Source organism: Meleagris gallopavo, chromosome 4 (genome assembly GCF_905368555.1).
Source record: "Meleagris gallopavo chromosome 4, MGAL_WU_HG_1.1, whole genome shotgun sequence".
Classification (NCBI taxonomy): Eukaryota; Metazoa; Chordata; class Aves; order Galliformes; family Phasianidae; genus Meleagris; species Meleagris gallopavo.
In genome coordinates this window covers 5964793-6036881 of record NC_139407.1, presented here as the reverse complement: position 1 = coordinate 6036881, position 72089 = coordinate 5964793, and positions in this window count along the sequence as shown.

Here is a 72089-nt window from a genome sequence, read left to right as displayed (position 1 = left end):
CATTCTTTATTACATGCTCAGCAGATATTCACTGCTTCTGAAAACATACCTAACATTTACTATGCTACAGGAAGCAGGCAGCTTTGAAGTATTCTCCTTCCTCTAACATGCCACATCATTTTTTATCTTCATTTTTTAACATGCAGGAATTACTATAGATCTAACCACTCATTTCAAAATCCCATTGGATCTGCTTTTTAGGGGAAAAAAAAACAAACACTTTTTATACCTTCAAGCAATGATTATGGATGTCAAATGCTAACAGCCAAATATAGTTTATAAACTGCTAAACATATGCGCTACTAGTTATATAATCCAAGAGAGATTAATAATTTTGAGTGTAAGCAAGGGAGATCGTGTATCATACTATAGATACAGTATTTTTGTAAACAATTGAAAAAATAATTACAATTCAGCAATAGCATTTATTGTTTTACTCTATAAATATACATTAGAAGATCAAGTTTCTTACATGTGTTGAGAAACTTCTCTGAGGTGGTAACCAACTAACAAAAACTAACTTAAATAAATTTATTCTTAAGGGTACTGTGATACCTACCCCCATCTCATTTGCAGCATCTCTTTCTCAGAGTCTTTGTTCATTTCTATCTCACCTGAATACAATATAAAGGAAGAGCAGGTGTTTGTGAGGGAGGAAATATCAATGTTATTCTTGTTATAAAGAAAATAAAATCAGATTGAATGTTACATCAGCAGTGAAAAAAATATTTGCTACATGTACTTTAACTAAAGTTTGACATCTTTTAAATAGATAGGAGGTTGCCATTGTTACAGTTAGTGTTACAGCTGGAAAGAGCATCGTGGTGGAAATGGGAAAAGAAACAAACTGAGAAAGAATGCTCACCTGTATCCAAAGATCCAGGCTCACAGGAAAGACTCCACAGAGGAGGGATCTCAGAAAGAGATCCTTCCCCAGTGGCAGTCAGCCCTTAAATGGGGTCTACAGCTTCACCTGTGCTCCCGGGGCCGACTCAGTCCTGTCCCCAGGTGATCATTCTGTGGTTCAGGCCGTGAATCAACAGTTCCCATACACCAGTGTATTGAAATCATGCCCAAGAAAGTGTATAAATCCAACACATAAAAAAAAGAACACACAAAAGAAAAAGCTGAAGTCTCTGCTTGTTTGGTAGTATCTTGCGACATAACAGTTCAATAAGGAATTTTCAGTTATGAGAGGTTTGGGAGTGAGTGAAATGTAAGAGTTTTTGAGTGAATTATTTATATTTGCAACATTTTATTACTGTGAAGAAATTTAATTCAATTTTTGTGAGCATTCCTATACTCAGTCAAAACCAGTCCCTCAAACATAGCAATGAATTCTGTACTGTTGTTCACTGCCTCTCCAATTACCAAGCTTCAATCCACTTCTCAAAGGAGTAAGAAACATGAAAGACTTTTCTGTGAATGACTGATTAACATGGAAAAGATCATTTCATGAAGATTATATTGTAGTCCTAACAAGATCAAAAGCATGCAACGAATTATTGTTATGATAATTACCTTTGGCAGATTTTGTCTTATTGTTAAAAAGTAATAATAAGGTACACCTTAAGAGGCAGAATAATTACACTTAACTGCTGTAATTAATAAGTTAATTCTCAAGCAAAAATTATTCATATGGTAGGAATTATATAACTGCTGTCATTTAAATTCTTACTGTAATACCTTAATATATTTTGAATCAAGCATTGTTAATCTTTCTAAACCTTCACTTCCAAAATGTAAAAGAACAAAATCAGTTCAGGAAGAAGAGCATTTCATTTCTCCTTCACAGCCCTGGATTGTCTACAATTGAGTATCAAAATACATGTACGCTATGCAGTAAAACTGAGGAAAGGTTAATATTTGTACACTCAGCTTTTGTGACTTAAATTTGTAGGTGCTATTCTGCAATCTTCCTTCATCGTCAAAGGTGTTTTGCCATCAAACTGGACTTTTTTTTTAAATTTCACTGTATGATCAAAAGAGATTTCATAGAGAGATTTAATCCTCCATTTTGTCCTTAAAGAATTTGAGCCAGAATTTGCCTTAAAGACTGTTGGTTTTTTTGTTTGTTTGTTTGTTTGTTTGTTTTTACAAATTTTGGTAATTTGATATAATTTGGTAATTTTCAATGATCTTCAGAAAGACAAAAAATGCCAGTAATGTTTTTAAGAAGTGTTTCTGTTTTAGAGTTTAAATCAACTCCCAGACTACCTGCATTTTACCACCAGTTGTAGATGCTGTCTAAATGACACAGTACAGCTCCTTATTACTCAGGCAGACATTTAGGTTGATATAGTTCTAAAGACGATACACACAGTTTTTACAATGTTACAAATAAAATAAAACCTCAGTTTACTAGCATCCCTAATGTTTCGTGATTTTGGGATTAATTGACTTTGGAAATGGTTTCCTCAAAAGCTGAATACAGGAACACTTGTACTTAGCCCTTCAGCAAGAGCAGTCTCATTCTTTCAAAGAGACAAAAAGTATAACTTCTACTGCTCTTAATACTTAAGCGAATGTTTTCCAAAAGATTCTGCATTAACATTTCAACAGAATATATGATAAAAAAAATAGGTTTTTTTTGGCTATGGAAATCAATACTATAAGAATACAACAGTTCATCAATATACGTATCCCTATTTCATGCTACACACTGAAATGATTCCATATTTAGCGTTGCACACAGGCCATAGCTCTAGGCTCCATTTAAGAACTCAGAATTTTCTTGTAAGGGCTACTTCCTACAAACACTTGAAAGTGTGCTGGAAGTTTAAATAACGGTTGGAGACAAACACAGCATAAGTGGTTGCAGTTTAATTTTTTTTTTTTAATTAATTGAATATAAAACTCTCTGCATATTTAGAAGACTAATTCAATAAACTGATTTTCCCAAATTTATTTTCTATGTATTCCCCGCATGATGCTAAGGATGAGTTGAAAGTTTTAAAGCTATAAAAATGTTGACTGATAACTGCACAGTATAGTACATGTATATAATAGGGAATAGAAATAAATTTGATGATAGTCTATACATTTAACTGGCAAAACTAACACAAGTAATGACTGCTCTGTTACTTTTCAGGAAAACAGAGCCAGGTGCAGAGGAAAGTAAAGAGATGGATCATTCCTCAAATGCATTTTAAAGAGTTTAGATGCTATCTTTTTGTTGACAAGGAAGTTGTTATCAATTGTGTTTTCCAGAATTGGGTATCTGTTCCATACACCACCACAGAGCTTCAACAGCTTCCTATGAAAACAAATCCTAGAGGAACTTTAGGACAAGATATTTTCATCCAGTATTCCCTGCAAGGAAGGTCTCTTCAAGCCAGCTGTCAGGTCAAGTCTATTGGAAGACACAACCTAAATATTCAGAGAATCTAATGGGCCATAGTGAGAAGACGAATTCTGTCTGCTTTCTCAAAAAAAAAACACAACAAGGGCATAAAAAGATAGACTTACAAAATGTTATCTGCTTTAAAGAGATGCTCCTGTAACCTTGACAAAGATGACCAGCTAGTGTATGATGGCATCAATATACTGAACAGCAAGAAAAGTGTATACACCTGTGAGATTCATGAGAATTCAGAAAATAGCAAGTGAAGAAGAGATATAACCGAAAGACAGTGGCCAAAGAAACCAATATTTGAGTTCTGTGAAATAGCACTCAGACAGTGGTGAATTTGTCTCATTCTTTCTACATGCTAGCAAATGCTCTAGAAGAAATCTACTCCAATGGAACAGGATTTGGGGCAGTTGTTAAAGATGTGCTCTTTTTTGCCTCCCTACAGTTCTGTTCCCCTTAAGTTAGAGATTATCTAAACATAGGATTTCTAAGTATTCTTCTGAAATAAAGTGAGTTTATATTCGAAAAGTCATGGCAGTCTGGTGAAGTTTCCTCTGATTGGAAAATGGGAAACATAACTCCCATTTTCAAGAAGAGGAAAAGGAAAGGATCCAGGAAACTATAGGCCAGATAGTGTCACCTGTGTTCCTGGCAAGATCATGGAGCAGATCCTCTTGAAGGCCCTACTAAGGTAAAAGGAAAATAAAAATGAGGTGATTCATGGTAACCAACATGACTCCACCAAGGGCAAATCTTCCCTGGTGAGCTAGGTGGCGTTTTATGATAGAGTTACAGCGCAAATACAGGCTGGGTGGAGAATGGCTCGAGAGCAGCTCTGAGAAGGATTTGGGAGTGTTGATTGATAAAAGATAAAGTATGAACCACCAATGTGCACTTGCAGCCCAGAAGGCCAACCACATCCTGGGTTGCATCAAGAGAAGTGTGACCAGCAGGTCGAGAGAAGTGATTCTGCCCTCTACTCTGCTCTCATGAGACTCCACCTGTAGTACTGTGTCCAGTTGTGGAGCCCCCAAAGCAAAAAGGACGTGGATCTGTTGGAGCAGGTCCAGAGGAGGGCCATGAAGATGATCAGAGGGCTGGAGCACCTCCACAGTGGGGATAGGCTGAGAGAATGGGAGAAGAGATAGTTCCGGGGGGGATAGTGGCTTGCCAGTACCTGAAGGGGACCTACAAGAAAGATCGGGAGGGACTTTTTATAAGGGCATGTAGGGATAGCACGAGGGAAAATGTTGTTAAAATGGAAGAGGGTAGATTTAGACTAGGTAATAGAAATAAATTCTTTATCATCAGGGTGGTGAGACATTGGAACAGGTTATCTTATGAGGGTGTAGACGTCCCGTCCCTGGAAGCATTCAAGGCCAGGCTGAATGGGGCTGTGAGCAACCTGATCCAGTGGGAGGTGTCCCTGCCTACACCAGGGGGTTGGAACTAGATGATCTTAAAGGTCCCTTCCAACCCAAACCTTCTATTCTATTTTAGCAATGAAATTAAATATTCCATTATTAAGTAAGTATGTTTTTAAAATCAGAATGCCCATGTGAAAACACCAAACTTAATCTGCTTGCCTTTGCAGAAGACAACAGTGGTACTTTGTGAGTAAAGCAAACATATACAGTCACATTAGAAACAGAAAAGATTTTGGAAATAAGTGAAATACATTTCTCCTTTATAAGTTTAAAAAAAAAAAAAGCCTGCTTCTTTGAACAGTGTTACCTTCTACAACTTACGTTAATCAATATATTTTATTGTTAATTTAGGTGATGGTACTAACAGATAAAAAGTTCAACCACACAAATTGTCCCAAACTTGGCTTTTTTGCAGGCAGTTACAAAAACCTATAGCTCATTATGCTTTACAGATTGATTTGAAACTGAAGCAGCAATTACTCCAATAATAACAAAAAAGAGTATTAATTATCTGCAAAGTCTAAACTCTGCTAAATGATTATTTTCACCATAATTATCAGGGTATACAGGCCAACAATTATCATCAAAAGCAATTAAGAGCATCCCAAGACACCACAGAATCAAGGAATCACAATAAAGCTTTCAAATTATTTCTACTTGGCTCTGACCTACCTACAGGCCTATGAGAGTTTCAGGGAAGAGAAAGATAGGCTGCCATACATGGTCTTAAATCCATTTGTGTTTGAGAACATAGGAAAGCTTGTGATCTAAAACCAAAATACTCTAGGCTCATATTGTAAGACTGAATTTTATATGCAAAAATGTGGGGGAAAATGAAAAATGTTTTAACGTTTCAAAAATATTTCGGGAAAAAAAAACCAACAGTTCTCTTATTTGAGAGAAACAGCATTGCTTGAACCTTTTGCAGCATTTACCACATAATTTAACGTATGCAGCTTACTTAGGCATTAAACAAATCAAAGATTTTGGAAACAGCTTTTAGATTTAGGCACACCACTCAGGTGGGTAAAGACAATCTCAACCTATTTTATCTGATAGATAAATATTTTAAAAAATCAAAACAACGGAAGACTTAGAAACACTTCTTTCTGTGGTATGCGCTCTGAAAGGAATCATATAGAAGTCAAGTAAATTATATAAATGTCAAAATTATATCAGTTACTGTCATGCTTACTACCAGGATTCCTGTTGCTTTTACAGCACTGAGTTTCTGTGCCAGCCTCCACAGCTATCCAACCAAGTGTCCCTGTGGTTCACACACAGATCCCATCTTCACTTTACCCTACTTCAGAGCATGTAGTCTGACCCTGCTGCTGCAGATGTCACTGGTTAACCTCCCAGATGGGATAACCAAATATAGCTTTTTCCTTTCAGGCTGTGCAAGTGAAACAACACAGAATATCGTTAAAAGAGAAGAAAAAGAAGAAAAAGAAGTTTCTCAAAATACTAGGGTTAATCTGAAAGTAATGTTTCCTTTCATATTATATTGGCCCACAATGTCAGAGGCAGATGTTGGTGGTGTGGCAGTAGAGCTTGACCCTTCTAATCAATATTCCATTACATATCATTGCCATGTGACAGATGGCAGCAGAGGGGGCACTCTGAGAGTCAAAGTGGCATCTGACATGGACAGGTTTATGAAGCAAAGTTGTGTCATCGTTCCTCCATGTGGATGAAATGGCATCCACTGACATTCATCAATTCTTTCTGAACATTCCTGGAGACCAAAGAGTGGATGTTAGCACAGGATGATAGGTATTGCATTTCAGCAACTCTACTGGTATCGATTTTGACAAGCACAGTATGCAGGCTCTTGTTCATCACTGGTGAATATGCGTAGCTAGCATGTTTAAAAATAGTATTTTGTAGCTGATAATTTGCTTTATCAAATAGTCCTATTGTGCCTTTTTCTATCTGTTGTAGTTTTCACGGAAATAAATAGGAGGCATTAGTTTTGAAGCAACCTATAACAGGTAACACAATATGTTCCAACAACAACAAAAAAATCTATGATCAATTATGTATAATAGTCCCACTATCCTCTTCACAACATTAGGACTTACCTTAACTTATCCCATCTAATGTTATGTATATATAGGTTTGCTGATTATTTACATTACTGAGAATCAGCCATACAAAAAATAAAACGTACATGTAGATAAATGTCAGAAGACTGTCAAACATTTTTATAATCCATTCTCATCATAAAAGAGTTTGAGACATGGCTTATATTCCTCTTTGCCTCAGCTAGAAGGACAATTTTGTCAGTATCATGAAGTTCCCCTTCCTAAGCTTCATTATTAACCTTTAACATTCTACAATCCATTTATGTTATTTCTGCAACTGAATCCACCATTTAGAGATCTGGCTTTCCGATAACAAAATCTCTACCCATAAGTAATAAGTGAGTACTTCATTTAATTTCTACTGACAGGAGCATTATGGGGGTTCCATACAGATGTCTCAGCTCTCCTTCCAACTGTGAAAGAAATATTTTAATTCTCAGTACTCAACTCAAAATAATCTAGCTTCCAAACTATGATCATATCTGAATCTATCATCAATAACCAGCCCTGCTGATATAATAATTTAAAAGAAAAAGGAAAAAAAAGGGGGAAGCGGGGGGATTTTCTTCTTAAAAACCCTGAGAATCAATAAATAGATTCAGAGGTAAAATAAACCAGCTATTATACAATGAATGGAGTAGGTTATTAGAAATATGATAAAAGTTTAAAAATCATGAAGGGCTCTCTACAGGTGTTAATTTTGCTACTTGAATGAAATTAATAAGACTCTCCATAAAACAGCAGGAGATTCTTAGATTACGAGTAATCAGCAAGAAAATTTACTGTGGAATCATGAAGCATGAAATGTTTGTGTAATGTATGCAAAAGTGGTACTTTATTCTCTGCAATGAACAATTCTGAGTCCTTATAATAGAAAAATATTTAATAGCTTGAAAACTCTTGAGGTATAGTTTTTTAAAAGTTGTTGGAGTGTGATTAATTTGATTCATGACAAACTAACAGTGAAAGAAGGATCATCTTATTTAAACATTCAGTAGGAACTATTGCCAAAATAACTATTTAAGATTATGCAAAGTGTATAGAGACAATTGAAAATCCAACTTGATGTCCAGAGAAGTGTGTTTTAGGAAAGTAAGTTCCACAAATTGGCTACCAAACTAAACTGAGGAGCTAAACTACTTTTTCATTGTGATATTCCTGAAACAACATATGGATTAGAGCCAAGTTTAACATTTGAATATGAAAAATATCAAAAGACTTCAACCACTTTATGCAATTTATCCAATCTTTAAGGAATGCTTTCTTTCAAGCTACTTTGCAAGCCAAATATGCTGTTTGCATAGTGTGTTGAGTTCAATAGGTATCAATGGACTTACACAATTTCTTGGCTGCTGCATGTATAATATATTTACTTAAATGACTACTTATCACTGTGAAATTCATGTATGTTTTATGTACCATTTCAGATAAAGAAGATCTAAGATTAGTTCCAGATAGGAAATCCTATCTTCTTTGTGCTATTAAGTTCTCAGAAAATTATGCCCACCACGAAACAGTCTATGGCCCAGATTTGGTCTTTTTACAAAAATGTGTTTTGCTACAATGCCCCTTGGAATCATGATTTTGTGCTCAGTACTTCACATTTATTATATATTGATTGCTGTAATTAATTGCTTTTGCTTTGTACTTTTGGGTTTAATTAAGTGGACTAAAAGTGTCAATACACAGCGACTGTTCAACCAGCTCACGAATGAAATTAAGTAATACTTTGTTGTGACTAGTTATTAATGTTCTGTAAATGAAACAAGCAAAGGGACTGCATGGGTGAAGGAATTGGTAATAACAACATCATACAGAGACTTATTTTTAGAGTAACTGCTCAGTGCAGATTAACAGTAGCTAAAACTATATATCTAAGGATGCTGAATTACTTATGTTGCATTTGTTTTGTGAAATGAGATTATAGATAGCAGTCCAGTTTCTGGGATCTACAGCACAAAAGCCATCATCAAGTAACATATTTTGCTATGGATATTTCCATAGTACAATGCTCAGAGATATCATCTATTTCTGTTCATGCACTGAACAGAGGTGAGAAAAAATAAACAACCCAATAACATGCTCATGTGGCATTTAAGTTGCATCTGTGTCATGTTCTGCAGGTCTATTTTGTGGCAACAGCAATACAGTGTGGAAGTATCCACTGACAGTGCAGTAAAGCTTTTCTGGTGGGTGACCTGCACAGTGATCACTGTAAATGTTCTTCCCATTACAGAGCTATGACTCTGTTAAGAAACTCATTGCTCCAGAACATGCTGCACTCGTCAAGTTTAAACAAGATAGACTTGTGTTTTCAGAGTCTGGCACTGCTTAAGAATATTATATTAAAGCATATGCAAAGAAAGAGGCTATCTTTCTAAACTAAATTGGTACATCTTCTTTGATAGTAACACAAAAAACATAAAAACCTGGCTCAGAATATGAATTAAAACCCATTTTCCCGTGCGTATAAAATATGAGTTGCGCATTAACAGATGTTACCAATTCTAATGTATTAGTTTTCAATCTTTCTAAACCTTTCTATTCAGGTTCTTCTAGAGTCACCAGTTAAAAAATTTCATTTTGTTTCTAATATCTGATTTATTAACTCATCCTCAACTGTGGATACTCACAAATGGTTCATCAGTTTTCAGTACTGTAGGTTTTCTGCGAAGCTACTGGCATCTTTTTGAGTATCAGTAAGATAGCAGATAATTCTTTCCCATTGTTTGTCCTTTCCTACATGCAAGGCAATTAGTCATTTACTAGCTTCTTTTCAAACTTTTGAACCTTTTCCCTTATTAAAAGACAGCATTCAACTATAAACATCTCCAAGCCACTTAATTTTGAAAAAGCTGTCTGACACACATATATGTCTGGACATATTTATTTTTGCCAGGGATTAGTATTTTCACACCTATTTTCTTCAAATATCATACTTAATATCCTTTTTAAATTACTTCACCTTCATATCCTGCTCCTTCCATACACCCATGCACTTGTACACGTACACATATAACATATATAAATTTATTCAGACTTATATGATGCAAATTTATGGTAAAACTTCAAGCATTTTCTCCCTTACTGGAGGCAAATGTCTCACTAATATTTTATTTAATTGTTTAGGCATATATGCTAATCTTGTGTTCTTGGCAAATGAAATTAGACCACCTTCAATTATAAATGACAATTTTTGAGTTATATTTATAAAAAGATAAATAACATTGAAAGACAATGCCAATAATTTGTAAACTATTTATATATTTTGGAATCATATTTATGTATCTCCTATTCTTTGTAAATACGAATGCAAGACATGAATCATACCCTTTAACATATTTCCCTGGGTTTTCTGAAGCTAGATCAGATGGAACACTTTATCAGAATCCTTGAAATCATGTAAACAACAAACACGAGCATCTGAATTTTAAGTATTAAGTGCTTAAGTACCATGAAAACCTCAGTAATGGCAGATTTGCTCCAACTCCTCTGCTAAAGGGTGGGCTTCATATTCTTTACCCTGAAAGCATTCCACACGAGATGAATGTGAAATTTAGTTTTCATAGCTGAAGCACATATCCCAAAATGCATTACTGTTGTTTAATTCACTCCTGAAAAAGACCATAGCAATTTCTATGCTACATTATTTATATATTAATTAAAGAGAATATTCAGTAGAACAAACTAAAAGAGGGGAAATTTATACTGGCTATCAGAAAATTAGTTCTTTACTGTTAGAGTTTTAAAGCACTGAAACAGGTTGCCCTGGTAAATGCCCCATCCCTTGTGACAATCGAGGTCAGGCTGGATAGGGCTCTGAGCAAGCTAATCTACCTGTAGGCATCCTTGATTAGTGCAGGGGAATTGGACTAGATGGCCTCTAAAGGTCCCTTCCAAATAAAGCAGTTCTATGATTCTATGAAAATGTAAATAATTATATCCATTCTTGCAAAGCCATCTCTGAATCCCCTTGATGACATTTCAGTATCTGCAGAAGTTATATGGCTTAAAAACATAAAGACAAAACTTGGTATGTCAGCTTTATCTTCTCATGACCCATTGCTCTGGGACTGTTCTTTACCATTTGGCTTTTTTTTTGGAACATCTTTACCCAAACACACACCAAAAAAGGCTATGCTCCAAATAAAAACCCAAGTAATCCCAGACTGTAAAATATTCATATTCATGTTAAATGTATGGCTGGTTGTCTATACAGTTTGCAGGCTAGTCACAATTTTTCAAGTGTTTCTGTATTGGGCAATGCAAGTGCAAGGATTCCTATGTTTGATTTTAGCCATACTGGGAAATATGGAAAAGATATTCACAACACTGCTGTACCCAAAGCTTTCTCTCTCTCTCTCTCAAAAAAAAAAAAAAAAAAAAGAAAGAAAGAAAGAAAGGAAAAAAAAAAGCCTCGTAAAGTGACAAAAAGGCAGTCAAATAGAGTGCACAGTGCCCCTGAGAAAGATCAAGACTTTAAAAACCACAGCAGCTAGAAGAGTATGTAGACAAAATCAGAACTGCACATATAAGGTAAAAATCAGAAAACAATTTTTATGTTGGCAGAACTGTAACATCAATTTATCCCTCTCCTGCTCCATTCTACCAGATACCCAGGCTTTTGTGTGCATGATTCAAATTAAAATCAGTACAAGCACTATAAAGAGAAGAAAATAGTCCTGAGGGCTGAGGATTTTACAGGCAGACTGAGATTCCAGTCTCTAAATTCCCTGGGGCCAGTTTGAAAATCTCAGCCTAAATGTTTAGCTGCGTTACTATCTGCTTTTCTTTCAAACTGCAAATCCCAGTTGTTCTCAGAATTTCCCAATGAATAACACACTTATCCATGAAACATAAACTGTAGTTAAGATGAAACCTTTGCCCTGCAATCTCAGAAATCTACAGATATAATCTGTTTACCACTATACCATAGCCGTGGTACCACTCAGCTTGCGTCATATACAGGAACCTCTCTACTTCAGCATCTGGGAGGCTTCAGAAACCAGCTTTGCAAATCACCTTCAACAAAATGTAGTGAAAAAGGCATTGTTAGCCTATTGCAAGTTGGTTTTTTGTTTTGTTTTGTTTTGTTTTTTTAATGTGATGTGAAAGAAAGTGAGGCGATTTAAAATACAGAGCATCACGGAAAGGAAGCAGGCATTCTAGATAAAAGTACTTAAGATTAATTTAACATGCACAGGATTTCCCAATTAAAACTTTCACATTAGCACTGCATTTCAAACAGTTAATCTCCTAATGAGACATCCCAGCGATGAGAAGTGAATTGCAGGACTGAATACGGCCCTGAGGCCTGCATCTGGAAAAGACTGTACTCTGTAAAGGCTGGATTTATGCTCCTGGGTCAACGCTGGAAAGAAAGGGCTGCACTGCCACCTACTGTCAAGATGTCTTTTCCCACCAGGAGCTGCCACTAACCGTGAGAAATCCTTCGTGCTGTCACACAAAAACGTTGAGCGCTGTTGACCCAAGCACACACAAAAGAATATCGTGTAATTTAATTATTAATGCGTACAAATTCTAGATTATTTTTAACTCTGGTAGATTTTTTTTTCCTCTTCATTATACAATAAAACCGAAAGAATACTGTGCTGAACAGTGTGGGAGAGCCTATGCAGAAGTCTCTCCTTTTCTCTCACTTTCGTACCCAGATTTCCAGTGTCATACTTTTGAATCCTGGCCGAGGAAGAGAAGACCTGCAGCCATTTCAGCTAATGATACACTTACTGACTCATCCAAGAAAGGTACGTTGTGGTTGACTTCTTCCCTTCCCCTGGGAGTCAAAGGCATTACCTCTGTGATGTGCCTGATCAGTGAGAAGCTGGATGCAAAGAAGCTTTGCATAGCAGCCCAGGGCACTGCTGTGGAGACACGAGCTTAATTGAAAACCAAGTTTTACTGCGTGTTCCTCTCAGGGTCTTTTTTTGACAGCTGAATTTGCAAATCAATTAACATGTTGAGAACAGCTAACTCCTTTTCCTAGTAGACATCTTCACTACCAATTGATCAAGAAATAAATTGTCAGAAGTAGCAGGGAAAAAAAAAAAAAAGAATTAATATCTCAGAGTGCAAAGAAAGAAACTTACCTAATACTGAAATAGAAAAGAGAGAACATCAGTAAATGAATGCCAGCCATTCCATCTGTAAATTATAGCAAACTCAAACAACATTTTATCTAGGATTTAAGATATGACAGCAGGTAACTGCGTGTTTTCTCTGCTCTTCCCGTTAATTTTATATGCAAAGAGCATTATAGATACACAGGCAAGAGAATCTCCATCCTCATATCTATAGTTGCTTGATATCTTAAAGCCACAGATGAGTTGGAGCTGCTGCTCTGAAAATCACAGAGTTGCATGTCATCTGCAAGCACCCTGTGGGGAAAAGAATCTCCAATTCAGTGTGTGTGTAAAAGATGTCTCAGAAGACTGAAGTTGGAAGTACAAGCTCAGAGAAACATATGCCCTTCCTATATTACCATCAAAATAAGTCCAAAGCAAACAAGAAAGCCTAAATGCACTTTCTAAAGAGTAGATTTCTTTCCTTTTATTTTATTTTTTATTTTTTTGGTCAGCAATAGATAGGACCTGCTACAACCATAGAAGCAGTGATATTCACTTGTTTAATAACTGGGGAAAAAAAAGAAAAAAAATCCAGATATCCCTACACTACTGCTTCTCTGCCTTCAGGCCCTGCAGTACTCTATATTTCAAGTACAATACAAGACAGCTACTAAATTTGTGTGTCTCTATTCTGTGTCTTTTTAGAGACATAATCTGGTCATGACACCAAAGTGTTCATATGTTTGGACCCTAGAAGAGAATTGTTTCTTTTAAAAGGCATAAATATAGTACAACAATTCTTGAAAAAACATTTTCACAAGAAATGCCTCCCTTCAGTTGTCATTTATCACAATAATAGTTCTGAAAAATTAATGCTTTTAAAAATTCTATTTATTTTTTTTAATCTGTGAATCAACTTGCTGTAGGGCTTTTACTTAAATATATTCAGAAGTTTTTCTCCATTAGAGAACAGCAGCAATAGAGCTTATAAAAAACACCTTTTTTTTTTTTTTTTTTTTTTAATAGAAATGCAATATTTGCTTCCCAATGGAAATTCTTAAAACATCTTCCTTCCAGCAACAAACCCAAGTGAGAAGTTTTGTATGGTATCTTATGTAACATTGACAAAAGAAAATTGTACTTCACCAATTTCTCATATCCATTGTGTTTAAATTCAAACCATTGGAGTTATTTCCATCAGGAATTGCAGATATTTGAGGCATCTCTACAAAAGCCCTTCAGGCAAGAAAGTGAGACTAACTAATTATACGTTTTCACCTCTTCTTCACAAAAAAATAATCTGACAAGACAAATACATACCAAAAGAAGGACAGAAACAAGTTTTAGCAAGACTAATCTTCCTTTCCACAATTTCTGCAGTGGCTGTGTTGTGTTTGATCCTCAGTTTGCCGTAAGAGCACTGTACTTGGCCAAAGACAATTGTGATATGTTCCTGTGTTAATGAAAGGTTTTCTCAGGAGTGAAGCAGAACCGTAAAGGCTTGATGTTTTACGACAACACAACTACATGAGCACTGGTAATCCAAAAGCATATTTTATTACTACTGCAAATAAAAAATATTGAAAAATCTATCTGTATTTAGTTTCAATGCACTATATGCTTACTCTTCTTAATATCTTTCGCTCCAAACTGACTCTCTCGATATCCTATATATAAAAAACAGTATCTGAACTGAACTTCAAGTTTACAATGTTCAATTAAGCCTATGAAAGGAAAAATAAATTATCCCTTTTTTATTATCCCTTTTTTAAAGAAAAAACAGTGAATGTAAGAATCAACCACTCCCACGCCAGAAAAAAAAAAAAAAAAAAAAGGGAGAGAGAGAGAAAATCCGGAAGATTCTTTGGCAGATGAACAGCTTTTAACTAAACAATATATATTCACTTTTATTGTTGCTGTGTCTGGAGATCGTACTCCGTTTAGTGAGCAATCACTTTTAACACTGGAAAAACAAAGACCATCGGCCAAAATGTCAGGTGCTGCATGGCACATAATATAATTAGCAAGTAAGAATAAGCAAAAACCTAGTGTGTTGCAACACAGCCAAGACTTAGACTGTTTGCAGTGAACTAGAGAATTTGCTTGATGAGTGAGATTCATTAAAGTACAGCAGGTACATTGTTATACAGGCCAACAGAGTAAACCTCTTGCTTTCAAGTACAGGTGGAACCTTTCAGAGCCCCAGTGCCACTTTATGGCAGAGACTGAGTGAAGGACTGCCCAGGGTATCCAAATGATAATGTGGCAACTTCATGAGCAAAGTAAAGACAGCTGTCCAAGTAATGAAGTTCATTTTGAGTAGATAGCAGCTTATATATACTTTTGGTGCAGATGTAGGTGACTCTAGGACATCTGTTCCCAGGCCTCCTACTTTCTCAGAAGGTCAGTCTGTTAACATGCTTGTTTTGTCGTGTACCCATCCAAGTTTGTTTGTTTTGATGGCTACACCTCATCAAGAAGGTTTCACTGAGTGTATTAGTGATAACCTGGGGCTCCATACTAAAAAGGTATCTGCTTAATTCAGCTCGGCCGAAGTAAAAATAGATTTTCCAAAGCAATGTCTTTAAGTAAAGGTAGCTAAGCCGAAATAATCACAGTTTAAGGAAATATGCTTGGATGCCTTTTGCTGTTGCTTTTCCCTCTTCTCTCCAGGCAGGATGAAATCAGGTACCAATGAAAAGTACCAATTAATTTTACCAGTAAAATGATCTTCATGTTTTCCAGTTGATAGTGCAAAGCAATTCCTTGTACTTCTTAGTACTGCTTTTTTTGAATACTTCAATTGGTTTGAGCAGCGTAAAGAAGAAACTGAGGGGAGGCTGAGGGGAAGCCTCACGGCAGTCTAGAGCTCCTCAGGAGGGGAGCAGAGGGGTAGCACTGATCTCTGCTCTCAGTTGACAGCAACAGTACCTGAGAGAACTGTACTGAGCTGTGTCAGGGGAGGGTCAAGTTGGATGTTAGAGAAAGGCTCTTCACCAGAGGGCCCTGGAACAAGTGGTCATGGTACCAAGCCTGCAGAAGATCAAGAAGCATTTGGACAGCACACTCAGAAATAGGGTTTGAATTTTTGGTTGGACTTGTTTGGAGACAAGATTTGGCTCAATGATCCTTGTGGGCCCCTTTCAACTCTGGATGTATTCTTTGGTTCTGTGAATATACCTGACAAGTATGGAGCCTACTGTAGGTGAAGAAAGTCTCTACCCTGGATTTTTTCCAATCACAAAGAAAATAGGAAGAAGCTGAAACTCATAGGGATGAAAACTCAAACTGAAACACAGTAATTTATAGAAATAGGATGCTGTTGAGCCAAGTAAAACCTTGAAGTGAGACAAAGTTATATGAGTATTACACATCCACACACAAGGATTTTATGTACTAATTATGCCTTCAAAGTACTTGTGTTTGTTCTACAAAGTAATCTATGGAGCATTACTGCTGAACCTAAGTGATCATCAGTCAAATCCTCCAATTCAGTGAATGAATACAGACTAGAATTGAACAAAGTCTGATTGTTATATATAGTCAACAACCAGACTTGGTTTTATGATTTACAGCTATGTTCTTCTGTAACGCTTTATTTTTTGCCTCTTCTTTGGATATGCGTTGGTGCAAAGTATGCTGGTTAGACACAGAACAGTCATATGTTTCTGTATGAGGTAAAAATAATTTCAGATTCGATACTGAGTGAGCCAGTTCATTCCTGAATTGCCTTCTCCCACAGTTTTATGAAGCTGAACATGATCCATTAGTTAGGCATTCTGCTAAGGCTTAGCAGCTCACAGTCTTCATAGTTGCTGCAGAGCTATAGCTGCTGAATGCCGTACTAAGTGAAGAGAAGACATGATCTACAGAGTACCAAAGACTAGGATAAGCTCTTTATGTCTCATTTCTCAACCTTAAAACTGTTCTATTATCTTTGAAAGAATCAGATGAATATCAAGAAAGCTTGTCAGAATTTCCTTTAGATAGGTTGACCCCTTTCTTTAACAACAATTCATATGTATGAATAAAGATTAAGTATGTTCAGCCATATTCTCAGATTACCAAAAGCACATGCTTTGTGAGAATTCCAAGTGTTGTGCTAAGGATGTAATACACAACATAAATATAAAGCTGAAATAACAGTTATAAGACAGTGACAAGAAATCTATTCTGAGACAAAAAACACTGAAACATGAACCTGCCATTTTACACCTGACAATGGAAAATTGAGAGCTCAAAGTGACTTGAAAAGCCTGATGTTGAAAAAGTGTATATTTATTTCAGCCTTTGCATTAAAATGTTCTTTGACTTAGTTACCGAGCTAAACAAAACTGAGAAAACTTCACATTATTTCAGTAGCATCACTCTTTGGAGAAGCTTCCCCAATGGGATAACAGAACCTAAAAGCTTCTTATGTTAGGGCTTAGAATGTCAGTCAGAGGAATTCGATGGGGCAGAAGAGGATAGCATATATTGTGGAACACACAGACAAGGCCTACCTCTAAAGACGTGCATGGAAATGAGGCTGGGTCTGCTGGCAGTAGCACTCTGCTAGGATGAGCCCTTCACTCCATATTGTGGACTTCAGCCAGGCACCCACACTACCTCTTCTACCTCATTTCTTTAATTTAACATTAGAGTACGCACAGCTAAGCGTACGTAATTTATTTATTCATTTTATAAAGATCTAAATTGCAGCATTTTTCAAAAATGGGATAATGAAGGATATTCAAACGCAAGAACTGATAAAACACGGATATTACCATTACTAATAAGGCACTTTTAAGCAAAACTCACTGCAATTCTAAAACAGATCTAGCTCTCGGGAAAGAAAGTTCAGTGTTCTTAAATGCCTTGTCTAAATTTGGGGGCAGTGTTCCTCCTTTCTCTCCGTGTACACACATAAGTATTTGTCTTGCAAAATCATGAAAACAAATATACCTTAGAATAAATCAGATTAGATTTAGGAAGTGGTAGAATAAGAACTGTCCCAAATCTGCACTCAGAAAGTTCAGTAAGAGTTTGGACTTCTAAATTCTATCTATTATTATCTTTGTTACTAATATTTTTATTGATTTGTAATTAATTAATGTGACATTTCTATATCATATACAGGAGTGAACATTATAGCTCTGACTTCTACCTTAGCTTGTGACCTTCTTCACACCAAGAGATTGTTCCATAGAGATACATTATTTACCATCCAAATAGTCACTTTGCTAGTACAGCTTATAAAGGTCCTCATAGAGATATGGTATTTACTACCAGTCCACTTCATTAGTACAGTTTAAAAAATAACTATTTATTATAAACATAGCTACATCAGATGACAGAAATATGATCTCTGTATATATGTCTCTCTTCTGCCCTACAGGCCTGTGTCTCTGCTGTTGACAGACTGTCCCAGGAGCAATTCAAAGACAATATGTCTTGCTCTCCACTTATACAAATCAATATCTCATCTATCAGAAGTAAGTGTCCCTCTGCTTGAGAGAGAGGATATAGTGGGTACACACCATTTACCATCCTGTGGTTTTACCTGCATGACCATGGAGAGGATAAGAAGTGGGATGGAAAATTCGCCTCAACCCTACAGGCATGTATAGATGAGTTATAAGGGAAAACAGTCACAGAGAGGATCCTTCCAGGAAAATGATGCCTCCAGCTTCCAGAGAGCAGTTCTCTAGAGAGAATGGTCCAATCTTATGTCTAAGGTTGACAATGAGTCTTTTGGTTCTCCCATACAAGCGATGAGTAATGAATACAACAACCAGAACTAGAGAGACTCCTGTCAGATGGAAAAAAGAGGCAATCAAGTTTCTCAGACTATTTGGATTCAATGTCTTGGCACATCAGAACCACAGAAATATGAGGGTCTAGCGGATACTGGTGCGTAATGTACTCCAACACATTATAAAGGGATATTTCTATTTCTGTACTGATAAGGGACATTCCAAGAGTTAACTGTACTGGAGGCCAAAGTGAGCCTAGCCAGAAGTGAGTGGCAAAAGTACCCTACTGCAACTGGCCCAGAGGTTCCATGCATCCTTGGTATAGATTACCTCAGGAAAGGGTACCTCAAGGACCCAAAAGGGTATTGGTGGGCTTTTAGTATAGCTGCCTTAGAAATGGAGGATGTTAAGCTACTGTCTACCTTGCCTGATCTCTCAGAGACAACATTCTGTAGTGGGGTTGCTAAGAGTAAAAGAAGAGCAGGTGCCTATCACTACTACAAAAGTGCACCTGCAACAATATCACACCGACCTGGGATTCGCAATCCCCATTCATCAACTGATTTGCCAACTGCAGAAACAAAGAGTGATCAGCAAAACTTGCTCGCCCTTTAATAGTCCCTTCTAGCCAGTACAAAATCCAATGGAGAGTGAAAGCTAACAGCAGACTATCGTGGATTTAGGAGAATGATCAAAGATGATTAACGGGAATCAATCTGCACACAATATATGCACCATATTCAGATAACACAAATTACTCCATATTAGCAAATCAATATTTGCATTCATCATGAGCTCTAAGTATGATTGTCCCCTGCATCTCTGAAAAGGCTATAGAACATTTTTATGCATTAGTAATTCATATAACGATAAAGGCCTTCTCTAGGTATATAAATCAAAATAGATCCTTATAAACATACCTTTGATTAATATAAAAACTAAACTATATAGCATTAGATAACATTTTTTTCTAACAGCCAAAGAAAAATATCAGCACTGTATTTGTGGAAAATTTTCTTTTACTGAGCAGTGTGTTTACATTTTCTCACTGCAATCCAATCTAATTGTATATAGTGATTGACATAAATAGATCAAACGAGCAATATTTATTAGGAAATAACAACCTGATCTACGTAAATATTTTAAATTAAGAAGACCCATTTTTTAGGAAACTATCTAGCTGGAAGAAACTAACAACAATAGCTGACATAAAGACCCATCTGAATGGGGACTGTAATAGAGTGAGGCGTTAGCTAGACTGAGAATCGGGAAATATAGTTTCTTAACTGGGTGCTGCCAGTGTGAATATATCTATTTATAGTAGGTAGATGGAAACTCATTTTTTTTTCTAGTGGAATTGTCCTCGGCTGAAACCTATGTGATCATATTGCCAGAGAGCTGAGCTTACAAGCCAACTGAGAGCTGAAAGCAAATTCTTGCAACTTCAAGTCTCTGCTTCTGTGGTTGTTCAGTTTTCAGACTGGACTCCTCTCATCTCTCACCTCCTCAGTGAATTGGGCAATTCATTTCCTCTTTTAGTTTTCCCTCCCACTTCTCATATTTTACCCACTCTGAGTAAAACCTCTGCAGCACAATGCAGACATGGTCTCAGCTGGGACTTCCAGATTCTTCTGTAGTATGAACAGTAGCAATAAATCATGAGAGGATAATGGAAGTGTCAACTGAGTCCTAAGTGTAGCAGCAGAGCTGTAATGTACTGGACTATACTCATAAAACTATTCTTCAAGGTCTTTGCAGATTGTGGCTTATTCAGCTACAAAAGCAAATGTATTCATGATTATCTCCACATATTACCCAGCACTGTAAACGAATCACAGTAATGCTACCTTCACTTCTCTCCAAGAAGAAGATAACACTTCTTGTATATGATGCCATTCTGCATAGTTTTCGACAAACTGGAAACACTTTCATGAAGTAGTAAGATTGTACCAGGAGCACAAGATTCATATTGAGGCAGCAGTATACAAAAAGAGAAAGCTGGAATAAGCAAGGCAATTCAATTTATCTGCTTAGCTTTTTAGTTATTCCTAAACTGTTCTAGATTCCATTAGATACTTCCTTTACTGCTTCTCCCATTCACCATGATCAGCACTTTCTAAGGGGTTTATGAGAAGCTACAAGATGAGTAAGAAAAATCAGCAAGTATGTGCATCACTAGCACACAGAAGAATCATATTGCAAATGACACGTAATGACATGTAAGGAAATGCTTGTTTTTTAAAATCTGAGATAGGCTGTTACTGATAATCACATGAATATAAGTGTAAAGAGCTTACACATATTGTTAACATTTTCTATATCACGCTGCTCTTCATTAATGATTGCTTGTTCTGTCCACACTACTCTTCTTTCTATTTTGACAGGTTTGACTGATATGATGTCACATGACTTTGTAAATCTGTCTAAATATCAAATGCTTTCCTAAAACCTCAATAAATTCTTCCATATAGCTGTTTCACTGTTGTCCACTAATTTAGTAATGTTTGAACTAAACACATTTATCAGTCTTGGTGTCCTCTTTATAAATTAATGACAAGAGACATCTCTCTACACATCAAGCGTATGAAAATCCTGAACTTTGGCCAACATTTTCTATGTATGTCTTCACAAGGAAATTTAGCACATTCTCTTAGCTTCCACTACTCTACAAAAACACCTTTCCCTCCCCTTCTACTGATTACATCTATTAGCCCTCTTGGCAGAAGACCTTCCATTTTCTATTGCTAATAACTTTTGAATCCTGATCTGTGATTCTTCTAAGCCTGCTTCTTTGTCAGCTTTTGATCGTTCTAATTGCCTTATTATCATCTGCCTTCATACAGTGATAAAGACTTTTAATGTTTCATGTGCTACGAAAGAAGAAAAAAAAACGTGAAGAAAATCACTCTCTGTTCCTGGAATATTACCATCTCCACAGTCCATAATCATTAGGGTGAAGAATTCATTTTGGCCCTCTGTTATGTCAAAGTTCTATCCTTCCAGTGGCCCTGCTGTCTCTTTGCTATTTTGTTCGCTTCAGTGGCAAAATGAATTGATCATTGCTGTTCCTTTTGCCACCTACTATTTCATATCCTACTTTAACATCCTAGAATAATGATTTGTACTCACTTTAATTTTTTTCTACGAAATGTATGTCATATATATTTTTCTTAATATAATTTCTTATATCTATGCAAAGAATTGAATGATAACAAAAAAAAAAGCTTACCACCATTATATTTTATTGTATTAACATCCTTTTTTTTCTTCACAAGAATACGTTTCACAGAGCAGATTTAAATACATGAATGAGCTGTGCAGATTTACCCACCATTTTGAATTCTGTCTTTTGAGAAGTTAGCAATGGTCACAAATAATGCAGTCTCCATCAGCCTCTCAGATACACTGCCTTTGAATGCAGAAGTATTTACCAGAACTTTAAATCCTAGTTTAAAAAACAAAACAAACAAAAAATAAAACCAGCCTTTTCAGAACATCCTCCAATAATTGTATAGCTCATTTAATTAAAAACAAAATAAACAACAATGGAAAAGGAGATTTTTTTCCCCTTCTCTATTCACAAACACCAAAACCACTCATCCCCAAACTTTTTCTTCAGAATTCTCCAGATCCACAGTGCTCATAACAAAAGGCAAAAAAAAAAATAAGCAAGAAAGATAGACTTCTGCCCAGGTACTGTCCAAAATCCGTCCATCTCCAAGAAATTATCCTAATTTATCTGCTTATCGTCTGGTGAATATTTGTTTATAAGAACTCCAACACTAGGATAAAGAACAAGATAACTGTGTGGCTCTACAGTCCTGCAAGCAGAAGTGTTCACTGCTTGGCAGGAAAGCTGGAGACCAATGTTATGCGGAATCAAACTCTATAACCCATGTAAGGTTATAAAGCAGGTATGTTTATTATGGAGCCAGGTGCAAGGGGCGTAGCTCCTCCTAAGTCGCACACAAGGAAAGTGGCAGCTACAATTTTTATAGGCATAGCATATACATATTCATCATATTACTAAGAAAGAGGTTACATATGCACTGGATGTCTCTTCCCCTTCTGAGCATGCGTACTAGAATGTGGGGAGGGCCTCTGGGCCAATCTGTTGGTCACTGGATGAAGGCCATTGTGAAACCTTTAGGGGGTTGCATTGTGTCACAGCAGCAACTCTGCCTCCTTATCTTCACGGGACCCCCCGATGAGCTGCAGACAACAGCACTACTTATCTTCACTTGTCTTCAAAGACCTCGCATTGCTATGGTTTGTGTTACTCCCTAAAGTTTGTGCAAGCTATGAGGGCTTGTTTAACAAAGTTATAGTTTTCTTGATTCAGCAATTACCTTTCATGCGTACAGTCTGGAGCATTCCTTAGAAAATCAGGATGGTTCTTGCTCACTGTCAGCTCTCGAGGTTTTTCAAGTCTGAATAAGTGACATGACTCTTCCATGTCCAAAGTCATTCTTCTGGATATTAGTCTCTGCTGTCCTTTTTTCAGTCTCTCATTTTGGATCATTTTCTGTTTAGAGAAGTAAACACGCAACCTGGATGAGGCATGAATATTACATGATCTGATGGCTATGCCATATACCTAGAAAACAAGAAGAAATAGAACATCTACAGTTCTTTCTGTTAAAGGTAAAGTGTTTTCTATCCACTCTTTAGCTATTTACAATAACCATACAAAAAATGTGTATTTCCAGTGCATGTAAGTAATGCATATTTTCCTGTAAAATAAAACTCTGTACACACTTAAAGCTAAGAGGATTTTTAGTATTTTTTTAATTATTTCTACCAATTGCTCAGTCTAGGTATACTCAACTTAAAAAATACAATGCACTTTTTGCTGTTTGCTTCAGAATAAAAACAAAGAACTCCTTCATCACTGAAAAATTAACTGAGAAATAACAATTATGCCACCCAAAACTTCAACAGTAGCCTCTGAAATGTCATTTCCATACAGTTTCATGTGAATGAATTGGGTAATCTCTCTTGATCCAATGTGAATGTTCTGTCCATTCTGAAAATCAGACAGAAAATAGATGATTTATATAGCCTGAATACTCTTTTCTTGCCAAAAAATCTTATAGTTTTCAGTCTCGATTTTCAAAAAATACCTACTGCACACTTTCAAAGAAACCTCAAACCTAAAATTTACGATCCTACAGGACATTTACCAAACAGGCAAGACACAGAATTCCCTCTCTTTTTCATCTGCTAGCATGTCTCTTTCAGTGACAACTTCCCCATATTTTGGGAAATGGGACAGATGTCTAGAAAGGTGAATTTTAAGGAGCAGCACAGCCTTTTATGGTAGCCTCTCTACCTTACCTTATTCAGTGAGCCACTGCCCTAAAGTTACCCATCACATGGAATTCCAAGCAAGTATTTTCCAAGGTGGTAAATTATCTATTCAGAAGCACTAATTCTTGCAGATGTCCTGATAAAGCTTACAAATTTAGAAGATACAACTTTGAACAATGAAGAAGGGAAAAGGAAGAAAATCTTACTATGGCTAGAGTGATCTACCAACTAACTGATAGAAGCATGATGTTCTCCTGGTGTCAAACATTCTGGCCAACAGTCATAATCATCTCTAATTTTTCTTGATGAATTATTCCCTAGCTGAGTGCTTCTCAACACAAAAGGGAATCCTTTGTGACTGGTATGTACCACGCTATGTTTTTAAAAACTAGTAACCTCTGTAAAGAAAGCCTAACTTCTACTGCATTTCCTGCAAGAAGTGAGAGCCACATTTCTCATGAATATGTGGAGGGTTTTTATAATTTACACTAAACACAATACAAAGTCTGAATGACTTGAAAACAGTCCTGTGCTTTACTTAGTCCCTTTAAAAAGGCAGACTTTAATCAAGAAGCAAAAGCCATACAGGTCCAACTCAGTAATGTTTTTGTCACTCTCTTTTTCGCATTTAATAAAAAATCTATTTAGAAATAATATCTATTTTATATCAATAAAATATCAATTTTATATGTGGCCCAAGACAACTCCACTTCACACATTGTGGCCTAGGAAAGCCAAAAGGTTGGACACTCATTGCACTAGACTTTGAATCTGTAGAACAATCTTTAACAAACTGGAACTGAATTGAACAGCTACCAGGTACATGTACTTGAAATTAAATGACAATGTCTTGCCATTCAAGCAAATTTATTAAAAGATTTCTGTTCCAATTCCAGGTACAACATCATTATTATCACATTATTCTATGCAATGACATAAAGAATAAACATTCTTCAAACACTAGGTTAAATTCGGAAAATAAGTACAAGGATATATTTCTACTCCGACAGCTGTGGTTTTCTAAGAAAATTAAAACGTTCCTCTCTTACATCTTTAATAATAGATAGTCATGGGATCAGTTATGCAGGCAGTGAGAGAGGTGGGGGGAGGGTGGGAGAGGGGGCTAAGGTAGAATAATTAATCCACAACTATGCCATATACTGTAAATTAACAAGTATTACCATATTTTAAGGAATATATTTTAAGTAATAGCCATTTGCATAACATCACAAATGTATGCCATACATTACAAAAATCTAGAGACACATTCCTTTGTCTAGATTGATTACAAGCTACCAGTTATAAATATTCTAATCAGGCTTTTATACCTCTTCTGTCAGTATTGTATTGGAGTGCCTTTCTATTAATCTATCAAGGTACATGACTAGCATTTATCTGTCTTCCTGTTCTCAGGTGGAAAATTGCATGTGTTTAAAAATAATTAATATTTTATTTTTATCTATGATGTGCCTGCACTGTTACTTGCAAATGCTGGCAGAAAAATATATATCCCATTTTACTGTGTTGAATCTAAAGTACTTGATGAGACTTTTGTATTAAAATCAGTGTATTTATATGCTGAACTGGTGAAGAGCAACAACTTGAAATGTCTTGAGAAATATGGTTTATACCTTAGCAGCAAATATTTTTCATTATTCACATTCCAGAGTAACCACTGATGTAAACTTAGAATGGATTTTTTTTTTTTTTTATATGTTCACTATTGGCCTAACTTTGCTTCAACTGAAAATTTCATCACGTAATGCAGTGGGAGCAGAGTTGGGCCACTGCTTAGTGCATCTGCAAACTCCAGACTCAGAAGGCACACAGTGTGAAAGCACACCAGAGAGCTCAGAAGTCCCTGACTGGCTGCTGAGGGACCTAATTAATCTGCCCCAGTTCACTTCCAATCTGATATAGTTCTTTGTTTGCCTCCATATGTATGAGTTGCAGAATTTCTTCCTGCTGTATCAACTGCAGTCACCAATATCATGCTTGCTATTTCTCATAGACAGTTCTGTTAACTTTACCACAGTAATTCTTACCATTTTTCTATCTAAAATAGACTTGGAATGCAGAAAATCTCAAATATTAGAATATTATACTGGTACTGTCAGTTTTAGTAGAGAAAAAACTTAAATCATCAAACTTACACAAGGTTATACTAGAACGTTTGAGTGACCCAAATAAATTCTGGATCCATATTGTATCATGCAAATCCATACAATTTTGACTTCTGAAATGCTGCTGATTTTCGATTGAAAACCCCTACTTCTCCTTTCCATTCCTAGATATAACCATTCCAAATTTTTTAACTCCAGTTACTTACGAGTACATAATTTAATCAGGTTTATTAGGAAAATGATGATAAACCAGAATGCTTTCTATAAAAGAGACATGATATAAAGATTGCTTTATAAAAGATGCTACTAACTTCAGTAAAATCAGAACAAATCTGTATAACTGATTTAGCACTGCAAGACAAAAAGATGGAAATTAACATTAAATTTTGAAAAATTTAGATTTCAGATTAATTATAAAAAACAGGTCCTTTCTTATAGTGTATTCTCTATTATAGAGTATTCTCCTGGCATTTGCTCACAAAACAGTCTTCCAAGGACAGACATCTTCTAACCTCAGACACCAAGGAGACGTTATGTCATCACTGAGGAAAAAAATATATACTGAGCTATCATACCAGATTTCAATAAATGATAAATACAACATTTATTTTTCCTTAATATTTTATGTAGAAATATCCCTACTTTCTTTTCAAAAATAGAGAAGAAATGATTTATAGAAAAGTATCACAAACCCTGCAGCAGAAAGATGTGAAGACCTCCATTAACAAGAATGAGTTTTAAAAGAGAGGCCTGAATTATGCATCAACAAAGTTCAGAGTGAATTACTGTACCTAGTGCATACCTTCTCACCATTCCTGCCCCCAAAATCCATCAGTCACTTCAAAATAATCTTTCTTGAAGACAATTTCACTAATTTTTATATGTACTGCCTTTAAAATGACAAAGTCTTGAACCATATTCCTCCTTTACATATCATGTCCTGCTCAAGGAATTATATTCACAGAGAAGTTATTCTGAGCTTGGGAAGGTAAAATAAGCAGATTTCCTTACACATGGATTTGTATAGTGTTGGGTTTTTTTCCACCTCTTACAACTTCACTGCCTCCTATGCTTATACTCACTTTTAAGTTCATTTCCTGATTCATCTCTTCCCTTACCACACATCTTCCCTTACCCTACATCTCATCTTATCTTCTAAGAATCTCAGTGAGTTTTCACTACCCAACAGATAGGAAAATGAAGTGACTGAAAGGTTGTCAACATGCTGATCAGACAGCTGTCAGCAACCAAACAAAATACGTAACTGTTGAGTTATGCCTTTCCCTGAGACCTCGGGAGGGGCAAACATTTTCGTTTTTACTCCTCTGTCCAGCTTTGGGTTTTCATAAAACTACTTGTAACTTCAAAACTATTACATTCTCTCAAATCCAGATGAAGCTGAACAGTTGGTTTAAAAGCTACTGAGGAGAGATTAGGAGAGAAGTAGGTAAACAAGCAGCTTGCTTCACGCCTGCTCTCAAAAGAGAATAAAAATGAGAAGTGTTTAGAAATTCACCAGCAAGTAAGGGCAGAAATCACATAGTTTCTGTATAACTGAGGAAACCAGAAGAATAGCACTGTTATTTTTAGAAGACAACCTTTTATCAAAATGAGTTTGCCAAGAGTTATCTATTTCAAAGACCAGAAATCACCAACTTCTGTGATTTTCCCAATGCTTAATTTTACAAATATTTATTAGCAGAACACTAGTGCAACAAACTCCTACATTTTAAAACATTATCTTTTCAAACGAGCAACCTTTGTAAATTTTAAAACTTCAAATATTTAATATGGATCTGATCCTGTTAGGACATCTATTTCTGTTTGCAAAATAATCAAGAAATGAAAGGCTATATCTGAACACCAAATATGGCACCTGATTTCCAATCTCTACAATAGGGATAGGTGTACATGTTCAACTGAGCCAGCCAACACGAAAAAGAGTTCACATATCATATGAAGATCAGGCCCAGATCAACAGTGGAAATGACAAAGTTGGTAAGATGCTGACCTAGGATAGCAGGAAAGCAGGGCTCAGATAGTCATATTCTGAAACTTTCTTGTGTGCATGAAGGCAAACCATTGTGACAAGGGGCCCTGCTTCAGCATGGGATGCCACTGCTCCAGAGCTGAGTACCTTGCTAAAAACATCAACGGATCTGACAAAAATCTTAATGAAGAAAGATGACATTTACAACTGACCTTAACTAAGTTTGAACTTGATCTATCCGTACTTGCCAGTAAATAGTCCATATATTCCTATGTAGTGCTGTTGCTTTAATAGGGGTGTGCAGGCCAACTTTTTATTGAATGCACGGCAAGACGACAGCTCCTAAAATGCATCTAAACTCAGATTTCTTCAGCACAAGCTATGGGGTCTTTCCAGTTGGACACACAGGGCAATGCCCTGCAAGTCCACTCTGCTCACTTTAGCCAGTATTCATGAGCTGCTTGTACAATATTATTAATTTTATCTTATATATTAAGATATATGATATAATAAGATATATTAAATTATATATTATTTTTACAATTTATTGTCAAAAGCTGTTATAGAAAAAAAAAAGCGAGCTGACTAAATCTGCAGTAGAGGGAAAGATTAAATATTTTACAGATAAACATAGAACAACTTAAAATAACTCCATGCTTTTGATCATTGTCTAATTGACTTAAATATTATTTTTATTCATATTATAATCTTATCCAGTTTAATGAAAAATCTCTGTAAATACTTCCATTATTCAACATGAGTACATCACACAGATATTTGGTTAAAAATATGCTTTAGTTTCAAAGTTTTATTTGATCAGGAGATAAATTAAGATTATAGTCTAGAAAATAGATACAAAGAAATACATTTGATCATACTTCAAAGAAAATACTTCATATATAACTGCAGGTTTGTAATCGTATTCACTAACCAACAAAATCAAGATAACATGAGTAGAAATAAACAAATCATAAAAAGAGATCACATTTGGTGATCAGCTTGGTGATCAAAAAAGTAATTACAGTACTCAGCAAGCTTCAATTTTTTTTTTTTTTTTTGCCAACGTGATCTACATACAAATAGAAGGATTCATAGGAAAAAAAAACAACTATATATTAATAAGAAGGTCTCAAATTCTTATTCAATAAATAGTTACTATTACACTTTAAACACTGTAGATTTTTAAAAGTATCTTTGGACTAGAATAATTTTATTTTAAAAGATAAAGGAGATTTTTCCACCTCAGTTCAATTCATCAGTGATTTTTTTTTTTTTTTTTTGAAATTACACTCTAAAAGTTACAATAATTAAAACCATATGTTGAACAGAAATATTTCATTTTTTATGTTATATTACTTCTTCAGCATTATTATAAGCTCAGCCTGCCTGATGTGAGTCTAATTTTCTACTCAGTCTTAGACTGAATCCCACTGGGAAAGTGAGATATTGTGATTATTAGGAAAAGTCAAGAAAGAAGAGATTAAAGACTCCCTGCTAATGAGTAGAAGAGAAAAGAAAAAGATGTGCCAATCTAAATTGTATTACCTCTAAACTGAACTGCACAACAATAAATAACAATAGGAAATAATTCTTCATCAGAAAAAATTTTAGATATTCATAGGCAAGTGTAGATTGCAAAAATACTATTAAAAAGGGGAAAGACCAAAACAGTCACATACAAATTGAAATGTATAAAGTTTGACTACTTTCCTTAAATCCTTTGACGGAATGAATATAAAACAGACATATGGTGTATCCATTAAATATTTCAAAAGGCAGATGAGTCATGAAGGTTCAGTAAGATAGTGCTAGTTCTATTAATTTTTTTACCTGCTTTGATTATTAAAATAAGGAACAGAATTGAGTTTCACTGAGAAGAATGCAATTACCCTTGGAGTAGTACTCATGCACAAAACCACTGAACTAATCAAAGATGTTTGATGCAATTGCTGGACGTTTCAGCCATCAGAAATTTTTATTTACACTCCCTTTATTCCTAACTCCACCTCATCGAAAAAAAGCACTATTACTACAAAGAAAAAAAATGTCATTGAAGATATTACATACATTGTTAAAGAGTGATAGTACTGCATCACGTAAAATATTATTATTTCGTAGTATCAGGGAAAGTATTTCTATTTCATCTGGAGATCTCAAAACACTTTACAAAGGAGGAATTTTTCCACTTTAGATTAACAAAATGAGAGAAAAAAATAGATCAGGTTGCATCAAATTATCTAGAATATTAATGCTGCAGAAGTGTTAGCTGTAAATTCAAATTAACTTCTTTACAAAGTAGTATTTGTAAATTAATCAGATGAGCTTGATGCTGCTTAACAGAATTATCACAAAGATTGGTGGAACTGTATATCTACCTACATCTATTCAATGACTGCAAAATATCATTACACGATCCTGAGAACTTGAAAAACAAAGAGCATTCTGAATAAAAATACAGATTTATCCATGACTCAAAGAAGGTACAATAAGAGTTCTTCTGAGTAAGAACTACAGCTTGTACGTTATGATAGCACCTGCTGACATAAGATTAGTCTGGGCAAGTGCATCACCACATTCCATTGTCATTTATAGTACTCTTGAGACTTGTTCTATCTATCAAGAAAGAGCACAATTAGCCCAGCAAACCTTGACTATTAGAGCTAAAAGAAAAGAAACAACAACCTCAATGATTACAGTGTAACACCAGATTGTAAGAAACCTTTCTGGTTATTGGAAATTAGTATGCCAAAAATAACAAACGTATAGAGACATGATGAAATTAAAAAAATAAATGCTCCACTTCCCTTCAGAGTTCATAAAGTCTTTTATGCTGTACGTTCCTACTATGTCTTGGCTTCACATTCAAATGCAGTAGTCTCAATTTTACCCTGTTTAACAATAATCTCTGTTCCTCTTATTATCAGTGACCTGTGCTCTTTACGTTCACCTCTGTCAGTATTTGCACCAACTGCACACTAACAGCTAATGATGATGTTTATTCCAGGCCACTAAGAAGATCTTCAACAGTATACCACCATCTCTGATCAAGACCACCAGACCCGTGCCTGCTTGATGATTACTCATCACTCACGCAGTCACTCTTCATTCACACAGCACATACTATCATGACTTCACACTGTTCTAAGGGTGTAATAAAAATTCTTGGCCACCCCAGTCCCCCCTTCCCATAAAAAACCTCCCTACATCAACAGCTCTCTTACATCTATCAACTCAAACTGTAATCTCATCTAAAGGGTGTCATATCAGTTTTACAATATCTACTCTGTAAGTCTTACTATTATCATTACCCTTATTTTATTACTCATAATTGAGTCCTACATCAGCCATGCTATTATTTCAGCCAAGATGGATGTCAAAGTGACAAGCCTGTAATTACCATAGTAACCTCTTTCACCCTTTCAAAATATTGGCTCAACAACAGATTAATTCTCATCTTCTGGAATTTTCCAGTTCAGTTTTATTGAAAAGAAGTGATAATAGTCCACTGAGCTCCTCATAGTTTTTCTACAATGTATAGACACATCATATAAAAATATTTTGAAAATATCAAGGTTTAGCAGCCCATATTGATTATTTTCATTAGTTTTTGAAGTATTTCAGCTTCAGAAGCATATTGTTTATACCTTCTCAAAGAACTAGGCTTCTGCTTCAGTTCCAACTTTTATTTTTACACACTGACCTGTAACATGTTCCATCTGCGAAAGGAGGAAGGTGAGATGATAATAGAGAAATGGATGGAAAACAACTGCCACTCACACAATAAAATGAGCTAAAAGGAGAGAATAATACTGGTATTAGAGAACCTGGCGAAGGCAAAAGAATTTGCTTCCCAGAGAGAGGACTACTGAGGAATCCTAGAGTCTGAAAGGATGGCAGCAATTTGGTAGCTTAAGGAGAAAAGTCTACAGGCACAAACAAAAATCTTAATCCAGATCCATGATGAATCCGTGGAAATTCAAAATCTTAATTTAGTCTAATTATTTGTTTCTTGTCTCATCTCTAATTATTGTCCATCTTAGAACTCCTAATATCTACCTATTTCTGCTTAATCAGCAACTGCACCAGTGGTGTTCCTTTTATGTCTCTCAAAATCCACCTGGATCACAGAATATCATCTAACTTGGAAATTAGTCAAGACAGCTAAGCTTTCTTAGCACAGAATTCAGACTAGGAATTGGCTAAATACTTAACAGAAATGTTTATCAAATACCTCTATTTTTCCTGCATTGTACACACTTTACCATCTTTTCTGCCTATTAACAAATTAATATCATTATTAGAACTTTTTCCCCTCAAAAAACTTTTTGAAGTTCTTAATTGTAATGGCCACATTTTTCTCTCTATGCCCTTCTGATTCCTTTACAAGCATCTTCAATTCCTAAATTCTCATTTACATTCATTTATTCATTGCTATCAACTTTTTTCTTTTTCCCCATTATATATGTTTCACCTGCACCCAAGTATCCAGAAAGATTTTAAACCTGTTTTTAAACTCATTCTTCTTTCCTCTCAGAACAAAATCCAATGTGTAACTCACTGCTATTCCACTACTGCTAAAGCTGATACAAATTTATCTCATCATGGTCCTCTTGCTCTCCAAACACTAACCATTCTGCTACCAGTCCTTCCTCATTCCAAAAGTCTCTCCAATTCCTGCACGAGATGGAAGCCAAAGAAGCTACAGCCATTATCTCTTTTTGCATGATGGTTTATGACAGGCAGATGGCAAGAATCCAGATAGCAGGCCACCAGGAATGGAGGGAAATAGACATCCAAACGCGAACCACAAAATTACAATTAAAATATTAGTACATTCTTGTCTACATTATCACAACTTGCTTAGCTCACTGAATTTCAGCATTTTGTATTTTTATATTTGTTCATCTAACTTAACCACTATCTCAGGCATTGATGGGTGTCTCTGGTTGAGAGTGAGTGACAGGTGCTGTGCAGTCACAAGTGTAATGAATGTCATAGACAACACCAAGGCCTCCTCAGAGAATGCCATCAGGAGAGACAGCTTGTCTTCCAGCAGTTTGTAAATAGAAACCCAGTGGGAGTTGCATGGATGTGAGTTACCAGTCACTTTATTCCTGACTGCTCTCCACAGGAGTCAAGAGAATAAACAAGTACTTTTCATTGTTGCGCTTTCCATCCACAGCAGAAGACACCGTGTATGCAAAACAGACCATTACAAAGGATATTCCTTCTCTCATTTAGTTTTATCAACATCACAGTCATATTGTTATGACTGCAGTTATGACCAAGTAGGTACTGCAGTCCTAGATTTCTACAAAATACATTTTTATGACTTGTCTATTCTCTCTTCTTTTAAACAGAACATGCATGCCATACAGAAATTGTGCATAGATTTCCAAAGGCAGTGTTCTTTAGGGAAGCAATAATATGAACATAGCTTCTTCTGCTTATATTACTTAGTGTCAACTAGACGCGAAGCAGATAGTTTGCCAAGGGTATGCTCTCACATCAATGTTGGGAGCACGCTTTCGATATAAACTTTTTCTATAAGGAGTAATGCACTCTATTGTGTATTTGTCGTGATCCTTTTTTTTTTTTTCCTCTTCCTTTTTTTTTTTTTTCGTTCCCTCTAGAGCACCTTTCTAACAAGGCAATAGAAGAGTGTACATAAACAGCAATACCCAGAGTTTTTTTCAGTGAAATATGGATACTAGGAAAGGCTTCAAATGCATATGCAGTTGCTATCTTTCAGTCTTCATTGCCCTAGGACAGCTGACAGGCATGAGAGAATTGTATTCTCTAAGGCTATGCTCAGGAACTGGCACCTGGCACAACAGTACACCTTCAGAAAAACGTCTGCAGATCTGTAAATGTTTAAGAGATAAAAAGCCAGTAGGTGGCATTCAAAAACATATAGTGGTGTCTGGATGAGAGTAAAATCAATAGATTTTGTCCACTAGATGTGGCAGCATGCTTCCTCTTAACAGTATCTCAATAAGAGAATGTGACAGAAATGAACAAGACAAATAAATTTAAGTTGGTCAAAGAATGGTTTTTGATCAAATTTGATCAAATGTATGAACACATAATTCCAGATTATAATGGCACCATACGTGGCATCTCAGAAGTCATGTTTACACAGTTAAACAAGGAAAGATTATGTACTTCTGTATTTGTTGCATTTTCTTCTTCTGTTTCCACTTGTGTGATTTGCCTGCACACTTAAGATTTTCATGCATTAAGGCACTTCTCAAAACTCACAAGGAAACAAATTGTATCAGTCTTCAGTGGCAGGTATGTGCTTGCATGGGATTGGTTATCTTTTTCCAGTTCAGTGTTGTGAAGCACACTACCTGTAGGCAAATATCTGTACCTATATTCAATGAAGATAATATTTTGGTGCTTTTTTTCCTATCAATATGTAGCCATTTTCTCAATTAACATGTGTCCAAGCTCAAAACTGAAGCTATCGTCTTTCACTGGTAGTCCCACTTTATTAATGATTAAACCAAGGTGACTTAAATTTGTGAGAAGACACGACTAATGGTCACTAGCCTTCTCTGTCAATAAATAACAAGAAGTCAGTGCTGCTTGTCATTCCTTTAAAGACACTGAACCCGTCTGCCACTTGAAGCACTACTCTTATTATTTATTCTCTTTCTTCTACACAGCCCGCTATCAAAATAGATTCCCTTTCATATTTCACTTTTAAAAAGTTTAAAACTCGACATTTACAGCCTTTTTTTCCCCCCTCTAATTAGACTTACAAGAGAGAAAGAAAAAAGACTTAAAAATTGCTGGATCTTTTTGCTAAAATTTTAGTTCCTACATTTTTATGATACCTTCCCAAGGCTATACATTACTGAGGACCCTACATATGTGTCATTAAGAACAAAGACCTTAATACCTTTTCTAAAAGGCTGGCCATATGATTGATTCCTAGATCAATCAGACACTCTAAAGTGACAAAACAGGAAAGATATTCAGAGTAGCCAGAAGAAGAATAAAGTAAAAAATGCTTACAGCTCTTTTTTTTTTTTTTTTTTTTTTTAAATCAGCCTTACTGTTCCCCTTATTTTCAAGAGTCAGCACACAAAAAAAACCCACAAAATAAGCATATCCCTTTCTAACACCAAAAAAAATCCAGTAACAACAGAACTCTTCATTCAGATATGTATGTGATAAAACTATAAATCCCAAAATACTTCAAGAAGTAATAAAAATCCATACAGTTCTTCAAGATCCTTCACATCACAAAGTCAGTCTTGCCAGTTATGTCTTCTGATAGGGGAAAACATGCTAAATGGTGATTTAATTTTTAAGGGATACAAAGCCACACTTCATTCCCTCTAAATAAGCAGATGGGATATTTCCGTATATATGCATCCAGATAGGCCTAGTCTTTATTATTATTATGAGTTTATGTTACATATTCAAATGAATAAATGAACATAATTATAGATAAGGAAGTTGTCATCTGTCTTTACAAAGTGCTGATCTCTTTAGGGTAAGCCAAACCTAAATTTTACAGTCTTAATTAAATCATTGTCAACCATGAGGAGATCATTTTCTTCATCACTGAATCAGGGTTTTGGTATTACTGTTATATACTCAGATTTCAAAGGTAAGGCTCAGAAATTGTCACCCTGCATGAAATTCCCACATATTTCAGACTTCATGTTTTGCAAGTTTTTATTTAAAAAAAAAAAAAACAAACATTACTGTCTCAATTATTCCGCTGCTTTCATTCCCTATAAAACTTTAATTTAGCTAAAGGTGAAACAGAAATATTTCTTTGTATTAAAAAAAGAACAAAGAAACCTTTACGTTTGTATTTCCTTTCTCCCATAATTTCCAAGAGGCAGATTCTTTCATGGAGAAATCATTCATATTACTGTTAGATTACATGCTCTGCTTCTAAGTATAAATTAAATATCAAGTACAAGTGAACTGCGTTTTAAACATTAATTAGAAATTACATACCTATTGTAGAATGGATGGCAGAAAGGGCTCTATGTTGATCTGAAGGTTTTAATTCACTCTGGCTGACTTAATTACATGATTTAAAATAATTTTTTTTAAAAAACCTTTGAACAGCCACCTATTTGGGCATGTGGATATTTTCAGGCTTTGATAAGCCACAAGTTTTCACTACTGACCATGAAAGTAGCTCAAAGATTAGCTCCTTCTTTATCTTGATGATGATTGCTTGATATAGCTTAACATGTTCCAATTCTCTCTTGAACTGAGGAAAAGAAAACCAGGATGACTGAAATTCTGGCACAGCAAATTTTACTGGGAAGTGTGAATGCTTAATGAGACAGATTTATTTTTTCCTCACCTGGAAATGGTTGCAAGTGCAACCATTATAGAATTTCAAAACGGAAAGCATCTTTAAAAGTTATAGAATGGATAATTTTTGTTTAAGTTTTCTTTTTTTTTTTTTTAAGGGAAGTTTTTTTAGCCACAGATAGACTCAGTAAGTGGCATGGCATCAGAATATTCTTGCAAAGGCTGCAGACCATCTATAAGATGTTAACATTTGGAAAAACGCTGTTTCTTTACATCTCTGATAAAAACATGATGAGAGTTCTTCATTCCAAGACGAGTGACTATAATTAGACATTTCACTAACCAATCCCTCCTACTCTCCCAGTTTTTGTTGCAACAGTACTTTATTTACACATAGAATAAGCCCTGCCACTAAGTCAATGAGATGCACAACAATTCATCATTAATTTATGCTAGGTACTATTCTTTTCCCTTCACATCTATTGCTGCTATCCTCCCACAGCCCTCAAGCTAATTCTAATTGATGGTTTCCATCAGCAAATTAAAAAACAATATACTCCAGACTATAGCGATGAAAAACAGAGAGTAAAACAACATGTTCTAAGAGTATACCATACTTTGTTATCTTTATGGTGCAGAATGAAAGACAAATTAGGGAAAGAATGCCATGCAAGTCTTTTTATTGCTTTTATGATAATAAGAAGATAGTCCTTACTTGTTTGATTGGATGGTACAAATTATGGTCCTGTTACAAATTATTGATTTGGTTGAAAATCAGCAGTTGCCTGATTTAGCATTTACGGGTGTTTCCTTCTGATAGTTTACATTTGCAATTTAAATTGTGTTAAGACAGCTTAAATAACTAATCCTCAACTTGTAGACACACGTCTCTTCAGAAAATATAATTCCAGCGTCAAACAATTTTTTTTTTGCTAAATACATTATTGATGATTTATTTTTTTTTTCTTATCCTGCTAAATTAGAGAGCATCACAAAGTTTAGCAAGGTCAGTGGAAGTATGTGCGTGCTGGGGGGGACATATTGAAAAATTGCTTTAGTAGGTGTTTCATAGTAACTCTAAATTAATGGCATTAATGGTAAAGTTCTGCATTTATAAGCAGAGGAGGAATGGAGCTATGGTTCATTTTAAGCCCATCTGCACCATGCTTGATCTATCCTGGTCGATAAATAATTGAGATACTGTTACAGAAAGCAGAACTGCAAGCCAGCATGGATCTCACACCAACACTGACATTTGGTGTCAGGAGGTAATTATTTTCTTATGAATATAAAGAACGGTTTCTTGTCACTAAGAGTGAAGGGGAGCGGGCCTCCAGAGCGTGGGCTACCACAGCAGCAAACACAGATCTTGGGCTTGGAACTCAATTTTCTGCCTCCTTCCTCTCCTCTATGCCCTCCCACACAGTTGCCATCCCCCATCTGTACTGCTTTGTGGTCCTCCACAGCCTATAAGGACTAAACCAGAGGAACCTGCACCCCTATTGCCATCAAGGTTCCAAGGGTACCAGCAGGCCTTCAGAGCCCTGCTTAACCTCACATGGCATCTCCTCTCCACATCCAAGTGCCATTTTAGCTCAGCCCAATCCCCCTTGCAGGATTGCTCATCACTAGCTCAGCCACAGACAAGCCCTACACAGCCACAGCCTGGCCTGCATGCCTCCACCTCACTTGGTCTCCAATCCAGTTGTCCCTGCCTGTGGCCACCACCTAGGACAGGTGACATCCTGAGGACAGGGGCTGGGGCTGTTCATTCAGCATGTCCCTGCATTCCCACCCTGCAAGCAGATGTCCCTTTCTGTGGCCCTTTCAAGTTCATAGAAACTTGGCATTCACCAGTGCCAATGATTAATTGCTTTCTAAAACTACTGACATCAAGTTAACGTCAAATTGCCTGAAAGAGTTTATTGCAGTTGAAGTTAATCCATAAATTGCTGGTTGTAAAGCATGGCCAGAAGCAGCAATGAGCAATGAGGAGAGGAGCTGCAGGCCTGCATGCAGGCAGTGGAACTCTACTGAGAGAGCACCACTACTAAGCATAAGATGCTCAGGCCAGACTTTAGCAGTAGCTTTATCATTCTCTTTCTTCGCTCCTCCAAACTGAATAATTTTTGCATTTAGGTGTGCTAACTTCACTATCTTATAGTATTTCAAAACGGTTAGCGAGTGGGCCAAGTGCTTTTTACTCAACACATGTTCAAATGTGTTGCCACATGCACTGTAACTGAAATTTATGCCAAATCCCCACTGAATGAAATAACATCTTTCTTCTAATTACTCAAGAGATTCTGGTTTTGGTTTGACCTCTATTGAAAAAGCAGTTATATTTTAGATGAAGCAGCTTACCACCTCTCTGTGTAAAAGCTAGAACTTCAGCAGATAATGCCCAGATCTAGGGAAAAATTCAGAAAAGGTAAAGTATGACTGATTCCTCCCTCCCAGTTCTACTTATCACCTGCCCTTTGTCACTCCAAAACAAGGCTAAAGCACAATCTCAAATTTAATCTTCCTTTTTTTTTTTTTCAAAAACACTTATCAGATACTTTTTTCAAATGACAGTCCTCCCCATGCTGAAAATTCTTTCAGTCTATGCAAATTCTCTTCTAAACCACAAAATCAAGCAGCATGGATAGATTCCACCAGTCAGGCATGGAATGTATGTAGTGCTATGTTCACTAGCCTTAGGTAAGCATTTTCCTTCTCTATAACTCAATTTCATCTTAAAACTAGAAAAGTAGTATGACTTCTCAACAGTTATTTGGGTTAATGCTTGCAATCAAGTTATAGATAAACCAATTTCCTTTTTCTTACTTCACTGCTATTTCTCAGTTGACAATGCCAACACCAACTATATTAAATAGATATACACACACATACATTTTTTTTCTTTGAGTAACCTCTCACATTTCTCCAGAGGCAGATACCATTTTCTAATAACACTCTAACAGTGGCAAGCTTGTTTATAGGTATTTTGCCTGGGTCTTTTATTTCATTTTTTCCTAAGGACCATACATTTACAAGACAACTTTAAGGTTGTTCCTGCTGTTATGTTGCACCTTGGTAGTAGTAATCAGTCTTCTTACTAAGCTTTCCATTCCACATCTGTAATTTTGAGAGTTCCCCAGCTTCAGTCACATAAGTAAAAGATGAACACTGTAGCTTTATGATTAAGATGATAATTTTAAAATAAAATTGGAAGTAGTCCATAAAAATATAAGCACAGATTCAATACTCACAGCCTGCGTCCAATATTTTGTCATAACTGTTCTTCATTTGTTATCATTATATGCCTTGTCTATCACCAACAGAATAAGCTTCACTGCCATATGAACTTTTGCAACTTCAGTAGACTTACTGCACGAGTAAACAAATCTCCTGTGGGAACAACACTGACAAAATAATTCTTCTGTGGTGTATAAAATATTATTTTACAAGTTCCTTTCCACTTACTGTCAGTTGAGTTCTGCAGATTTTGCAAATAAATATGTATATATCTATTCTTCTCTGAATACTTCATAATTTGCAAAAAAATCTCCCAAACATCTTGGTTTAAGATATGTGTATTACATTCTGTTCAAATAGTATTTATTTTTCTTCAGCTAGTTTTTACTAAATTTGCTGTAAACACAATTCTCTACACAAGATGCAAGCTTTCATTTGAAGTCCTGCAAGAAGAATGATTTAAGGATTTGACCTATATACTGCAAAGTGTGTTAAAATCAATGTTCAGTTTTAACCATAAGCAGTACTTAAATACGTCCTCTCCAATTAAACTATATCTTCAGTAAAGAAATGTCCTGCTTTCTAACTCCTTGATCTGACAGCTATGCCTCCTCTAGTTCCAAACAATTGGTGCAGAACTTCCTGCACACAGAAAAGCAGCAGATGCTTTACTCTATTTTACTTGTCCACTGTGTGTCCACAATCTTTGCTCTTATTTTTGCAACTTTATTTCAAGCACAGTTTATGCTATGCCATGTACACTCAGTATGTTATGTGAGAGCAAAATAGTGCTACTTTACCTGATGGCTCTATACCACAGAGCACAGCATGGACAATGGAGCATTCAGACTGAAGAGGCCAGTAATCAGATGCAGGCAGTTATTAGTGACATAATCATACGATATTGTGTTGCCCACAAGCTCAATCTCCTGACCTTTCTTGAAATATTAATTCAGTGCCATGAGATACAACATGCTGAGCAACACTGCAACCAAATTCCATTGCTCAATTCAAGCAAGTGTGATACTAAGTGCTGCAGGTGAATGAAAATGATGTAAAAGCACAGCTGTTACCAATATGAATCTCCACCTGACCTACAGGAGAGCTCCAGATTGACAGAGTAAGCACCAGCAAGCCAAGAGGTTTGAGTAAACACCAGCAGGATGCCATTCAGAAGAACTAATACTGTTTCTTAAAAAATAGATCAGAGTCTGATGGGGATTCTACAGCTGCACCACAAGTAGCCACAGGCATTTGTTCTTCAGAGTGCATCAAAGAAAAGAAGGGACAAAAAGAAGAGCGCTCTAAAGACTTCCAGAGACTGAAAGTCATTTCAGGCTACTGCTGTTGATAGGAAGTATTGTGTATGTGCCATTCACATTTAGTACCCAATTAATATTTTAAAGACATTCTCAATCACTTCTTATATTTTTTTTATTTTTTTATTTTTATTTCTACTGCTTGAATGTCCTCTAAGAAGCTCGAATATCCAATGTCTTTCCCCATTAATTTTGCCCTTTTCTGACTGACACACTTATTCACCTGAGTTTCTTAGTAAGATTCAAATTAATATCTTCTCCTTTTCCTCTCCTTTCCTTGTTTGGAAAGTCTGGTTTGCTTCATATGCAGAAGATGAAATATCTTAAACGGCACATTACACCAATATGAACTCAGCAATTTTGGCTTTTAATTTCCCAGGACATCATCAAGAGCCATGATGAGGTACATATCTAACAGAAAACATGAAACAGTATTCAGGAAATAAAAAGATCCTGGTTTAGATTAACTTGGGTCTAAGCATTTTGACATTAAAATACAGATTGTAAGCCTGAACTATCAGAGAATCTAGTTCCAGTAATCCAGGGCACCCACTTGAAAATTATGATGGAAATAACAAATCCAAAGCTACATTCCTGAAAGTTTTAACACAGCACCTGCCTAATTTGAAGGTACCTGTTTGTTCTTTTTGTTCTTTTCCAAATTCATACTGTTTTCTAATCTGATATATAGTTTGCATGCACCGAATTGCCACACTTAGAAGGAATTGACACTTCTAAGGCAAAGCAGTACGCAGTGTGTATCTCCATCTGCGCCTACGAATTGACTAAATCCAACACAATCTTTCACTGCATAGTCAAAATACACTGTAATGGATACTTACTGAGGTATTCTGTAGGTGCCTCATTGTGTTTTAGTCTCATCGTGGGGTATACACATATTAAAAGAATCTCCTCTCCCTTCTATAAATTGGAGTGAGACAATTGTTCTTTGGAAACAAACAGTCCTCCCTCACAGTGAAAAGCAGATTGACACTTTCATACAAATCTAAGCCATCAGAATTCAGATGAAAAGGTAAGGGAAGAGAAGCCAAAAGTGTCTGTTTCACAAATGCACAAACTGAATTTCATTGTCTGGCCTTCATTCTTCACTGATCTATCTCTGCATGAGATTCATATTATTCAAATGATTATTATCCAATCTTAAATACATCATTTTTAAAAATCTGTTTGATGTGACAGATTCCTAAATAGAAAGTCATTTTCTGAACCTCATTAGTTATTTTCTGTTAGTATGAGAAGATATAGGTTCCCCTGGAAATATCCCATTATGTGAGGAGTAAAGGTGAGTACCAGAAGGGAGGATATATCCAGACATCTAGGTGCTATATCCCACATCTCCTGCACTGCTTTTGGCATCTTGAATCACATTACACAAGTCAACATATTTATCTCATCTATCTTGATTGAAGTTACAGTTGGGATAAGAGCAATATTAGTAGGAATTAGTTTTCTATCATGAAAAGCACAACAGAATAAGATTTTTCTTTGTTTCTGTATTGAAACGGACCTTAGAGACTATTGACTTTTATTTAAAAGCAAAACAAAATAAACCAAACCTCTGTTGAAGAAATTGATAACGCTGAGTCTTATAAAGCTCAATACTCTCAGGTTCTTCTCAAAATCCAATAAGTGCTTATTTTACAATTGTAAGACACAACTATACACATAACATGCTGACTGCTGCCACACGAGATACAACATATTCTACTACAGCCTTTCCTTTGCTAAAGATGCTAAAATTTCTTCTCTTTGCATTCTTTTTACCAATCCTGGAGAAAAAAAAAAAAAAAAAAAGAGTTGAGACTGACAGTTCTCTCTAATCTGAATGAAATTGCCTGGTTGAGTTCAAAAGTTATTAGAGACACTGATGCACTGAAAGAGAGGTCTTAAAACATCATTTCTTTGAGAAATCTAGCAATATATATATATACACACATACATCCACACACACACACACACACATATATATTTTCAGTTTTATATATATAAAACTGAAGATGACAGTTCAAAATGTGACAACATTTGAACACTAAGACCATAAAAAAGAGAGAGACAATTCCAGGCTTTTGAAGCTGTTACATATTTGAATTCTATATTTAGAAAATGTATAAAGAAAGGACTTCTCAGAGGAGTTTTGTAATGGCAATACTAAATATAAGAATAAACTAGTTAAATGTGACTGACCATTTTGCCTTACAAGCACCTTTACGATACTCAAAGAAGGATACTAAAGATTTTGGTTATAGGAGTTAGGCACTGTGAATGCTGCTCATCAATCTTTAATTTCTAGTATTGGTAATTATTCTGCTGTATGTGGTGCTCTTTTAATATAAAAGATAAAAAACTGTAAAGGTTTTAATATGCTTACATTTTTTTGTTTCTTTGCCACCTAACTTGTATCCTATTTATGAAGACTGAATTAGTTCTGTAGTCTTATTTGCAGACATTACGTCAAGAAATAACAGTATACATAGGGTTTCATGAGAACTCTGTAACAAACATGACTGTCACTTTCTGCAAATTGCATTCACATGAACACATGCAAAATTCTACAAGCTTAATTTGATTGTAAGATTATTTGATGAACCACATAAAATACAAGCGTTCATTTAAAAAAAATCATTATCCACAACCTGATAATTCACAGATAGAAAACCTGACAAAATCCCTTGGCAATTATATACAGTGAACGGCTTGACCTGCTATATTCAGTACACACATACTGGAGAAGTCAAGTATATTGGCTCTTTCCTGACACTTCATAGATTTTTGCATATATTATTCCAAGTATTCCATAGATTAGACTGAGGGAAAAAAAACAATTAGTTAGCAAGCTGCTGCTGAAAAATCCAGCACTTACATTGATTCATAAGCCACATTCTGAAAAATCCTTCACAGGTTCCATTAAAATTTACTTAAAACCTTCTTTTGAATAAGCCATGAAATACAAAACTAGCAGTGTTCTATGTTTTTATTGGTAAAAAAAAGCCTTTGTTCTTTCAGAATAGTAGTTTACAGGTGCTCATTTGAATCACTAGCCAAATAAATTATTATTGGGTTATGAAGAGTCTTGTTTCAGTAGTTATTCCATGTGAGAATGCCTATTGATTTCAGTGGAGCTATTACACTGTCTGAAGTCTTATTTCTTTCTCATTTAAAATCCTCACTGCTACATTTGCTCATTTCATTTTATTATTGGTTCAAATCTTTATGATATTAAAGTAAAATATCCAGAGTAAATCGTTGAAATGACAGACTACAGATCAGAAAGCAAACGATAAAGATGGTCACTTACAAAGAAAAGACTTACCTGTTTTCTTTGAAGACTGTTAGGCCTAAAGAAACCCAACAAGTAAACGACACTTAATCTTTCTTAACTCTAATATACCATATAATCTTATTTGTAGCTATTGTTTTTATAGAAACCTCTGTGATGTAAGCTTAATGCTACTTAATAATTAAAATTACTTAAATGCAAAATTGACTACTTACAGGGACTAGCACTGCTTATGTTAATTTAAATTATAAATGCTTTTTCTTTGGAGTGATCATGTATTTTTAAGTCTTTTAGACAATAATGCTTCAAGCACATTTAGCACAGAGTATATGAACTGATAACTTTCATATGTTAATACGTTTCCAATTTCATGTAAATCTTTTTTTTTTTTTTTAATACTGAAAGCATTTATCTTTTATTCATTACATAATCTTCTTTATGCACAATGACTATAAAAAATGTCAATATTAATCTGTTTCACTTCTTCAATTGTTTTAGAGTTTTCTCCAGGCCAAAATTTGATTTTCATGTTTTGTGGCTGCAGGGCTGTCTACATTTGCTTGGTTCATTTGTTGCTCATACCCGAATTGTAAAGCTCTGATATGAAAACATGCAGGCCTTAACTTAGTAGAAACACCTGCATTTTAGGTGTCTGTGACATAAATGTATCTACTGGAGTGCTTAAAGCTAGACAAGCACTTATGTGCTTTGCTGCATCTTGAAGAAACTTGATTTTATATTCAATGCATTATTGCCACATATATGAATACACTGTGAGAAATCACCACATTAATAATCCAACATATTAAAAATTCATTGAAGAATCAAAACTTTTTATATTATCTGCAAGCTGTTCACAGTCCAATCTGCAGTATTTTTCCAGCCCTTCTTAAGGGTTTATAGAAACATAAGATTATCAGTAGTTACTGTTCAATACATTCAGAATAACTAATTGCTAAGTGCTGGACTCTGTGATGTTCTAACAGTTCGAAAGGATGCTTGTCTCTCTATGGAGCCTCAGTAAATACAGCAGAGATGGAATTTAACTCCATTCACTGTAAATATGCTTCTCTAAGCCAGCCAATTATTTCTACTTTATAGCTACTGGAAAAGTATGTGTTTCTACAGAATAATTTATAACCTCATAATGTAGAAATGTACCACATATCTTCTGAACCATGTTTCTCTATTGACCACAGCAAGTGTCTCCAGGACCACAGTAGGTACGGCCACAACACTGCAGATGTCTGATAGAAGGTGAGATTACTCCTACTTTGGTGCACTTCTCAAGGTTGTTGGGTTTTTTTGTTTGTTTGTTTGTCTGTTTTTTTGTGAAAGGATAAGAGATTTTCAGCACTGAGGAAAAAAAAGCATTATCTGTAGTCCTGACAAAATGTTTAAACTGTTATCACCAGTCAAAACATTGTAACCCCATCTCGTTCATCACCCTATTACCAGCAGATTGGCATGCAAACACATCAGAGGTTCCCTCACCATTTGATAGATTAATGGTGGTTTGTCCAATGCTCAACTTTAAGTGTGTGACCAGTTTTTTCACTTCTTTTTTTTTTTTTCTTTTTCCAGGCAGAAACAGTTCACAAAAATAAGGTTAGTCTTTTAGAACTGAAATGTCAGATAAATCACCATCCACCTTCCAAACTGTGCTTCTGAAGGAGTCTGGCATGATTTGTGACTTGAGAACTTGTTTCTTACTATTCAAAGAGAAAAACACATGGCTAAATGTTCACTATCAGCTATATGTTTTCGGCAGTTCACTGTATAGTCCTGGTTTTCATGAAAAGGAGAACACAGTCGTTTTTGTAAATAACTGGACACTCGTATACAGGTGCCCTGCCATACCTCATTCTGTGCACCTTCAGCGAATGGTTGCAGCCTTAACCTCCATAGAGGGATTTGGATATAACTAAATAGAGCACAGATCTCTAAATATTCCTGTGTAAGATATTCTATTTCAGGTATCAGTAATAAAAATCTACTTGGATGAAAGCTGAGAGCACCTTGCTTAAAATCCTACCTGTGCATCTTTGTCCAAAATGGGCCTCCAGTCAGGTCATTTGCAGTGAAACTCCATCACTACACCTGGCTAAGAAGCATTCCCACAGGCAAAATCATAAGGCTCAGCAGCTGCCAAGCAGGGGCCAAGTACCTGGCAGAGGCATTTATTTCATGCTCTCAGGTACCTTCATGGTCTGTGTTTACGTGACTGAAAAATCATTCTCATTCTTCCTTTAAAATAAAGTATATAGAATAAGCCACCTACAGTAAGAAATATTTCTTACCTGACTATGGCCTCGTTCTGTCTATTCAACAGGCAGATCAGAGAAGGCTAGTTGTGCCTTTAAAGTTGGTACCAACATTACTGTCCAACATTCCCTTAATCGGGTCTCACACAACCATACCATCTATCAAGGATAATTTGGTTACACAAAGATTGTTGTAAATTGCCCCTTTTGTACTTGAAGCAGATGTTCCGGTAAAGGTCGCCAGTTCATTGTGTGATGGTTAGGTGCATCAGTTCCTCCTGTAAGAGACAGGGCTAATGTTTTCTGGCAGATATTCTCCCAAACTGCCTGACTTTAATGTCTCTCTATGGAGACAGAAGCCAGCCACTTTACCACAGCTCTTGCATCTGTCACAACTACGAACACTTCTTTAGACTCGTAAAGCTCTCGGAGGGAAATATCTTTACATTACAGATGGAGAACTGGGGCACAGGGAAATGGAGATGACCCAGACTATGCCACAAATAACGAGCTCTGGATTTTACTTTCCTCTTATTTTACTTTTTTGAGTCTAAGTCAAGTACCTTAGCCACTAGACAATCCTCCCAAACACAAAGATAACTGCATATTAATTAAACAAAAGCCATTAGATGTGCAAGTCCTCCTTATGCACCCATCAGTGAGATTAGAAGATTTAAAATATTGCGTGTCACTAATCTTCTGAGAAGAGTGATTTAAATATATTACCTCATCACATATACAGACATCTTTTCCATTATCATTTTAGCAGGACTTTAATAAATGGAGTACAGACAGGAGAAAATGTGTGTTCACATTAAAACTGCTTTTTTGAAAGTCTAGAAAAGCATTGACCGAGGATTTGTTTTTCAATATATTTGCTTTCAATGTACATTTAAAGGTTTTTCCCCTTTCTTTTACATTTTGGTACTTACAGTTGTTAATAAATTAGCAGGTTTTCTATCTTCTGAAACCTGAAGTAATATAATTATTTCCAGTACAAGGTAAATATTCATCTATGAATGCAGCTACTTACCAAAGTGGACATTTTTTCTTCAATTCCACCCTGGCAAAATCAAGCAGAAGACCATCTCATGAATCTGAACAACATTTTGAAGACATCTGAATCTAGAAATATACACAAGTCCAAAATAAAGCCAGTGTAAAGCCTAATAAGATAAATCTAAATGATGATCTAAATGTCTTTTGAAATACTTCACTGACAAAAATCAACATTTCTGTTGATGAACACCACTGAATAAAAAGTGTTGGATGGAATTTTCAGCAAAATTCTGTTTTGAAGGTTTAAGTATGAGAAAAATCTCCTAAAGTTTCAATCCTTGACACATAGATTTTCCTTGTAAAATATATTAAAATCCAACATCTCTAAAGTAAAACTCGAACTGTAAATCATATAATCAGGATCCAAGTAAAAGGCACTTGACTGGAGGAGAAAAAGAACTGTCATTTATAGATGGCCTAACACTTCATTTATAATTCCTTGATTGTCCAATTACCAGCATCACAATTTGCAACGGCCTGAGAATAGTCCAGAAAAGCAGGTCTAGTTTCAGGAGACCGATAGAATACAGAAATCCTTTATGATGAATCTTTTGTTTGACAACTTCCTGTATGCAGATAAAAACCTTGCCTCAGTGATTAAATCAGTTTTTAAGCCCTCCTGTGAAGCTAAGTTAGTGAGAGACAGTGAAAGTCAGTGCCCTCTGTACAGTCAAACATGACAAGGGCAACGACATCTCACTCACAATGAATGCAGGAAGTTTTAACAAAACAGTTCCACTTCTTTTTTTCCTCTCTGAATCAATTTATTGTGTTGGGGTGTGTGTGTGTGTGTGTGTGTGTGTGTGTGTGTGTGTGTGTGTGTGTGTGAGAATCAATAGGTCAGATCCCAAACACAAACTGAACATTCTGGGAGGAAGTAATTCAGCTTACCAGGATTGTGTACATATATGTATGTATATACATATATATTATTTTTCTCTTAATTTCTGGTGTTTTTCAGAGTTAGCACTGTAATAACAATTAGGTGTATATATATTTAGATACTAGCCATGTTGTATAAAAATATTGGTTGCCTTGAAAAAGACAAATGGCAAGAAAATGTCAAATTGCAGATGGGGTCCCACTTCATTTTTATCCATGGAAAAAGCAGAAATGTTTTCTTTTATTGCTCTTTTTGAAAACATTCAGCTTTTAATCCATCTGTAAAATATTGTAACATAATTGGGGAGAAAGTAAATACCACTGTCTAACCAAAATCAAACTAACTTAGAGTAGCTGAATTGAATTTCCATCCAAACTCACTAATAAGTATCCTTAGCATAATTTATGAACATTTCATTTTGAAATATTTACTGCAGTTTTTAAAAGGTGGATTGGTAAAGATCATTTCAGCTCACCACATTATTTCCCTAATGCTCAAGCTTTAATTGAGTTTATCCATCAATGCCATATGCTGTTTAGAGAAAGGATGCAAGACTAGAACCTCTAGCACTATATATGGGAAGGTCTTTCATTTAATTAGCAATAGTATCTCTGTAGAGAAGTTTAAGGTTATATTTATTCTGTTCTTATAAATTAGATTCTGGCTTACAGTTGGGATATAGAGTGGTGAATGATGTTTGTATCTCTTTCTTAGAGATGGCAGAACCTGAAACAGTGATAGGTTGCAGCAGGGCAGTTATTTCAAACCATTTGAAAACATGTATTACCTCACCTTATTAGAAATGTACCACCAGTGCTATGCTAGACATTTGTCAATACAGCACTACTGTTTTCTTGTCTGCTTTCACCTGCCAGGATGAAAATATAGTTTCAAAAGCAATACTGCAAATATAGGTATGGACTTCTGCCTTGAGTACACGAGATGCTCTTTGTTGGTTTTGCCTTGACAGTCAACTGACTGGAAAGGCTGAGTTAAGGTAATCACTCACATGAAGTATGAAGTGAAAGGAAACAAGATATTTTGAATACATGTTTATATTGCCAAATGAGTCTCATTCAGCTCCACGGTTTTCAACAGATCTTAATTTGTTTTCCATTTTTGTATATTCCAAAATTATCATTTTAATAAAATAAAGAACACCATAAAGCCCAGCATTCTGATTAATGCATGAAGCATAAAGTTGAACTTGGATTAATAACAAATAATGGTGACTAAAGCTCTCCCTAAATCCAGTTAAAACCCAGAATGAGATGATGATACCTGATTAAAGTAGAGAATACAACGCTAAACAGGCGTGCGATGGAGTAAATCCTCTTCTTTCACAGTAACTTCTTACCTAGTGTCAGGGAACCACATTTTATGGGACTGAAATGCTGTCATAATATACTTCCTGCATGTTAGGCAGCAGCTAAGCTTTTTGTCGCTTAAATATATACATATATATATATATGTAGAAAGAGAGAGGAAAAAAAATATGTAGGAAACTCAGTGCTATAGAGTAAGAATCCAGAAGAGAGATAGCATCTAAATAAGGCTTTATTCTCAGTTGAATTATGCTCACCTTGAGACTAGTACTTCAGTACTCAACAAGAGTTCAGATTGCATATATAATCACAGGGTTAAATCCATGTAGATGCCTTAACTTTATTTGCCGTTAAATCTACAAACATATCTTTTGAGGCTAATAAGAAGTTTCCACCATGGACTATTTCTTAAAACAGTCAGTCATGAAATAACCGATTACAGAATGGAGCAGGCAATAACTATGTGTGACAGAAGTAATAGCAGTAGCTAATCCAGAGATGTTATGTTTTAATGTCAGGCATCAAATAGGAAGAACCTTGCAGAAAGATAAATGCAACACACTATTTCTGAAGTAGAAATATCCAGTTTAGTGCCAAAAGAGGGGACTGGTGATATTGAACAGAACATGTCAACTGAGAAAAGAGTAAGAAACATTGATAAATGCTTCAGCAAAAGCTGGTAGGAGATCCTGAACTTCTGATTTTATCTTTTATCATACTAGTCCATGTGAGCTAGCAAATAAACAGCAGGATAACAAAATCAAACAAAACTATTCAGTAGGGAGGACAAAGATCAAAGTAGTCTTGAATCTATCATTTTTTCCTGTTGGCAAGTCAATGCATGAAAGCATTTTTCACTGAAAGATCATCACATAATATTTAATTATAGCATCTAACAATAAAATACCATAAGTTTAAATAACAAAAAAAAAAAAAAACCCTGTATTCCCTGTGGATAGTTTGCTTTGTTTTGTTTTTATTTTAAAATAAAAATAACAGGTTGTAAAATGTCATCACCAATAAACATAGATGATTAGCTGCCTCTTATTTCACATACAATAGAAATGCTCTGAATTCAATGGTCATATGGATAATCCTCAAGTCAGACTACAGCACTGCTCAATTCAATGTAGCTACAATTTTCCATATAAGAATTCTCCCCTGATAGCAAAGCAAGGCCAGTTGTAATCTCCAGGAAAAAAAATAATAATAATAAGGTAACATCTATTCTGCACTTAACTAGCATTAGATCTGAAACTGGGAAAAATAAACGTTACTTTACATGATACTCCAGAGACTCACTTTTCCATGGGAAAGGCATCTCATAAGTTATGAATCAGTTTAACTGTATGAAACCAATAAAAGTTTAATATCTGAAGAAGCATATAATAGAAAATTATTAATGTCTATATGTATAAATTGATTCATAGAATGTTGCTAAAAAAAAAAAGATGTTGAAAAAAAAAATCTGCCTAACATCTAACCAAAATCTCCCCTTTTACTTTAAAGACATTCCCCCTTGTCCTATCATTATCAGACTGTAAAGTATCAGTCCCCCTCCTGCTTGTAACTGTCTTCAAGTACTGGAAGGCTGCAACAAGTTCTCCCAGGAGCATTCTCTTCTACAAGCTAAATAAGACCAATTCCCTCAACCTTTCTTTGTAGAAGAGGTGACCTTTTGATCATCCTTGCATACCACCACCCTTCCTCCTCCCCCCAGTTCATAGAATCATAGAATTGCTGAGGTTGGAAAAGACCTCTAAGATCATCCAGTCCAACTGTCCTCCTATCACCAATATTTCCCACAAAACCATGTCCGTCAGTACCACATCTAAACGTTTCTCATACACATCCAGGGTTGATGACACCACCCTCCCAGGCAGCCCATTCCAGCACCTGGCCACTGTCTCGAAGAAGTATTTATTATAAAACATCTAACCTGAATCTCCCCTGAAGGTGGCCTGTAGTAGACCCTGACCAGCATATGGACTTTATAGGTCAGGTGCCTGATTTTCACCCCCAGGCTCTCAACCTGTTTGTGGCTGTTTCTTAGAGGCAGCTATTCGCATTCTGTCCGCTTCTTAACACAGGGTGCAAATCACCCTCCCCTCTCTCTTCTGAAAAGCTTGTTGACATGATCGTCATGCTCCAGTCATGTGAATCATCCCATCACATTTCTGTGTTCATAATTAGGTTATAGTTTACTAACTATATCAAGGCTTCCAACTCTTCCTGCTTATTACCCAGGCTGCATGCATTGTTGTAGAGGTATTTCAGCCAGTCCAATGAGGACTCCTCAGAGAAGATAACATTGCCAGTAGGCTAGTCAAAGTGCCTCTGCCCACAAATGGAGGTCTGGGCAGCTCTTTTACTCCTCAGGAGACCCATCTGGGTGGACATGTCAGCCCAGAAACGCTGTGGTCCTTTGAACTGGGTTGTTGCCTCAGCCCAGCTGTTGTGGCAGGTGGTCACCAAGTTAGTTTTTAGTTTTGATAGAGTACTGCACCCTCGCAGCCCCAGATGAGAACAGCCTGCCTAACGCCCTCCATGCTCACCCTGTCTGCACCAACAGCCACACAAACTGCCACATGCTGCCCTATTTGCACATCCTGTTCACTGCACTCCTTGGGAACAGCCTCTGTACGTGCAGGGGGTTGGCTCACACAAACTTCTACAAAATAGAAAATAAGGCTAATGAAGGCTAGTGAAGCTAATAAATGCTATATGTGGGAGCCCCAAACAGCACAAATCTAATGCTCATTCTGCACAAGATTTACCTATACTAGTATGATCTTGCCTAGAGCCTGAGTACTTTTAAGATGTAGAAGCCACAAGTTGGCACCTGCTTGATTTTACACATTAGTTTTCTTTTTTATTATTATTTTTATTTTCATTTAATTGCATGGTAATGAAGGAAGTGATTCTGCCTCTAAAGGAACAGAATGATTTAGTGTTGACTTGATGTTGAGCAGTGCACACACAACCAGACAATCTTGCTTTCCAATCAGAGAAAAAAATGCTGTGAATAAATCACTTCTTTCTGTTTTGTTCTATTGCCCTACAGAAAATAGGAATGGTAGTACCAAAACCAATCCTTCTATCCTAGTACCACCACTCCAGAGAACCCAGTACTGATCAACAGCTGATAGTTTCAGTCAGGGTGTAAAAATAGAGCAAGTATATAGAGAGGAAAAGAAAAAATGCCAGAGTGCAAGGGTTTCTAAAATCAGAAATGCTGACTGATGCATTCAAATCAGTAGGAATTGAGCTGGTACCAAGACCAGTGGAAAACTAGACCAAGTTTACACTCAAATTAGTGAATATTCTTCTCTATTTTAAGTTTGTGCTTCTGTTCTGTTCAATAAAAATGGGTTAGAAATGGGCAATAAGGAAACACTTAAGATCCCTGCGAAGATAAATTCCTTAGGGTTTGTGAAGCAGTTCTCTACTACCACTAAAGAGTATAACAAAGAAGAATACGAGGAAATTAGCAATTTTGTACTCTGTGTGGTTCAATTAGCAAAGTAAATAAGGCATAGGGCCACGTACCATAAGATCCAGTGTAAAAAAATTTGAATTATTAACCCCATGATAAACACATCTGTGCATAAATGCATATATAAGCCAGATATGTATATTCACTATGCTTTTATACTGTGTGTAAATATGTATAAGTAAACATATATGGTATAAAAGGCAGGAGTCCTGCAGGAGGTAAAAACCTGCATAAGATCTGGTAACTAAAACATTTCCAACTGTACAGTCATAGAAAATCTATATAAACTAGATCATCCTGCACTCTGGCATTTCAAAACTTGATATTCTATTTTTCTGCTTTTTTTGTATTGTGTTTCTACAGAAGTAAGGTGCATAATATGTGCATTTCAATTTGTACAGTGAATCAGTTGACTGAATTACTTTTCAATTTCCTTTAATATAAATGATATGCTCTCCCTTTGGTTATGTTGCTATTAAAGATATACGTGGAATATACATGCACTGGAATTATTTTTAAAAGTATTATTTTAAATAATTTCAGTAATTAAATTTGATTCAAACATTTATGTTCTTTTTTTTTCCCCCCATGTACTCATATTGACTTATCTTCTGTTAGGCACTAAGACTTTGTGATGTACCTATTTAAAGAATATATTATGACCATGTTAAACCTGGCACTTCTCTTCCTACAGCTGATTCTGAAATTATTTGCAAGCAGTAAGCATAATGTTATCTAATGTCTTCTAGAAAACAACAATGAAATTCATTCTGCGTAAGCTCAGATATTTAAATTTTGAAGAGTGAGACTGTAAGAATACTAAGGTTGAGCTTTCACCTCACCTGTCCCACATATACAATTTGCTATGTGCAAGATCACTTAATAGAAAGTTGCCCAAGGTAAATAACAGTACAATTTCAGTCCAGTAGGAAAGGAAGCATCACTGAGGGCAATCACAGGCAGAAAGACAGCTCTCAAAACTATTTTATATGAATGATATTGAATCCTTATTTACAGGATTTTTTGATATTTCTATATTTGAATATATGCTCATATATACATATCTGCTTTCTTAAATCACAGCAAAGTTCTCCAGGTTTTACTTCCCAACTTTGCCTTTTCTTGATTCACCCCTCAGGAACTACAGCAGAAGCTCATAACAACATAGTGTACACTTTTAAAACTATTATACTCATATTCTTTGACAGAAAAAAATCTGGCATATAAGAAACCTAACCGTTAGGAAGCCATTGATTTCATCCCAATTCTAGACTTATACCTATAAAAGTCCAGGTTTCACTCAGGGAATGCAATAAGTCAGAAACATCTGAGTACACAAGGCAGCAGCATCTTCCCAAGCGGCATCAATGCAGAAAGAAAAATGAAAACTAGTCTTCAATACACAAAGAAGCTAAGCAGCACCATCTCTGTCTGACTCTCATTCTGATACAGCTTCCAGCATTTAGTAAATATTTGCTTTTACTGCTGTGTTATGGTCATGTGAAAAATCAGATTTTCCTAAAATGTCACTAGTCAGCGTTTCCAAGGACATACATTTGAAAGCCTTTTCTAAAGGTACAATTGACTCAGATGACCTTTTCCATGTTACTGTGAATACAGATATTCTAATGTACTAATTTAGGATGCTACTGCATGTGTCACATCATACTGCTACCTGCTTTAACTTTTGAGTGCAGATATGCTTAAAAGCACCAAAATGTCAGTATAAAAAAATAAACACACCAGAAAACTTTAGCTATAATAAAATTCAAAAGATTTTGTATTAGCTTTCATCCAAAAAGCCTCGGTTGCAAGGCTGGGCCTCAGATCTTTGGTAAGCCTTGTGTAAAGGGCAGTATGTCATGCAGTGGCCAAAAATAACCTTACAAAATAAGCTCGTACATATTTTTAGAAGATATTTTTGCCAGAGAAGGCAGAGCAGTTTACAGATGATACCAAAGCTAACTTTAAATGATCCAACTTGAGCTTCCAAGTCTCAGTAGCATGAAGTACTCTGAGGTTAAATTATCTTGCTGAAATATAATTTATCTTGACTCAGTGAATTCCCAATAAGCTAAATGCTGCATCTTGTCAAGCAAAATAGCGTTCATTGTGCAAGGGGCATTAGAGACTTCCCCTCTGTTCATGTACTGCCATGTACTATACCACAAATTGGATTTCAACCAAGATATCACCTCTCCATCACTTGCCCTATTTGTCTTCAAAACTAGCCTGACTATCACGTCCTGAAAATAGCAGGACAGGATTTAAGAAATGAAAGTCCCATTCTATCTATAACACACTTGCTGCTATGCCTTGTATTCAGAGCTTAAGAACATGCACGTTTCAAAAACATGACTACTGAAATGTTATCAATCCACCAAAACACTTCTGTAGATGGCCGTGGGAATAGTCTGCTTTGCTTGTGGGAAAGATATTTTTGTGTAAGTGAACTGCTTCCTCTTGAACTGTCAAATGTATAAAGCTTATAAAGCAGCTAGCAACCATTCAATAATAGCATATTATCTCATAAACCCAACCTTCATTAGAAACAATTCAGGAAAGCATTATACTGTGTGTAGAGTAATTTAAATTGTTACTTTCTTGATAGAATAATAGGGGTTTTTCACATTCATAACACGTAGGTAACAAAAAAGCTTTCAACCCTAAAGTGTCCCATAGATAATTTAAATGCAGACAATTTTGTAGTAACAAATTAAAGCTTGAAGACTTTGAAATCCTGCCTGGTGGCCAAGCTTAATATTTTGGTTATGCAGGGAGAGAGGTTTTGTGCCAAGGCAGGAAGGGAGATGTTGATAACTTTAACCCACCTTCATGTTCACAATATCTTAAAGCTGCTCCTGAGCTAATTCAGACTTTTCACATATCCTATATGTTATTTTCTATTGTCAATAACCGGAAAGTAGGAGGCAAACCACAAAATTTTAGAAGGAAAGAGGATGGCTGGATGAGCCTTCTAACAAAAAACAAATGTCTAATAGACGAGGTATTTTCAAGTGAGATTTTTGCTTTCTTTCCTGCACTGAAGAAGTAGAGAAAATGCAGGATCAAGTGTGAAATCAAGCACCTGCTGTTGTATTGGTGCCTTGGAAATCAGAAAAAGTTCCTCTATTTTGTCCATAGCTTTTTAACTGAACCACCACATGATTCAGTGAAAAAAAAAAAAAAAAATTAGGAGTTTGACCCTGCTTTTACAGAATTCAGCAACATTATTTTTCTCCTATATAAGAGCAATCACATCTGTAGGTACTACTTTCCACCAATTATCCACCTCCTAAAAGATGTCAAAAAAGAAGGAGTTTGCAGGTGGTCATCTCTGAGTATTTAAGTGATTCATGTAAATTTTCTTCTGTAGTCTTAGTTTTCCAGCTTCAAAAGCCTGCAGTTGTACCTTACTGGGTAGCACAATATCAGTCCCAAGCACACATACACATTGGACGTGATTAAGAAAATTAAACTTTGACACGTACTATTCACTCACTGGCACTGAGTGCAGAAGGGAAATGCTGATCTTACTAAGCCATTACCATATATTTATTTCTAGTAGGTACTTCATCAGAACTGGCAAATGTTGCCCAGTGAAATCTCAGACTGATTGAAGATATTTGAAGATATTCAAAAGACAAGCACTTCAAAAACTGTGAACGGCAAGACTAAATCTTCCTCAAAGCTGAAATTCCATTCTGAAAAATAAACTGGATTATTCTTCTCCATGTGTGTGATATGATCATTGTGCTGTAGGCAGTACATCCTCAAATGTAAGAAAACCAGTTCTTTGCTTAAAAATTAAAAAAAAAAATTAAAAAAAAAATAATAAAAAGATGAGAAAGGTTTTAAGATGAAGAATCTCGGGAAAATCAGACTGCTCTCTGAAATAGTCTGCAGCTGCTGGGCACATCCCAAGCTCAGTTCCAGGGATGGTTGCAAAACTGCAGGTAGGACTTCTGCTAAATGCTAACCTGGAGTGACAGCCAAGCTCTCACAGCCCACAGTCAAGTCTCAAGGACCTCAGACTTTCTAATCCATGTTATCTTTCATTATTGTTTTTTCTTAAATCTGAAACAAAAGCTACAAAGCATCCATACTTTTCAAAATGACAAGCACAACAGTCAGATGAAATAACGTTCCTGGGCAAAGCATGAACACATAGTACAATGCTTGTCAAGCAGGAGTTGGTTTATTCATTCAACAGAGCAGTATGGGCTTTCGGGACACTCAGTGGGCCACAAAACATCAATGTCCAACACACACAGCACCAGGATATCAGATCCTATTAATTGTTATACTCTAGTTCATAAAATAAAAATAATAAAAATAATAAAAAAAGTTTTCTTAGAATATCTTAAAGGGTCTCTTGAGCTCAGCAAATTAAATTTGTTTTCATCCTTTGAGACTGGAACAAGTATATTCATGTTACTAAGGAAACCTGTCTGTGCAAATGCCAAGATAATAAAATAGCAAGAAAAAAATCCCTAAATCCATTGTTAATAAGATTATTTTCTCATATTTTTGGCACACACCAAAGCATGACTGTACTGTTACTCAGTCACTTTCATGACCTACATAACTCATTCGTGGCTTTGCTGCATGCCAGTCTTTGAAGTGTGTATCCAAAAGAGAGGTCAGTAAAACATTTATACCACACCTTACTATCCAAGGTTCTGTAGCTATGATAAATGCAAGCTGTACATTAAAGTAGCCAAAATTCCCATCCACATGCTTTTCAATAGCAAATAAAATTGCTGCTGCTTTCTTCTCGTAAAAGCAAACTCCAAAATCCCGAAATAGAGACAGACTATATTAAATCTCAAACATTCCTTAGGCAAATATATAACTTTGTAATGGGGATCAAAGGTGAATATATAAGTCCAAGACGTGAAAAAGAACAGACTGTGCTCAGTGCTTAAAATCACTGGTGAACAATCTATCATTGTCAGGCTACCAACTAAAAGATAAAAAAAAAAAAAAAAGGAAAAAAGCAGGGGAAATCTTTTTATATTACAAGAAAAAAAAAAAAAGTACTAAAAAAAACAGATGGACAATTCTCTTAATATGCCAGAGTATATCTGTGTGCTCATCAAGAGCACTTTTAAGACAAAGTTTTCATGAATGACAGAGAAAGACATTTCAAACACTGTAGGTAACAGAACATGACCTAAGAAGCAGTGATTTCCAGGAGGTCTCAGGCATGTTGCGATGAGGAAGATGAAGACAAAAAGAAGCACTCCTCATTCCCCAGCTGTACAGATGAGGAAGAGAAGAAACGAGCAGTTTAGAAGAGGACTCAGACATGGCAGGTGAAATGATATGAAAATAAATGCCCTTGGTTTAAAATGAAAGTAAATTGTACAAAAGATGACTAGCAAGAAGACAGCCTCAGCAGATAAGCTGGAAGCTAAATACAGCACAGAAGAGATAGCACAGAAGAGAACTTAGGATTTGGTGCTATTTGGATTTTTAGAGGGAGAGGGAAGATCAGAGTTGGAGACAAAACAAAGCTCTGAGCTGCAGTATCTGGGCGTATGGTTAAGGGTACGTAACTTCTTTTCTCTAAGCTATCTTTTCCAACATGACAGTGATACTTTTAAATTAAATCAGATTGAAGATGAACAAAATAGGCTGTTGTGTGCTATATGCATCATATTGTACAATATATCCACAAAATTGTAAGTAAAACTGGTGCAACAAATTTTAAATGTTTTTTATTTTATGAGAGTGGAATAATGTTCAATCTCTGAAGATAGGATTAATAACAGCAAATTAATTTACAGTTCCTCTAGACTAGTAGATAGAGATACTAGCAACCGATATAGTCTCAAAAATGTCTGACTTGCTTGTCTCAAGTGCAATAAGTTTTGATGAGATATCTTCTATGAAAACAAGACAGGTATCCAACCCAAAAAAAAGCAATACAGTATGAAACAATTTGCAGGGATGTATCAGGCCCTTTAAATTAATGTAATATGAAACCCACCGAAATCAAAAACATTCTCATTTTTGACCTACATTGAGAGATACAAGATTATCTAAGTGACAGGACTGGTAATAAGAGCTGTAGTGGTCCATGCTTATTTTGGATTAAAATTCCGGTCAGCGGCAAGGTTAAAACAGCATATTCAGTGAAGGATTTTATACATACAGGAATGAATCATTATAAAAAGAGCATACAAGCCCTAGAAAGCTCAGAGGTATGCCAAATATAGTGAAAATATTGCAGACATATAAGTACTTGTGGCAGTTTCTGTAAATTCTGTTTTCAACATAACCCAAAAATTCTGCAAGATGGATGCCTGTCACCCTTCTGTCCCTCATAAAAACTTCTTCATTTTCAGGGAAAAAAAAAAAAAAAAAAAAAGACTGAGGGTTTCAGCTCCACAGAGCTTATCATGGCAGAGTAAGTGCTAAGCGAAAAATCAAAGCACCATGGCCATTCCCTGATTCTGTACCATTCTGAGTCATGACATTATTTAGATGAGACTGAAGGACACCAACATGCATCAGCTGGTTACAGTCTCTAGAAAGCTGAATATCAAATAAATACATTCAAAGCACACTGTCATGCCCCTCTTCTTGTCTCCGGCACTGTGGAGGAGCATAAGAAATAGAACAGCACATGAGAGGTCACCTTTCCAACATTTTCATGAATTCTAGGCATGATCTGCACATTGATTAAAGTCCTGCTGCATTACCTGAGTGCTTTTCCTTCCTAAATTTAATTTGCACTGCATGAAATGATCAAAGCCAGCATTCACCCCAGTAAGGTTGAATGCAAGCAAGTGTATGGAAAGCAGGTGTGTCTACCACAACAAAAGCAATAATGGAGGATCTCATTTTTCACACATTTTAAAAATAAAAGAATCTTTCACAAGTCTGATTTTAAATGCATTGAGCATTTCCTTGTACTGACTGGCACCTTGTTTACAAAATACTCTAATTCTGCTGGTCTCTCAAGTACTTAAGCCACCACCATTTACTGTGAGTACAACATTCTGATCCAAGGTGGAAAAGTTGGACTGCAGTTTTCCAGCACTTAGCCTTACAAATCTGGACAAGTGAACAACGTGATTCTATGATAAAGCAAAGGCTGACTTTCAGAGAAACAAGTTGAGAAGCAGCTGTGCATTTGAAAACCAAGACAAATGTTTGATAGCAGAGCCCAAGTCACGTTTAAAGAAAATATTCCCAATTCTTCTGCTACACTCCACCTCAACAGTAAGTTTATCAGAGCTTTTGACTCTGGACTTACATCCTGCAAAATATGTACTAATAAAAGCCTTAAAAAAATCCCCTAATCAAATGTAGAAGTAGACATGTAGTTATCTTTATATATTTTATATTTATTTTTAACACTACAAATGGATTTTTTTTTTTTTTAAATGAATGGACATCTCTAGTTATATGATGGAAAGTTTGCAACATCATAATGCATGAGAAACCTAAACTTAAATTGACTATTCACTCACCATAAATGACAGTGACTGCCTTTGCACTAACTGAACTGTGCAAACAATGACTAGGGTTTTGATGAAATCCTGATCAATATCTCTTACATTTGACCCATTTTTAACCTAAAAATGTCCTTTAAAGTGTTATATGAAAAATTAAGTGCTTTAATAAAAAGAATACAGCTTTTAACTATAAGCTGAATTATAATAAGAAGCACATGGTTTTAATGAAGAGCTTTTAGCATATACATTGGCGTTCTTACATCTCAGATTTTAGGACATCACAACATGCAAAATAAAAATATGTTCATGGTACATGATACTATTATCATACATTCTGTATTAAAGGGATCATAGCGTTCCTGGGCATACATCAGTACAATCAGTGCAGAGTGTTGGAATTTAAAGTAATTTGGAAAAATTATAACACATGCTGGAAAGAGACACCACTAACTGAATAGCACACAAACAGGTCCAGTGGCTTGAAAATTTAAAACGTTCATATGGTTTTTTTTTCCTTCTGACCCTTTTCTGTGAAAAAGCACTGAAAAGTCACCAGTGTTTTACATTCAACGTCAGATGCCTAATCATAGCCAAATCAGATACTACAGCTGTGTGCTAGGGTATAACATACTCAAGTCTAACTTGCATTAGGCTGTCAAGCACATCTTTAGAGTGTTTTTCAGTTGCACGGCAGTAATGTTCTATCACGATGTTTACAAGCATTGAGTAAATTCATATTCGTATCCCTGGAATTCTGGATTTAGGTTAGTGTCATGTACAATTTATCCATTCATAGTAAATGTGAACAGTTTGGATGGGGTACAGCTGTACACTTTTTTTTGTTGTTGTTGTTTTTAAACCAGTGATGATAACATATGCCTCATTCTACTGACAAGGAGAGGAGCTTACTCCTCTGCTTCCTCTCAGGACACTCAACTCTTTACAGTTTCTTTCATTTGCATTTAGTACTTCTTGAATGTGGGTATTATATAGAAATAAAAATTCACCTTGCTTACTTTAAAAATAAGCAAAATTCCAATTCCAACATAAAGGCTAGGAAATTCAGGCAATATTGTGTCTGTAGTGCCTTAGTCTTTCTGGCAGCAGAGTGTAGGCCACAGTTTGCTTTTACTTGGAGGAGCATCCAATACACATGGAATTGACTGCCCCAGGGGTAGAAATACAGCTTTACAATTTTTCATGAGCTGACCCAAACTGCACTGGATCAGGGGGAATCTCCTGAATACCTGCAATACATTAACAACAACATCATGTGGGGAAACACAGAAGTTTTTGAGAAAGAGAAGTAAATAATCCAAATCCTTCTAAAAGCTGTTTTTGCCATGAAGCGAAATAAGATGAAGGCACCTGCATAGGAGATCCAGTTCTTAGGAATAAAATAGCAAGATAGACATTGTCAGATGTAAATGACATGGACTAAGAGGTAGATATTGTCTTGGTTTCTAGATTTTGCACGTGTACAAATGGCATTAGCTCAGTCAGGCAAACACAACACCATTACAGCATCTCCTATCAAGTAGTCAGATACCTTTATAAACCTGCTCAATATTACTGCTAAAAAAAAAACAACGCAACAACAAAAAAAAACTCGTCTCTTTCAAAATAACTTTGTACATCTGTCACAACTCACTTGCTGAAATGATTGAAATTGCATCTTAATATTGGAGAAATCAGAAAAGCTACAGATACAGAAAAAATACAGATATGGATACAAGTCTAGAACTGACAGTTCAGAATTATCATTTTTGACTTATTCAATGCAAGATGAAAGCTGTATCTTTTTTTTTTCTGCCTCTATAACATTGTAAGTAACGACATACACCTGAGGACAGCGACAGCACAAAGCATCACCCTTCACTATTCAACATACTGCTTACTGTTCTCACACTGAGAAAATTCCTGATTAGATGTACTTCCCAAAATAACTGTATTTATAAACTGAAAATTGATCTACTTGTTTTTAGTGTACTTATGTTTCCAGTAATCTTGACCCCACAGTAACAATAAACTGACATAATACCGTTGATGACATCAGCATTGTTTAAATCTCAAAATTTTCCAAAATAATGCATCCGGGAGCACCATAACATACATTTACCTTAAGTGCACAACTCATTTGAATCCACACTGTAATTCCAACAAATGCTATGATGTTTTTTGGTGAATTTAATTTTCCAGAAATATACACAAAAAAAAAAATCATGTTAGCTACATAAAAATCACAAGCATCTAAGTTAATCTGTAGGTATCTAGAGAAGAATAAAAAAATATCAGCTATCTTTCAGTATTTTCTACAGAAATTTTGTAATAATTTGTTATTTCATACAATATTTTCATATCTATCACTGTGTTTGAAAGTATCTGAGACAGTTGCTGATCTCAACTGAATATCTGACAGAAGCTAAAAATCAAAGCACAGTATCAAGTTGGAGTAACACTCTCACTCATACATGCCCACTAAAAGGAAAGACCATTGTTTCTCCAAAACTCAAAAAAAAAAAAAAGTGGGTGTGCCAATATGCAATCAGGTGGGTGGCCTTTTATATGGAGTGACTACAACAGTTAACAAGGGAAGAGTAACAGATATTATCAACTGGACTTCTGCAAGGCCTTTGACAGGCCTTCCAGACAGCGAGCACGTGGACAAAAAGCACTTATATTAGAACAAAAAATCATGTTTGTGAAGTTTTGTTTCAAAGGTCAATTGTGCACAGTGGTTTCCTACAGTTACTTCCATTTCAAATTCCATCATTTTAAAATCTCCATGCCATATCAGCCCATTTTTCCAAACTTCTTTTTTCAAAGTATTTTGTCAAGATAAAAATAAACCTTTGTCATATTCAAGTGAGATATATAGAATATAGAAATGAGTAAGAATTTCCATTTCTCAGATGACCCAACAATGACCTGCATTTCTCAAAACTGTCAGTAAACCACTAAAGTCAGTTATCATCAAAATATCCTTTGGAAAGACTATACTACATTTTCATGAGACCTTCAATTAGGTTACTTTAAGACATTTAAACAACCCATTTATTAAGGCTCTGTGCTTTTCCTGATCAGTAGTTAGTGTTTGTCTTCTCTATTACTTGTATATTAAGACCATCTACAGCTCTTGTTCTATAATTTAAAATACACTTTCTTATTTTTCTGTAGCATTAGTTTCATAGTTGCTGTCATCCTTCCTTAGAAAATGCCCACCTTGTTTAGAAATGGACAAAAAAAAAAACCCACACCCATTTTCCCCTACTTTAACTTCTTACAATACCATCAAAATTGAAGAGTATTTTTACTTTCAGTAGCCCTACCAACACTTTCTTTCAACTTCATCTTTCTTTTACTTTCACTTCCTGTATTACTTCAATGCTATTAAAAGCTTTATGCTGGACATATCACTCAGTTTACTATTCCTCTCCTTCCTCAGTATCTCGTGAACTTTTTTTCAGAAAAGTGCAAAATGAAAGTGCACTGCATTTTCTCACACATGTTGGACCATTTAAATATGCACCTTAGTTTGCTCTATGTAGTGTTGACATATCGGGATCAAAAACTGTATAATCTCACTGATGAATTACTAATGAGATTCAGCTTGCTTTTTAGAGCTATAATTATCATTGCTCCAATTTTATCAACAATAGGAAGATAATATTGAAAAATGACTTCAAGTAAAAAATGTTAATGATCAGATAATTAACATTTTAGTAGCACCCTTTCAAAGATGCCCTGCAGATCTTCCACAGATTCTCCCTAGAACTTCATACAGCCCTACATAGGGGACTCACTTAGGGGATTGGAAGGTACCACTGGCCACTTCCAACTCTGCATTAGCATCAAAAAAGAAAACCAAAGCCATTTATAAAGTATTGTTTAATTCTGCGTCTGGATTTCCTAATATTTAAGAGAGATGTTTGAAATCCAAAGAAGCTTTAAATAACTAGGGAGTAATGTAAAGCCAAAAATGAAAATATTTAAGAGAAATAAAGAGGATTTAAAATATATTTCACACAGCTGCTTTTGCTGTTATTGTTTACTGAGTGGCAAGACAAGGGTTTTTATTTTTTCTCTTACTGATATATAAGCTAAATAGAGTTGATGGTGTCTCAAGTCACTGCCACAGAGAGCTCAGCATCGGTATTTTAGAGCAATACAATTACTTTATTGATTCATTAAGTGAAAGGCCAAAAAAATCAGATCCAAATGGAAGCCCACATACAACACTAATATCTGTGGAAAGAACTGAAAAAAAAAAAATAAATAAAAAAAAAAGAGAGAGGAGGGAGCTGAAGTTACAGGCTTTGCATATTGGTAGACTGAAAATAACTGAGAATTTGCCATTTTTAAACAGCTTTGAGACATACTTTTGGAGTGCATACTTTTGGATCTTCCATTTTTTCCAGAGAAGTTGCAGAATTTCCTCAGGACTTGAAAAGGTATGTGCTTTGGCTGAAAAGAGCAATACGGAACAATAATGACCTGAGGTTATGCTCTTTCTGAACCAATAGCATCAGGTAAGATCCCTTCAGTTCTGCCATTCACAACTGATGTATTACTGGATTTGGAAGAAACATGGGAACACAGCCCTTCATTTCCCATCTAGGCACCCACTTAAAAAAAATTCTCTATCAAAACTACCTTCCAACTGCACCAAATTACATTCACTATCACCAAAATTTTTCTTTTAAAAAAAATTCTTCCCCACTAAATCTTGATTAAATTTTTAACTGTAGAGTGAAAAAATACATAATACCATCAAAATAGTTTAGTTATTCAAACTGAAACTTTACTTCACTGGGTTGATTCCAACATTAAATTATTGCCATGCCACTGCTCATTCTTATTTCACACTGGTAAACAGAGCAGATCTGCAAAGCAGAGAAGAGAAGAGGCTGAGAAAAAGATACAGAAGTGAGAGGCAAAGTCCGTTTGCCTGACTCATGCAAACACTTCTATAGAAGTCAATAGAACTACACTTGTGAATCAAGAAAGCAGTATATGACTCTGTGCTTTTCCCCTTGATATTTAGAGAGAAATCATTGCACTGCATATGCCACACAGCTAGACCCCAGAATAAAAGACAGTGACCTTTAAGAGATTGTTTCTAATTAAAGTTACCCATTTGAAATCACACAAATAGTTTAGATACCTTTGACCATTCATAGATACTAGCTGTTATCTGAAAAAGTACTGAAATTAGAAGTTCTTTGAAGTTCTGTTCTATTTAAATTAAAAAAAAACAAATGTTCACAATACGGCTAAATTTTCTTTCAAGTCCTCTGAAAATATTTTGAATACTGTGGAAGTCTTTCTTTTGCAATCTGTCTACACAAAAATTGAGAGAATAACCCATTACAGAGTTGCTAGGAAAATTTAAACAATAATTACGTGGTTTGTTTTTTTTTTCCCCAAAATAGTTAACTGCAAGATAAGATGCCATATCTCTAAGAAGCTATTTCCGACAGTCCAGGAAATTAACAAGTAAACTGTCACAACAGCCTTCCTGTAGCACTTGTTTTTTTTAATCACACATTCTCTTTCTACAAAATAAGAGGCTCAGGAAACAAATCAAGCATAAGTTATTATTACAAGAAGAACATAAATGCAAATCCTCACATTTTCACGATCTGCGTCATCACAGGACCTTCAGTTCTTAATAAAGGGAGAGGTGAGTCCTAAAAATTATACTTTTTTTCACATGACTTTCATTTAGGAATAATCTGTACCCCATTTTTCATCTCTTATCAGTGGAAATTTCTTCACCGACCTGCTAAGTTTTTCATGAAACCTATGGATTTAGTATCTCTGACTACCGTCAAGAGCTGCATGACCAAAGAAAAGTTCAGCAGTAACACAGTTTGGTCCTGCTAGGCTTCAGAGTACATTTGGAAATCAAAGCTAAATTAGTACAGTGAAAGAGGAGAATCTTAGGATCACCGTAGTTGAAAAAGACCTCCCAGAGCATCTAGTCCAACTGTTTACCTACCATCAATATTTTCCCACTAAACCACGTTCCTTAGTACAACATCTGTTTCTTGAACACCTCCAGGGACTGTTCCTGAACCACCTCCCTGGGCAGCCCATGCTAATGCTTGACCACACTCTTTTGGAGAAGTTTTCCTAATACGTAACCTGAATTTCCCATGGTGCAACTTGAGGCCATTCCCTCTAGTCCTATTGTTAGTTACTCAAAAGTAGAGGATGACCTCCACCTTGCCACTACCTCTTTTCAGGGAGTTCTAGAGAGCAATAAGTTCTCCCTGGCCCTCCTCTTCTCCAGACTGAGCAATCACAGTTCCCTCATAAGACTTGTGCTCCAGATCCCCTCATCAGTTTCACTGCCCTTCTCTGAACATGCTTGAGGGCTTCAATGCCTTTCTTCTAGTGAGGATCCCAAAACTGAACCCAGTACTCAAGGTGAAGTTGTAATGAGGAAAATAAGTTAGGTTAAAAGTTATATGCCTTCACGGGATGCTGAATTGGCATCTATAGATCTAGCCTTGCTAAGTCAGGTTTTCACTGCTTATAACAGATGCTTTTCTACAGACTTACTTAGTACAGACAGTGGGTCTCCTGTGTGTCCAAATAATGTTGATAGCTATCTCTGGAATGCAAGACAGCAGGCTAGGACAGTAAACCACAAATTAACGAAGAAGCAGCAGATTGGTGGACAGAGTTGTAGCCGATAAGATGACTAGCCAGTGCCAGTCAAGCATCCTCCAATTTGATGCAGGTCTGCTTTATGACTACTCTGTGGTTATAGAGTTTGATTCCGCACATCAGCCTGACCAGAGCTGAGTATGGGACTTCCCTGCTCCGGCTGGCAACATTATTTCTGATACAAGCCAGGATCCCATTGACTTTCATGGCCACCTAGGCACATTGCTGGCTCATGTTTAGCCGAGTGTCAACCAACACCCAAGTCTGTTTCTTCCACACAGTCTTCCAGCCACTCCACCCCAAGCCTATATTTTTGCCTGGGGTTCTTGTGGCCAAAGTGTAGGACCCAGCATTTGCTTTTGTTGAACTTCACCTCATTGGCTTCAGCCCAGCTAACCAGATCCTCTGTAGGGCCTTCCAACCCCCAGGCAAATAACACTTCCTCCCAACCTGTGTCATCTGCAAACGTACTGAAGGTGCACTCAATGGCCCTCATCCAGATCATCAGTAAAGATATTAAACAAAACAAACTCCAGTACCAACCCTTGGTACTGTTTGTTCCCCTTGGGGAACATCACTCATAACCAGTCACCAGCTCGATTTAATTCCATTCATCTCCACTCTCTGGGCCCTGCCATCCAGCCAGTTCTTTACCCAGCAATGATTGTACCTGTCCAAGCCATGGGCTGCTACCTGCTCCACAAGAATACTGTAGCAGACAATGTCAAAGACTTTTCTGAAGTCTAGGTAGACTATGTCAGCCTTCCCCTCATCTACTCCTTCCCCTCATCTACTAAGCAGGTCACTTGATCGTAGAAAGAGATCAGGTTGGTTAAGCAGGACCTGCTTTTCATGAACCCGTGCTGGCTGGGCCTGATCCCCTGGTTGTCCTACACGTGCCAAGTGATCTCACTCAAGATTATCAGATCCATAACCTTCCCTGGCACTAAGGTCAGGCACATCAGGCAGACAGACCGATAGTTCCCCAGATTGTCCTTACAACTCTTCTTGTAGATGTGAGTCACATTGGCAAGCCTCCAATCCTCTGGGATCTGTCTGGTTGACTAGGATGATGGAAAGCAGCTTGGAAATCACCTCTGCCAGCTCCATCAGCACCATTGGGTGGATAAGAAAATGAGATTGTCAAGATTTGGCCTCAGAAGCAATAGAGTAGCATAAGGCTGACATGTAAAAAGAAAGTTCTCTCCCATCTGAAACCAAATGGTGAGGATACTGTAGACTTCCCTAATATACCGCTCCCATCCAAAGGACAGTAACGCATTTTCATCATCAATACAATCAGCATGAAAAGCTTTGCATATGGACTATTTTTATTTTTTTGACCATTTCATTGATTTTGTTATATTCACACAGTAATGGAAAGAAATTCACTGGTTACAAGAGGAATAACTAAGAATAACTAAGATTCAGTGACAGAGGGTGGAATAATTACCTAATTAAGTCATAACTGCAGGAAATTAGGCAAATTCATGAAATATGCATAGGTGGTGGATCAGTATATTTTCCAGGCTCCTACTCCGCTGTTTTTTATCTGCAATATGCATGCTGAAATGGTAAGAGAGAAGGGGGAGGAAAAAGTAATGTGGGAGAACAATAGTGAGGAAAGATTGTCTTGCATCTGCTTTGCAACTTGCAACTGAAAGTTAAAATAGATTTTCAAAACAAGTTTCGGGTGGTTAATGTCACGTGAGAGATATTATCATTCTATATTTCTGATATTTAAAATTAACATTTGCCACTTATGCCTATAAACATCTATATACTTATAAGCATAAATACAGATCTTGTTACTTGGTAGTACAACCTTCCTTGTTATGGTGCACTCTGGGAGGCACGTAATGCAGTTCACTGCACCTCACGAAAGAATAAAAGGAATAAATAAACCAAATGAATGCCTGAACGTCATCTCTAAACATACTAGAGAAGTTTTTAACTATTTATCTCCTTATTAAAGCTCTTTTGCATTGCCAAAAAAAAAAAAAAAAAAGGCAGATTAAAAGAAAGCCAAATACAGGTCTCATCTTGAAATGACCAAGGTACCCTCTATGAGTATAGAAAGCAAGTTTGCTTACAGTAAATTTTCTGTAGTTTGTCATATCTACAGTATATCCCAATTTTGTTTCTTCCAGTTTTTTTGAATTACCAAACTATCTATACTTTAAACATTCTCTCCATAAAGATGCTCTGTCAATTCGAAATAGAATTCTATTAACTCAGACTCTGTTTTTTCAAAACTGCTTCAAGTAAGCTGAAAAGTTGGGAGAGACATTTGATAAAGCCTTCAGATTAATTACAAAGGCCCTTCAGGATGAAGATCATTACAAATGCATTTCTTACATTTTCAGTGCATGCATTCAAACAAGTACATCTCTAGATAGTAAAGAATCGTGCAAACTTAGGACTTCAGGAATGTATACTTTATTTAAGAGGGTTTTGCTACTGCTAGGAGCACAAAAAAGCAGCACAATGGCAGGCTTCAAGGAAGACCTCTAACATCTTTTTCATTTCCTTCTCTTCATGTCTGTGACTACTCATAATTTTAACTCTTCATCCATCACAATCAATCCCTGAGTTGCAATTAAAGTGAAGGACACAATTGTATGAAAGGTTGCTATGCTAAGCATACTAGTGGGTTCCACTTTGATGGCTTTATTTTACAGGTGTAGAGGCACTGAAGTTATTTTTCTCCCGTTGTTATTTGCACTTATGCATTAAATCATGGTAAATACATATTTTTAGAATTTTGAAGTGTTTTCCTCCCTCTCTGTTAATTATCAAGTACCTGGCTGATTGCTTATGATTGATGACTGTTGGGGAGAAGGTTCAGCAGGTGTTAATGGTTTGGTAAATGCAAGTGGCACAGAGGAAGCAAGTGGCCATAATTCCATCAGACTGTGCTGCTGTTGCCTGTGAAAGGACTCCTCCGTGGCAGTGTGTATACTCATTAGCATTATAAACAGAAGACTGAAATTTCTATGATATGTTGTTACTAAAAAGAGTACAACTATTTGTGATCTCTGCTTATGGAAATTGTTTATTTAAACTTTCATGTAGCAGAATATATAGTAAGGTGAAAAGTACTTGAGATAGAATAATCAAAATACTACAAACTGAATTCAGCTTCAGGGAGAAATATCTTGCAATGCAATCAAAAAACTATCCAAATAACTTCATCTAATTATAAAGATATATTAATTTACATGAAATACTTAAATCTGATTTTTGAAGTCAGCAATCAAAGTCATTTTAAGAACACAGTGACTTCCTCCAAGACAGAAAATGCAGCCAAGTCATTTAAATACATAATTTGAAACAGATTCCTATTTACTAGAATACAGACCACTTATTTTTATTTTTTTATATATATATAATATATATTATTATATATATATACATAGAGTATATATATATATACACAGAGAGAGAGAGATACATATATATGTATACATATATATGTGTGTATATATATATATATATTATATGTTGTTGTTGTTGTTGTTGTTCAGTGCTGTCATGGTTATTGTTATAAAATGTTTATAAGAATTAGTCCCTAGCCTACATTTAATTCACTCTTCTTAGAATCAGCTCTTGAATAGGCTGGCACATCTGCTTACATGTCACTCCAGTGAAAGAAATGAGAACATATAAAGAATCTTCTGATAAGATTTGGTTTTATGTAATCTCATGTAATCCACTAAGTGGTTGGAATGAAAAAATTGAAGTGACAAACACATTTAATAAAAATACTTATGCATGAGCACATGTAAAGTTTGGGTATGAAAGAGGTTACAGCTTTTTGTTCGTTTCCTAATTTCATGCACAATATTTTACCATAATTATATTTTTCTGTTTCCAAATAGGTGGAAAGTCCTACAACCAATAAGAAATCTCTGCCCAACATAAAATTCATAGGAAGCTTTTAGGTTTTATCTTAAAAAAAAAACTTAATAAATTAAGTGGAAGAAATTTAAGTGCACTGAAACAGTGAGACTCACAGAATGGACTGGGTTGGAAGGAGCCTTAATGATGATCTAGTTCCAGTCACACTGCTATGACGGCAGTCTGCAAACTATATAGCTGCCAAACTATGAGTTGAAAATTAAATCTTTGCTTGACATGATTCAGTGAGGTAGCGAAGATGTTCACACATTTTGAAAACCACAGTTTTAAAGTGAAAATTTAAAAATTTAAAAGTATATACCATCTATACAGTTATGTAAAGATATATAGTTCTAACAGATTTAGCAGTCAATGCTTTTACACAGAAATAAAAGCATGTCTATCCATAAGGTATTTTCCAGGTAAGTACAAGGATATGTATATTAATCCAAAATTATGAAAAAAGTCAGAAAAATTGAAATACTTGTGTGACTCCATGTTAAAATACAGATTCATAGTAATTTTGAAATACAAATGAATCTGTATTTCTATATTGAGATAGTTGAGATAAGGAATTTGATGTAATCGTCTTCTATAAATCAGCAAATGAACAGATAACTTCTGACAACTGTCATCAATTTCTCACTCTGAATGTCACTGAAATTCATAAAAATTTTGCTTCAGAATCGCTTGAAGCTTTAGCAAAATGTCACTCTTTAGGCAAATTTTCTACTCAGATGTAATAAGAAATGATTTCCAAAC